The sequence below is a fragment of the Spea bombifrons genome, chromosome 7 (genome assembly GCF_027358695.1).
Source record: "Spea bombifrons isolate aSpeBom1 chromosome 7, aSpeBom1.2.pri, whole genome shotgun sequence".
Classification (NCBI taxonomy): Eukaryota; Metazoa; Chordata; class Amphibia; order Anura; family Pelobatidae; genus Spea; species Spea bombifrons.
This window is the reverse complement of record NC_071093.1, coordinates 12565369-12637457: the sequence shown is the minus strand read 5'-3', so window position 1 is coordinate 12637457 and position 72089 is coordinate 12565369. Positions and strand designations below refer to the sequence as shown.

Genomic DNA, 72089 nt, shown 5'->3' with positions numbered 1-72089 from the left:
AAAAATCATAATGGAAGGAACAAAGCATGGGGGGGACAAGGGTGGGGAATGGCAAAATAGAAGGAACACGGAGGGGAGCATACATTAAAATATAGCAGTTGATACGGATAGGAGTTGTTGGGGCATGACAGTGGGGGAGGGGTGATTCTGGGCACCGATATTACTAATGGAACCTCTGCCTTTGACTCTTTAGTACATTTCCCAAAACATGCTAATATCATTCTGGCAAATTAAGAATCTTACAGTTGTGATCATTTAGCGATTCACAAATATCACTCCTAAAGGGACAACAAATTGTTCCTAATTAAGACTCCTGTAAGATAATATTATCTTAAATGACACATCTATACCACAATCAAAAATTAGTTTAAGTCACTTCTTACCTGCAACTTGTAGCATGGGCTATGCTAGGATGATTTTTTTTGTGTACAATTACTTTAGTACATATTTATCTTTGTTTGGAATCTAGTTATATTTTCCGCTGAATTTGCCATTGCATATTAAAATTTCAATAGTATCATCAGCAAATATGTGGGTTGCGCTACAATCGCCTACCGTTTAACAATAAGCAAAGTTAAAAGAATATTTGGCTTTACCCTTAAACCCTTCAGTACCTTAATTATACCAACAATCAACACTAAAAAAACATTATAATGTATTTATTTTTTTGAGCACTATGATATAAAAAGGGCTTATGGTAACCATAAGGTACATCACTTTCTTAATGTCTCCAAAATCTATGATTTATTAAGTATTATTCAATCCATGATATAACAGTAATTTAAGTTAATGAAAGTGCTATGAAGAAGTGGCATGAAAATTTCAATCAATCCTGATGCCAATGGTATTTATGCAATATAGTAGTTTACACTAGTTGACCTATTCTCAAGAAACAGTGTTTTATCAGGTGACTGATGAGGCACATTGATTCTGATTTGGTTACACAACCCACTTCTCGGCTACAGGAGTCTACTATAGGGCTGAATTCCATTGATAATCCTAGTATGCCTAATAGTTACTCCAGTACATTAATCTAAAACTTAATTAATGCCAAAGCTACCCAAGGACGGGTCCAGGGTATTTTTCAGTAAGCATTTGTAACAGAACCTGGTCCCTTTACCGTGTCATTGTCATGTTATTATATTTTGTATCACAATTATAATGCAATATTGTAGAATGTTGGCAGTTGTGTTCCTTGTTACAATAGCCATCCCTAGCATTCCTGTGAGTCTCCCTGGTGACCCCACGCACTTTAACCAACTCAAATCATAGGTACCTTTCTGAATAGTCCCTGTGTCTCTCCTTCACACAAATTAATGCAATCATTGACCAAGAAGAACCCTGAGGGTCAGAGCTGGACTGGAAATCACATGTAAAGCCACTGTGGCTGCACATTAAAGACAGGACCTTCTGTGTGAGCAGCAAGCATGTTATATGAAATGGGGCCATCGGGCCCTGGCCCACTGGGAATTTGCCTGATTTACACGATGGCTAGTTTGGGTCTGCTTTATGTGCATTGATGTCCTAACTTGATTTAGCAATGTTAAACATAATTAATGCCTTAGAAATACATTACAGGTGTTATAATTGTTAATTATATCTCAATTAAAATTATAACTATGAGAGATTTTATGGGCTATTAACAGTACTTACAGCCTCACGAAGCATTAGCATGCAAATTGTCTTTTGGCTAAGGTGTCATATGGCCAAGACCGTTGATTTTATATAAATATAACTGAATTCATCTCAGGCAATAATATCACTTAGTAAAGAATGTCCTAAATATGAAAATATTTTCATATACAATAGCAATAGTTACATGAAACGTAAAAAACAACTCTTTTACATGAATATGGCAATGGAAAACCTCTCTATGAAATATTACACACAATATGTCTTGGAAACCCTGTAAGTGTGTTTGCCCTTCCAGTGCCTACTTGTTGTTAAAGTGTACCACACTATGTATCCGCCAACATTTAAAGGGAATAAGTAGAGTGATTCTAGGAAAGGTAAGAGCAATATATTCATTAGCTCTAGGTTTTAGTGAAAAGATAAACATAGGAAAACAACATTTTGGATCACAAACATGCTTTCAAGAAAAATACATTGCAGTGCTATTACTTTAGGAGGAATCAGTCTCACGCTTATATTGGTCTCCAGCCTTCCTCCCTTAAGAGGCCACCTAGACTAATGCAGGTTACTGAATTTTGTGCTTAATCTGTTTATGCATAAACACAGAATATGTGTTTGGTGGTTTGGCAGGGAGACATATCAATCTCAAATTCAATTGCTACCACATAAACCCAGGAGATAATATCAAGCAGTTGGAGAATAAAGTTAAGGCCAGGCTCATGTCCCAGGTCATAATGTTCTGTCCGGAAATCTGAGATCATCTCATCTCCCCTACTGTTGATTTTGACTGACATGTCATCTTTCTGGTGCTAGACCCAAGCATTGATCTTTCCTATATTTGTAAGATGATACAGACAATATTTCCATTCAGTGTTATAATAGACCACCAGGAGGTAAACAATTTATGCTTCATCTGAGACTGTGGTTTTCTATTAATTTTTTTTATGGAGTGTAGCTGACAAGTTGTAAACTGCCTGTCAGTGCTCTTAGGCTGTGTGCCTCTGTCTGTGTGCACGCGTGTGTTTGTTTTTGCATGTCTATCGGCGTGTTTACTTTTTTGTATGCTTTGTCTTTTTGAAGGGTTCTTCAATAAAGATTTTGTTGTCAGGAGAGTTTGCAGGAAAGTTACCTTTTCAACTCACCAACATCATTACACATTAGCATAGTCTTACCCTGGTGACCATCTGCTTGATAGACAATACTTAATCAAATCAAGAAGAACCTCACCCATTGAATTATACATTACTTAGTGCTAGTCCAGTGCTGTTTCGCCAGGGTTGGCCATTCATAATATATTAAGGTACAAATCACGTCTTCTGCAAACACTCATATATATACTCCTTCTTTTGTGTAATTTATTATTATTTATTGATTTATATAGTGCCATCATATTCCGCAGCGCTGTACAAAGGGTAAGCAGGACATAACAACTAATGCATAAAATAACAATTTTGAGATATAGAATCAAAAGGTAAGGAGGGTCCTGTTTAAATGACCACAAGGAGTTAGGGTATATTACACAAGAAGTGAAGGTGCCACTCTTTGCATTGTCAAATAAATAATAATATTGTTGTTGAGTAGGAAAGGTGGAAGAGAAAAGTGGAAGAGAGTTAAGGTGTCAGTTGATAGGTGTTCCTAAAAAGCAGGGTTTTTTTAAGGACTGAATGCAGGGGAGAGTTGCATTGGCTGGGTAACGACATTCCAGAAGAAGTGAGATGTAGAAATCAGTAGTAGTGCACGGTGAGCAAAATCAATTTGGACAACATTTTTGTTTTGTTTTTGCTACATTCGCTGACTCTCCATTCATTATAGAAATGAAAAAAAAGGTTCCCCCAGAGTCAGGATGGTGAAAGAGGTGCAGCAGCAGTAGAGCACTGGGCCTAGGCAGGCAAACACTGGCACATCATAGGCGCATGCAGCCCTGTGGAGTGTCATGGAAGCCTTCGTGCCATGGGCTCCTGCAGGCTATGGGCCCTGGTCTTGGAGGGGATTCTGCTTTTGGGGAGGTGGGTACAGGGGTGTGACAGGATGTTGGGGGTATACAATTCCTTCAAGAAGATTGGAAGCAAGAGGAAGTAGAAGAAGGGGACGCACTTGGATAGATTGGCAGCTTTTTAAAGGTAGGAGCTATAGTAGCATTGAAGGATAGGATGGACCCAGTAGAATGGGATAAATTGAAGATGTGAGTTAGAGTATGGACAAGAGTAGATAAGAGACTGCATAAGATGGGAGAGGATATAATTGAGTGGACATATAGTTGGGCAAGAGGAAAGGATAAAAGCAGAATCATCTTCTTCAGTGATCCTCGTCAGCAGAGAGGATGGTTTAAAGCAGATGAGGGAGGAGAGGAGTTCAGCGTATGGGAAGGAGCACAGAGAGACAGTGGATGAGAGCAGAAGGGAGAGGGTAGGGATACAGCCAAGTCCATAAATTATTGGACAGTGACAACATTTTCATAATTTTAGTAAAACAATCAAGGTGTGATTGAAATGCAGCCTTTTAGATTTGAGTGTATTTAAATCGAAATTGGGTAAATGGTTTAGGAATTACAGCACTTAATGTAACAAGTCATTTCCAAGGTACCAAATGTAATTGGACATTCACGTCTTCTCTTAGGGGCTTTACACTTCTATGATGCCCAGAATCAAGCATGTACTGGCTGCCTGTGCAACGTCACGTGTTCAAAGCTGCACGATGGCTGCTTTGAACTTTGCAGCCGGGCGTCCACTTTGAATGTGGTCTTCCTGTCCTGCTCACTCACGCGGGCCGCACCTCGAAGTCCGGCGGGCCACAATTGCCCCGTGGGCCGTACGTTGGACGCCCCTGTTCTAGAGATTAGTCGGTAGGCAGATTTGTCCATGGACTCTGACGGATAATCCTTACAAAAAAGTTATGTCCATGGTTCCGAGATCAGGTGTATTTTTAGGGCTCAACTCGGTTAGTGAAGCCGAAAAGACATTCATCCCTGTCATGTTATAAAATGTAGATAATTAGTATGGGTTGAGGGGGAGTTAGTGTTTTTGGATTTAAAAATCTTGAAAACTCGGGATGGTCATATAAGTACGAAGTTATATTGAAAAGACAATGCAACCAATAAATTATTACTCACCACCAATGTTCCCTCTAAATTTTTTTAGGTGTGCGAAGAAAATTTCTCTTGTAAAAAATCGGACATAAAAAATCAACAACATTATATTTGCTAGCCACAATCAAACTCCTATCATGCCAAGGCAGCCAGTACATGCTGGAACCTGGGCATTATAGGAATATGATTACAGCTTCCCTATGCCATGCTATGCCCCCCACCTACACATCCATGCTATCACACACTCATTCACAAACATTCAACATAAACTACAGCATAACACCCATCACTGAATGTTTTCCTACCTTTCCTCTGTCACTGTCACTTTTCCTCCTCCTCTTCGTTCTTCCTCTTGGCTCTTCTTCTTCTTCTTCTGTGTCCTGTCCTTCCGGTGCAGTGAGTGCGGAAGGCGGTGGGCGTGGCTTCAGTGTTGTGCGTCGGGATATGACATCAAATACCGATGCACAGCATCAGTTGCCGCGCACATCGCAAGGGAGCAGGATCGAAGGTCTGCATTAACAGACCTCCCGCTCCCTTGTTTGTCTTTAAGCCGGTTAGAGGGAGATCCTTGATCTCCCCAACCGAGCCTGCTCCTCTAGCGGTGGACATTACTGTCTGTTTCTGGAAGGGTGCCGGCGTGGGGGCACCCCCCTGATGAGCGGCACCCGGGGCGAACCCCCCCGGCCCCCACTAGGTACGCTACTGGTTGTGCACACATTTTTCCGACGTGTGCGCTCTCTCTAAAAGCTATGTGTGCGCGCACAAGCGCACAGCTTAGAGGTAACACTGCTCACCACCAGCTTTCACACAAAACCGTCAAAACATGGAATTCCAATCAGCCAATTTTGGAGAAATATTTTGGATAAAATTTTTCAAGAAAAGGATATCAAAACACATGATTTAAAAGAGCATACCATACAACATTAACATCTGTTAGACATAAACTTCTATCAGAAACTCTAACTGAGGATCCTACATCTAACCTAAAGTGCATTGGCCCTTTTGATACTGCATGGGTGGAAATTATGAAAATCTTCAAAAAAAAATACTGATTACTCTCAGATCCATTTTGGCTAAGGTCCTTCAGTCAAAACCCTCTAGTGTTTTCATAATATTAGAGATATCTTAGTCCATTCATATTTATAACACTAAATATAACACTTAGACTAAATCTCCTTTCTTCTAGTCTAAACGTGTGACCATGTGTCCTATGCATAGTCCTGTTTATGAACAGATTTCCACACAATGGTATGTATTGGCCCCGAATATATTTATATAATGCTATCATATCCCCTCTGAGGCGCTGTTTTTCTAAACAGATTTAAATTACCTTTCTTCATAACTAAAGTGCTCCATTCCTTTTATTAATTTTGTAGCTCACCTCTGCACCCTTTCTAGTGCTATGATATCCTTCTTTAGAATAGGTGCCCAAAATTGCACAGCATATTCAAGGTGTGGGCTTACCATTGATTTATACAGAGGCAAAATTATATTGTTATTGGCCTTAGCAACTGCTGGCATTGCACATTGTTGCCTAGTTTGTTGTCTATAACAATTCCCAAATCTCATTTTGTTGTTATTCCTAATTCACTACCGTTTAGGGTGTAGGTTGCTTGTGCATTCCCTACCCCGAAGTGCATAACTTTACATTTATCTACATTGAATTTCATCTGCCATTTGTGTGCCCAGTCCCCCAGTCTATCTAGATCCCTCTGCAGCACAGTAATATCCTGCTCGCACTGTATTACTTTACCTAGTTTAGTGTCATCTGCAAACACAGAAACATGACTTTCAACGCCTATTACCAGGTCATTTATACATATGTTGAATAAAACTGGTCCCAGAACAGAACCCTGACGGACCCCACTTACCAGTTTTGTCCAGCTTGAAAAGGTATCATTTATAACAACTCTCTGTACTCTATCACTAAGCTTTTTTGTCATCAAGGAAAATGCTGTTTTCTCATGACCCCAAGAACACCATCCTCAGTGAAGCATGGAGGTGGCAGTATGGGACTGGGAAACTGGTCAGGATTGAAGGAAAGATGGATTGTGCTAAATACAGGGAAATTATTGAGAGAAACCTGTTTCAGTCTACCAGAGATTTGAGACTGGGACGGAGGTTTGCCTTCCAGCAGGACAATGACCCTAAGCACACAGCTAAAGCAACACGAGTGGTTTAAGAGGAAACATTTTAATGTCTTTGAATGGCCAAGTCAAAGCACAGACCTCAATCCAATTGAGAAATATGTGGTATGACTTAAATATTGCTGTACACCATCAGAACCCATCCAACTTGAATGAGCTGGAGCAGTTTTGCCATGAAGAATGGGCAAAACTCAGAGACTTGCAGCTGTAATTGCTCCAAAAGATGGCTCTACAAAGTATTGACTTTGAAGGGGGAAATAGTTATGCAAACCCAAGTTTTGTTTTCTTGTTTTTATCTTATTTCTTATTTTTTTCACAATAGAAAATATTTTTCTATCTTCAAAGTCATAAGAAACCCCCAGCAAATTTATTATAAGTCCAGGTTGTGATGCAACAAAATACTTTTGCAAGGCACTGTACATATTAATCTATACATTATAGTGTATATATATATATCTTACAATGCAATGTCATAAAAATCCCTGTTTGTGCAATGGTTTGGTGCCCCAATACTTTTCTCCATATAATGTGTAATGATGCATAAAATTAAGTATGAACCTGCTCCTGAAAATAATAAACTGCCTCTTTATTTTTCTTGTTTGGTAATCAAAAAATTTTGGTAATCCAAAAGTTAGCCAAAGGTTATATTTCAGAAAGTCGATTCATAAAATGTAAAACCAAACCTTGGTAACTTGAGTCAATGGGTACAGAGAAGAGACCTTTAAATAATCTTAGCTGCTTTGGTGCATATTTTTGAGAAAACTCAGTGTCGGCAAGAATGCAGAGAAAGATGGTATTTTTTAAATAAAGAGTGTGCATTTTAATGTTTTCATTTTACACAACTCACAACCCAAAGTACATCATGATTTGTTGTCAGATAAACCCTAAAGTACAGTATTTAAAATGATTAATTTGCTACCATTTACCATTGTAATAATGTGGTCTGCATATAAATGGGGGGGGGTTATAGTATTTCCCCTTTAACTTCATGGTCATTGTATTTATATAATAGCAATGTTAGTATTTATTTTGGTTTTGTGGGAAGGAGATAAGAATTCCATTTAATAATATATTATTGAGACATACAGTATAGTCAGTCTTTTTATTAATTATTTCAGTCAGTAGGACATTCACATATGCTAGACTGATTAACTATCAAGAAAATATGGCAAACAAGCAGAGATTTCTGAGCCATTCTCTCAGTGTACTGTAATAGAGAAAATAACTGAGCCAACAATCTCATTAGTGATTTATTGTTGAATATGCAACAGCCTCTTCCACCAATGGTCGAGACCCTTAATAAGGCATATTTTTGTTGTCCTTCTGAAGATCATTCTGGCAGGAACATAAACATCTGTTATAAGGGCTTCTTCATATTGATGAATCAATTGCTAATCAGCTTTCTTTCATGTCTGTATGCTGGCTCCATTAATTGTTTCCACAGAGTCAGTTGTTTACCCCTCACAGAATATACTCAGGAAGAGGCCACGGGCCCCGTATTGTAGCATTCATGTTTCGATATTGAAATGTTTTCAATTCTGATAGTGTCCCAATTTAATTAATTTCCTACTCTTGTACAAAATAGCGCTTAATCTTCATCTTGCTATGTGCATTATATGATGTGAATTAAAGAGGGTCTTTGTTATTGATAGTAAAAAAACTGACCTCATAAATATCAGTTTGCATCTAGCAGTAGTGCTATTTTAATTACACAAGGGTATCCTTTCCTTATTGTGCTGCTGTTCAAATTCTACAAACATTTAAAAGATAGTCTAAATGTACCAAGTAATACTAGATCGTACAGGGACATTAACATGTCCCTGTACATTAGCACCATGTTCCACAAATGGCTATATAACATGTACCATGTGACCTCCATGATGAGCGTCCATTAGCAACTGTCTGCCTGCGTGGGGCACACAGCCTTTAAGCCATATCACTAATTTCATTGATATTACAATAGGTGGCACTGCCAGTTGTACGTTGCCTGTGCAGCATAGAAAACAAGAAAAAAGCTAACAAATAAAACACTCATCTCTCTTAGTTCATAATATATTTTTTGTATACAATCTTTTACATGTCCAATTCAAACAGATATCTTGGAATGTATTTAGACACATGTGAGGATTTGGTAAAGTTACCAAAGGTAAAATCTATATTTTATGCAAATTTTGTGTTTACAAAAAAAATATTGTAAACAGCCATAGTAAGATAACATATAATGGAATGCTACTAATTTTTGCATTGACAACAAGGATAAAGTATAAGCTTTTGGGCTAGAAATTATTCCTGAGCTCAGCACTTTTGACAATAAATGTCATAACTTATTGCGAGTTCTAATTCCAGTATGCCTTAAAAACTAAACTGCCTAACATTAAAATGAGGACAAACCCATGTCTCCCTTGACAGCGTCCCCAAGTGTGCTCTCCACACATCCTCTAATATACTTTTAACATTGTACTACCATTGGACCTACCATCTACATAGCTCTGCAAATTTGCAGCACGTCTCAAAATAATCAAATATTTTTTAGTTTGAAATAACTAAAATTTTGGTCTACTTGCATTTGAGATAAATATACAATTCTCATTACATGTAAAATATTTAAAATGCATTCATACAGTTCTCTTAAAATTCCAAACCAAAAGTCTAGATGTTAAGCTAACCTAAAATACCTTTGGTAAAATACTAAAAGCCTGAACCTAAAATACCTTTGGCAGGTTTTCAAAGTAACCATATGCCAGACGTAGACATGGAAGGATAATGACATGAACTACAAAGATTATGGAAAGAAATAAAATCACAGTTCATAATTTAAACAATGATACTAAATAACAGGCTAATAAAGCCACAGGCTTAATCACATCCATATGTGGGAGTATCCAAATTTTCCACCTCAACAACAAAGATAGCAGCAAATCTGTAATTAAATCTATGTCTTGCTTCTGCAAAAGTACTTGGCAGTGATACTAGTAGAATACTTTAATTGGAATTATAAATTCAATTTACAAACGCAATTTCTTTATTTTACACATACTGTGGAGGTAAGTTTAACCCTTCTTTTTTGTTGTCCTCTTGCTGATCTGCATTTATGTACTAGATTCATTTGATTTTGTGTAGCAATTTTTCATGTATCAAGAATGAATTTTAAACTCAATGATGGTACTTTCACAACTGCATGTAATATTGTTCCTACTTTCCAAACCCTTTCCATAAATGATTATTTCATAGTGTAAGATTTGTTCTCATTCACAGTTTTTCTGGGAATACTTAATTGCCATGTGATACAAAACCAGGTAATCATAGGTTTTTGCTGTCTGTTGATTAAACCTTGATAGAAAAGTGATAGTGATGGCTCTGCTATGGTTTATTTGCTTAATAATCTTCTTGGCAGAATTGTTTCAATCAGGACCATCTTTAATGCAATAAAGGGAGCAGGAGGTCTGATCCTATAGACCTCTGTTTCACTGCTCCCTCACAAAGCGGGCCGGCTATTGATGCTGAGCACCAGGATATGATAGGACATCAGATCCCAGCGCCCAGCACTGAAGCTGTGTGCTCTGCAATGGAGGGCTGAAACAGAGCTCTGTAGGAACAGAACTATAGGAATTAAAGGTATGAGATAGTAAGAAAATGAAGACCACAGGACTTCAGAAAGGTAAAAGATGAGGAAAAAGGGGGGAGTAAAGAGAAAGAAGACATAAGGACAAAGAGGATAGATGATGATAAGTTGGAATAAAAGAGAAGGGAGAGCGATAAAGAAATAATGGAGAGCTAAAAAGAAAGAAGAGAGATAAAGAGAATGTGGGTGCCGAGGGAAGTCCTTAAGTGTGCAATCTGGGTGATGGGGCAAGTCCTCTGTGTGCAAAATGGGTTCTAGGAAAATCCTGTTGATTCAATCTAGATGCTGGGGAAAACCCACACCTATACGATTGGCATTGAAGCCGGTCAGTTCAGTTTACCCCCCATGAAGCCATATATGTTTAAAAACGAGACATCCCACTGTATTTAAAATGCTAATATTTTAATTCTTTCCATGCATTAATTCTACCACCAGCCTTTTTCAAAGTTTGTTGTAGTATTTCCCCCCCCAAACATATTGTACTTCTGGTTACAGCTCTTGTCACCGTCAAATAACACCCAATATGCGTTCACCAACATCTCCTGAGTATAGTGATTGTTTGGAGGATAAAAGCCCACATTTGGGAGGTGCACATTTTTCACTTGGACATATGGCCATCCTGCACCCATGTCCTATTTGGGACATCTTTGATCTGGGACAATTTATTTTACCACCAGCCTTTGTCAAAATATGATTGGTTAGTTTATTAATAAAGAGGCAATTACTTTTTCACATACGACCAGGTAGGGTTGGATAGTTTTTTAACTTCTATAGATGAAATTATCATGACAAAACTGCATTTTGCATTTACTCGGATTATCTTTGTCTAATATTAACATTGGTTTGATAATCTGAAACATTTAAGTGTGACAAACATACAAAAATTGAAAAAAGGGAAGTGGCAAATACTTTTTCATAGCACTGTATATATAAAAAATTATGCTTACCTGCATGGTGCAGTCCAGTATAGCTTCCTGTGCGCTCTGCAGTTACTCAAAATGACTGGTTTAATCCCAGAACGCTATGCACACAATTGTGCTTTTCGCATTCTTTCAAATAGTGTTGGGAATTATGGATGTACATGCATGGGAACCCAGCATGTGTGTAATTTGTACTGCTATGTAAGCATAAGAGAGGGGGGATTTTAGATTATACATAACTTTTTACCCATTCATTGTGTATTCAATTGGCTAGCACAATATATAGGTGGATAATTACCCCTTCCCCCAAAGTGACATTTTTCAATGGCAGGCACACCTTAAATGTAAATAAATGTATAAAATATTTGAGTATCTGTTGTTTAGCATTTTGTAACTGATGGATGCTATAATTATTATTATCTTTTATTTATATAGCACCAACAATTTACGCAGCGCTTAATACAATACATATATTCAAGGGGTCTGACAAGACGAGAATTGACAGACTAAGACAAACCGAAACATTAAGTGGAGGGAGCCCTGCTCGCAAGCTTACAATCTTGAGGGAATGGGGTGAGAAACATAAGGCATAGAGAAAGGGTGAGAGGTAGTGTGGGGGTATAAGGCACAGAGAAAGGGTGAGAGGTAGTGTGGGGGTATAAGGCACAGAGAAAGGGTGAGAGGTAGTGTGGTGGTTGTCTCAATGACAAGGACGTTCTAGCAGCTAAGGTGGAATGTTTCTCTGAAGAAGTGGGTTTTGGGATTTTTGTTGAATGTAGGGAGGGAGGGTGAAAGCTGAAGGTTCAGTAGAAGTAGATTCCAGAGATATGGGGCAGCTCGAGTGAAATCTTGTAGATGGGAAAAGGAAGAGGTGATAAGTGAGGAGGAGAGCCTTTGTTAGGGCACAGTTAAAGACTGGAGGGAGTTTATGGTTGGAGATGATAGGAATACAATTGGTTAGGTTGAGCATGTTGGTTAAGTTTGGTGGTTGAGAGTGATAGGACTAGGGAAGAATATGTGGGGGACAGAAGTAGCAGAGCAAACACAGGCAGGTTTCACATATAAAAGTTAGTGTAGAGGTACTGGGATAGCTGTGATGGCAGAGAGATGGTGAGGGATGGGATTTGGAATGGTTTAATGGGGAGGAGTGGGTACTAAAGGGATCCAAAGAGTTGGTGCCATCTGTGACAGAACCCTCCATCACTGGGGTCCCTGGAGAGGCCTGAGAGCCAGCCTCCTCCCTATCGACTATGGGCCATTGTCTGTCTTAAGCCAATTTTATGTCTATCGTCATTCCACGTCTACGTCCCCAGTTAATGTAATGAATTATGTCTCGTGTCATTCTGTCCTTCCCCCGGATATTGTGTTGCAGGATTTGATCTAATCTTCCTTCCTGCCATGGTAATTAGATCATGTGATATTTGTCTTGCCCCTTTTCTACTTGTGTATATATAGTTCTGTATTTGGCTTTAATAAATGAGTCCTGCTTTCACCTCAACATGAGTGTTGCCTGATGTTTGGGGTGGGCTGTAGCCAAGCTGTGTAGCTAAGCTTCGGATAGCCACAGTGCCAATGCGGCTTCGGTGCAGCGACGTCCCTCCTTCTAGCTACAACGCTGGTTCTGCCTGATGCTGAAGGGGTTACTTGTTGGTGTCCCGGCAGGAGGAAGCAACGTTTGGCGGGAGTACCCAGTCGGGGTACAGGTCGGTCCCGTCACACCATCTACTGGCATGTTTAAATAGATCTGGTAATTAACTGTCTATATATTAGGACAACACTGGGGGCGGGTGGTAGAGGGGCAGGAAAGAAGTCTGTTGTTGTGGGGAAGATGGAGGAGTGTATTGCAGGATTTGAGGGCTGTAATAGAGAGTGTTAAATACTGTTACAGAGGACAGGGGCAGTAAGAGGGCAGATATAGGAGATAAGGGGTTAGTGGAGCAGATAGATAAAAAGTAAAATATAACACACTTAAGTACTGACAGGCATCACATAAATTTTACCAACTAAAAACAATCAGTGAAAAAAATGCTGCAATTCCCAGTATGGGCATTCCTATCAAACACAGATAGACAGAATAATTATGGAGATCTCTTGGTCCAGTCTGTATACCTTTCAGCAAAGTATGGAGGTTTGCTTAGGCTTCAGTTGTTGTGGGGAAGATGGAGGAGTGTATTGCAGGATTTGAGGGCTTTCAGCAAAGTATGGAGGTTGGCTTAGGCTTCTGTTGTTGTGGGGAAGATGGTGGAGTGTATTGCAGGATTTGAGGGCTTTCAGCAAATAAACCACACTGTAGAATGTTATTTGTCATCAGAAACAATGTATGGAAAAATAGATAGCCCAAAGAAGATCTTACAGGTCCCTTATTCAGATTTGTATACAACATGAAAAAAATTGATAAGGTTTGATATTGGAACCATGGGCAAGGGCGTTGACAACTGAACCATGTTTTGGTGCTCCGTCCTGGAAAAAATGAATGGGCATTGACATGTTGAGGCTGGACAGTCCAATATTGGGGCATCATTGAGGAGAATGTAATTCCCTGCACATCTTTTAGTCTCAAAGTATTTAGATCAATTGGTCATTTCTAACTTCATCAAATTAAATAGGGAAGGAGTGGGGAGCAGGAACCGGGTCAAAATTCTTCATACAGGGCTGGTCAGACTTGGACCAGTCCACTCTTGGAGATGGGAGAGCAGTGGGGTCACAAAACACAATGTTATGTAACCAGTGGTAAAAGCCTGCCTCCTTGCACAGTGTTAGAGCACCCTTAAGGAAGAGGTCCAGACAAGGTAATGGTGTGACAGAGGAGTAAGGTATGATAAAAGGCAGACTCTGTTTCAGAGTGTGTACCAGGTCCCTACTCCCGATGACGAGGCAGCTCTGGCACTTTAAGGCCAGTGGCCGATGGCTGTATATGTGCAGCTGCACACTAAGTTTTTTGTACATATCGTTGTCAGCCGCACACTGCTGCACTAAATCCGCTGCTGGGGCAGGTGAGTGTGGCATGCTGTTGTCTATATACGTGTTAAATGCGTTACAGCCATACCTGGGAACTTCTGGGCTCCAGCTACCCGGAGCCTCCCTTGCGGGACGCGGCCAGGACTGCACACTGACTTCAGCGGGCGGGAAACACTCCCATTTAAAGAATTTCAAGACCCCGCTCCCCGGAGGATTCAGGTCTCGCCCCGGAGAATCTGCACTCACCCGGCAATCTCCGGGTCGAACCCGGAGAGTTCCCAGGAATGGTTATGGAGAGTTCCCAGGAATGGTTATAGCGAGTGTGGCTGTGTGTGCACTAATATGTAAGGTAAGGGGGGGGGGCAAGAACCCTGAGGGTCCACTAAGCTGTACAGAAGGGCCCAGCCCTCCCCTTGTGGAGGTCTTAAATACATCTGTGAATGTATTCTTTTCTGCCCTCATGTCTTGAAAACGAATGTGTCTCTAATTCCTTCTTGTCCATGTTGGCAGAATAAAATGCGCCACCTTCTGCTAAACACCCCATCTTCTTTTGGAACAATACTGCTCTAAAGACCCCATCCGCAAAGCGGAGACCAGCGCGTACTTCTTCCTCCTCTCTCTCCCTTATAACCCTTGCGACTCTCCCGCCTCTTTCAAAACGCCACGTCAGTCACAGCCCAGAGCGCACGAATGACGCCAGAGCACGGAGGATTCTGATTAGTCACTCGTTTAAACCCGGTGAGCTTCTCGTGACGCAACCCTGGTCACGGTGGGCGGGGCCGATCGGTCGGTGAGAGGCTGTAGTAATAGTAGCGAGCGAAGGAGTTAGAGAGGCGCTGCTTGTGTGAGCCGTGCCCGCTGCAGGTAATCCCCGCTCCATGCAGAGGCGGAGGGAGCAGGCCCGGGCGGGGGTATAGGGGCGTGAACAGCTCACAGGACATTATTACTAAACCGTACACACGGAGATCCCCGGACAGCGGCCTGTCATATAGGCTCATGCCCTTAGTCACTAAGGCGAGCTGTCATTCAGCGAGGTTCAGGTGAATACTTTTGAGGGGGGCAGTTTAAAGCTTGTGTCACTCACCTGTCTGTAGTTGAAGGCTGACTACATCATTTAGGGTAAGGAGGCTCTGTAAAGCATGATTGTGTGACTGGTACCATGCAACTTACGTTGAATTGTAGATCATCATAATGACTGGCTGCTGGTGCTGGGAGTTGTTTTCTCATCAGTATGGAAAGGCTGCGGGCAACACATCTTATCTGTCAACCCACTAACAAAATCAGCTAGTCAGCAATGTTGGGCATTAAGTACTTTATCCCCTATTGCTACAGGAGGTGACAGATTGTGCTCTTAGGGCCTGTGTCATGTGCAGATATGCTTTATAGATGCCACTTATTAATATATACTCCCAGCAGTACGATACCGTGCATTGTCTTTCACAGTTGTTAAACTTGTGAGTTTTTACAATAAACTCCAATAGTATACTGAAAGATACCCCCCCCCCTTAAATGAATAATCATGTTGGTTCGCAAAGTGCTTAGATTCCCTGGCATGTAATAAAGACAAATATATGCCAAGGTGCCTTTGCAAAGTTTGAGCATATCTTCTTAGAGCATCCCCGTTGCCCTCTAAATATTGGTTGCGTTGTGTACCATTCCTAAAAATCCTTTTGTTTGGCACAGTTTAGTGAATGGTGTCTCTTTTCCATCCTTATCTGTCACATAGCCAGCGAAGTAAGGTCAGGACGCTAAAAATAGTTCCGCTGCACTGGGAAAGTATATAGTTTTGGCAAATATATTCCAAGTTATCATGAGTTTATAATAGCGCAACCCATCTGTTTATGACTTTTGATGAGTGTGATTGTAGCGTGCATTCCTACGAAGTGCGCAGATTAGAAACCTTTTATCTTGGCTTTACGTGATTGTCTCAGTTTGTAACGCTCATGTTAGTCTTTACTGAATTCTGCAGCAATACCAACGAGGATTTATTTGGTAGTTCAGCATATGAGCTAGAACAGCATCCAAATATTAATTTACAAATTATTTTTCTGTATTTTTGTCTTGTGTTCAAAAAATTACAATTGTGTTGATACACATTACAAGATGTGCATCAACGTCCTTATGCCATTATTGAGTAGGTTAGTTTACGGTTTATAGTACTCAACGATTATTTTGCGTTTATTAAGTTTTACTCCTTTACTGTTTTCAGTGAAATTGGGCTTAGCATTACAATAGTAGCAATAGCATTGTTAGATGGCGATGTGTCTTTTAGAACTGAGTCCTTGAGTGAACTGTTCCTATTGGTCGAAATCTGGGGACTTCCCCAGCCAATGAGTTGCTGCGGATATTCAGAAAGAGCTCTGTTTCTTCAGTTTGTTGTTAAATGTTATGCATGATGAGTGGTCACAAGTGGTGACAGGCTGTCAAAACTGTAGTGAAGGGATAGTTTATTAAAAGGTAAATATTAATAGAATGGGTTGGTCATCCCATACTCACATCTTATTAGGGCAGGTAAAGTGTCTGGTCTGCAGACTGTGTTTATACGTATATGAACTTCCAGCAATGTACGGTTGGGCCTTACCGGGCTTCGATTCTTGTTGGGACGTCTAACAGATTTCCAGGCTGATATGTAATATGTTGTTTTATTATATAGTCTTTTGAGCAATTCTACAATTCCAGAGGCTAGAGCGTAAGCAGTATGGTTCTGTGCAGAAACGTTGTATATGTTAAGAATGGAGATGTGATTGGCTGGTTTATTTCAACTCTAAATGGGCATTTTCAGAGGCTGGAAATGACATTGCTCTATCATACAAGGGGTGTTTATTTGCTGCAGAATACACTGATAAAAAAAAAAATACCATATGAAATATCTTACAAGAAAGGATGACATCGCCTTTTATAATGCATAGTTAATGGAATGGGGTGTAATATTTGCATTCTTTGAACTTTCAGAAGCCCGGTAAGTTGCGTAAGAGAGGCCATTCATACTAAGGTGATACCATGTTGCTATAGATCTGGTACTTGTTAAAAACTGGCACAATAAATGGGGGCGAATGTTTCTTATCTTCTTTAAAATTCTATGTGCTTCCCCAAATGGCCAATTTTGGGGCCATTTGTTAACAGAAGTGGCATGTATGGCATTTGTTAATATGTAAAATATCAGATGAAGTGTTTTGTTAATGTTGGTTAGTGCTTCTACTTTTTTATTTAAAGCATAGTGAAGTATAAATGCCCTCATAAGATTGCAAGGCATAATATAAGGAAAAAATCATTGCGTTTTAGATCCCTGCCAGGGGATATACTGTCTGTTGCCTCTGGCCTTGTACTTTATTGGAACTTATCTACAAGTACAAGTTTTTTTTATTTTAGCTGTGCTTTGCCAATGGCAGGTTCTGGATGTCCTATAGCGAATAATGTTGTGCTGTTCATAGGTACAGAACAAAAAAATTGAAAGTATTATGTTAAAAGTGGTTCTGGTACATGAACTCTTTTTGTGGCAAGGGTTATATTTTAACTTTGTGGCAACCACATTCTTAGATTGTTGTATTCCAAATAAATGTATACTCGTTGTTTAGTTCTTTATGTACTGGAACTTTACTGAAGTGCAATTTTCTTGTCTGTGACACTCAGCTATAAAGATTTAAATGTGTGTTGAGGAAGGGAACGCTTCCATTCCAACTTGCTTAGATGCACGCCATAAAGTGCATTCAATTTTAAGGATCTACTTTTAAAGTATCTTTCCATTATGCCCTTTAGGACCGGGACTATTTTACACTACAGGACCACAGCAAGTTTAATGTTTTTGATGGGTTTTTGTTTCAACTGTCCATGATTATCTTTTTGAATACCCACACAACTTATATTGTGTTTTTTTTTTTTAGCACAAGCAGGACTTTCTTTTATACGCGTAAGATATTATTTTGAGTTAAAAATGTAAGAAATGAGAGAAGAATGGAAAACACTTTTTATTAGTTTTAGATGAGTCTGTGTGTAAATATATATAATTTTACACACAGACTCAGCCACAACATTATGACCACTGACAAGTGAAGTGAATAACACCGATATTCTGGTTATCATGGCACCTGTCAGTGGGTAGAGGCTGTATTAGGCAGCAAGTGAACATTTCGTCATCAAAGCTGATGTGTTAGAAGCAGAAAAAATGGGCAAGCGAAAGGATCTGAGTGACTTTGACAAAGGCCAGATTGTGATAGCAAGATGACTATGTCAGAGCATCTCCAAATCCTCAGCTCTTGTGAGGTGTTCCCAGTCTGCAGTGTTCGGTACCTATCAAATGTGGTCGAAGGATGGAAAAGCAGTGAACCGGCAACAGCGTCATGGGCAGCCAAGGCTCATTGATGCACGTGGGGGGCGAAGGCTGGTCCATGTGGTCATATCCAACGACGAGCTACTGCAGTTCAGATTGCTGAGAAAGTTAACATTGGTTCTGATATAAAGTTGTCAGAACACACAGTACATTGCATCAGGGTGCCCATGCTGACCTCTGTCCACTGCCAAAAGATTGGGCACGTGAGCAGAAGAACTAGACCACGGAGCAATGGAAGAGGGTGGCCTGGTCTGATGAATCACATTTCTTTTACATCACATGGATGGCTGGGGCGTCGCTTATTTGGATGGCACCATCCATGGAGGCCCACCTCGCAACTTACAGGACTGAAGGATCTGCTGCTAACGTCTTGGTGCCAGATACCACGGCACACCTTCAGAGGTCTAGTGGAGTCAATGGTTTTTAATTTTTTTATATGCTTTGTGACCAAGGCTGTTTTAACACTTTTGTGGTAATCATGTTTAGCTGTAATTTTCTCCTCTGTCGAGACATTTCAGCGGCACCATTGAAGCATAGACATACAGTAAATGGTGGAATTTGCCGCCTGGGGCAGAAGTCACTCAGGGCCTCAGCTGCCAATCTCTGTGTTGCTGAATGCCTCGACATCAAGGCATTACAGCAACACTGTTTCAGTAAAGAAAGCGATCATAGATCACTTTCTAAGCTTCTTTAATGCCATAATGTAACCGGCACGTCATTGGTCATTAACTGACTGTTTTTGTGTGACGTACCTGGCATGTCACTAGTGGTTAAGGGGTTAAACGGGTTTGCAGATTTTTTCCATGGATTCAAAAGATGCCACTTTGACTGTCTATAATCACATTTGGTCGTTTCTACTATAAGATCAAGTGCAATTCTATTTTGAGACTGGCAACTGGGTTACACTGTTACTATTTTTATGTGTTCAAAAATAGTATATGGTGCCTTGCAAAAGTATTCATTCCCCTTGGCAATATTCCTATTTTGTTGCATTATAACCTGGAATTAAAATGGATTTGTTGGGGGTCTGTCTCATTTGATTTACGCAACATGCCCACCACTTTGAAGATGCTAAATATTTTTTATTGTCAAACAAACAAAAAAAGAAGACAAACTTGAGCATGCATAACTCTTCACCTCCCCAAAGTCAATACTTTGAAGCATTTACAGCAGCAATTCTCTTGGGGTACGTCTCTATAAGCTCATCAAGCCACTGGGATTTTTGCCCGTTCTTCAAGGCAAAACTGCTGCAGCTCCATTAAGTTGGATGGGTTCCACTGGTTTACAGCAATCTTTAAATCATACCACAGATTCTCAATTGGATTGAGGTCTGGGCTTTGACTAGGCAGTTTCATGACACTTGTGTCGCTTTAGCAGAATGCTTAGGGTCATTGTCTTTCTGCATTGTCCCAATCTCGTTCCATTGGAAGACTGAAATGGATTTTACTCAAGAATGTCCCTGTATTTAGCTTCAGCCATCATTACTTCAAACTGAAGTTTCCCGGGCCCTGCCGATAAAAACCATCCCACTAGAATGATACTACCACAATGATTAACTGTGGGGATGCTGTTCTTGGTGTTATGAGAGGTGTTGGTTTTGCACCAGACGTAGGACTTGGCCAAAAAGCTACATTTGAGTCTCATTTGACCAGAGTACCCTTTTCCATATGTTTGGGGAGTCTCCCCTTAGGCTCATTATTTTTTTTCTTTAATAAATGGCTTTTTTTTTTTTTCTGGCCACTCTTCTGTAAAGCCCATATCTTTTGAGCTCTGTGGGTTGTTCACAGTTTTGGATATTATTTTATAGCTCAATCCAGATCTGTACTCGTACACAACTTTGTCCCTGACCTGTTCGGAGAGCTCCTTGGTCATCATGGTGCCGTTTGCTTGGTGGTGTCCCTTGCTCAGTGCGGCCTTTCAGAACAGGTGTGTGTGTGTGTGTGTGTGTGTGTATATGCGATACGATTATACATATATAGATATTTCCTCATGTATAATACGCACCTTTTTTAGAAAAATTTGGGTCTAAAAACTGAGTGCGTCTTATACAGTGGTGGTAGATTTTGTAAAAAAAATATTTTACCGGAAAGGGGACTTGCTGCTTACCTATGTGTTGCGCAGCAGCATCTCTTGATCCGTCGAGGCAACACAGGAACCCAGTGGAGTCACGTGAATGTACATCACATCACATGACTCCCCTCCATTCCTGTTTGAGCAATGGAAAGGGAAACAGCGGCCCCCACGGAAGTCTGCGTGCGGCACCAGAAGATCTGCAGTTCATGTAAGGGTGGGGGAGTAAATGAATGAATATATATATATGTGTGTGTGTGATAGCATGGATGTGTGTGTTGGGGGCATAGGGAGGCTGAAAGCGATGTGCATATACTGGCTGCCTGAGCATGATAGGAGTGTGATTGCTAACAATTGCTAGCAGCTAACGCCAATCACTCTCCTATCATGCCCAGGCAGGCAGTTCAATAACTTTATGTAATATATTTTTTTTCAAATTTGCGGCCCCAAAATTAAGATGCGTCTTATACATGGGAAAATACTGTGTGTGTGTGTGTGTGTGTGTGTGTGTATGTGTGTGTGTATATAAATAAGATCTGGTACAACCAATTACCTTAAGAAGTCACATACTTTGTTAAATAAAGTCCCTTTGTGCGCAGTCTAAGTGTCACATGAATCAGATGTGTAATATATACATATATATATATATATACATATATATATATATATATATATATATATATATATATGTATATGTGTGTGTGTATATGTATATGTATATATATATATATATATATGTATATGTATATATGTATATATATATATTTATATTACACATCTGATTCATGTGACACTTAGACTGCGCACAAAGGGACTTTATTTAACGAAGTATGTGACTTCTTAAGGTAATTGGTTGTACCAGATCTTATTTATAGGCTTTGTAGCAAAGGGGCTGTTTTAACTCTTCTTGTGTTTGAAACAAAGCAGTTTTTCTCACATTTATTTGTAAAATACTTGATGCACCTATAAAGTTAATGACCTGCTAAATATATTCTACGATCTGTGCAGTGTTTAGACATACCCAAAGTGTATGTTTTTTTTTAATTTTTGCATGTTCTAAAGCAATTAATACAAGTATCTATTTTTTTTCCTTTCAAATCTGGCAATCTTTTCCCCGTGTCCTATTTGAGATATCTTTAAAGCCGGTCAGTTCAATTTACGCCCTTCAAACCATATATTTTTAAAATACTAGACACCTCATATTTTCAAATGATGGCACTTTCCATGTTCTAATTTTACTATTGGCCTTTGTCAAACTTTGCTTTAGTAATTTATTTTGTGTCTCTTTTTTCACACAAGTTGTACAAGTTGTACATTTATAACTCTTTGTATGTGTAAATGTTGTGATGACTTACAAAACTAAAAGTGATAGTTACATCCATGAAACCAACTGGCTATTTAGAGATTGCAATTTAGAGAGTGCAATTTAACTGTTTCGATGCCTGAAAGGAATGAAGCTGCTTTGAATCATGTCAGAAGTAATGCTTAATCTTCCATTGTATTTTTAGAGGTACTTCAGTGGTACTACAATTAAGTGCAGAAATATCATATAATCTATAGGTCATTTCTCTACTTTTACACATACAAATATGTGAATGCAAATAAAGCTGATATGGAGCTCAGACTGTAGTATAACAATATAAAAGAGACATATAACTTTCTCTTTTAACTCTGGAGCTGCACCTTTGATGTAATGTGACTTCATCACACTCCAGCACACCAGACTGATCTGTGTAGAGTTTTATATGCTTCATTGGGAATTTAAAGAGGTTTATGCTGCCTTAATTACTTAAGTGGATGTGCTGCTGAACATGTGCAATACATTTTCATACTAATGCTTCAGGAGAGGCAGCTAAAGGAGAAGGAAAATGAGACACAATTCTAGTAACAATGCATCCTCCAGTTCACATTAGGTAAAATGCACTCAGATCCATGCAACTCCAACAGACATTAAAAATTTAAATACTGTTTAGAAAAGAAAGAGACTAGACTTTTTTTTTTTCCTCTTCAAGAAATGTGTTCATTTTAGTCTGTATATCCTAGCATTTATGTATATCCGAGCTTTCATTGTTGATCGTTCTTGTGCTGCAAGTGACGTGAAACATTAAATGACTATACGATTGTGTGCTCATGGTTAAGAATGAAGAATGCTTAGACAGGGTATATATTAAATGTAATTATTGGGTTTGGGCTGAGAAACTTTTATGTGCAATGCCATCTTTTTAGACTTATTCATTGCTTATTTTTTATTTTTACTTGAAGCATGCAAATAATGCTGTAATTTGTCTATTTACAGCAAAAAGCATACACCAATTTACATACAACTTGTTTCTACAGAATGGGAGCACTCCTTTCCAGGTGGAGGGTAAGTGTGCATGTGCATATGTGTATATATAATGTGCGTGTATATAAATGTTTAGTTTTATTTGCCTTTTAATATTCAAAGACCCATTTAAAAAACAAGCTCATTGTTGATCTTTGGGAATGGAGACAGGCTATTTTTCTTGACCAGAAAAACAATTCTGAAGATAATCTAGAAAACTATTTTTGGGAACAAAATGAGTTGTTGACAGAGGAGTCTATTCACTAAAGGGAGAGTTGACATCAGAGTTGTGATTTAAACTACTTTGCTTTACTCTGCATTATGAATGCCCAACCCCAGTTAGCTGCAGGTAAAGCTTGGCTAAGACTACTTCACTGTTAAACTATGGATTTTTTTGTCACATGTTGCATTATGCGCTTTGCACTGTTTTCTAGCTGGACAAGCTTTGCCAGTGTTTGCCCTTCCTAATGAAGTGGTGGCGTGGAAACCACAACTCTTATTTAGTGAATAAACCATAGGAAGATTACTCTGAGGTGGTCCATTATGGAAATGTAAGAGAGTGCATATTATCTGCAGAGCAAGAAACTTCAGAGCAAGTTCCGCTGCTGCGTTTTTTCCCTTACCTTTTTTTTTCAGCCAGCTGGAAGATAACATTTATCCATGCTGTCCAGCTGAATTCAAGCTGAGTCTCCACTAATTGTAATGACCAACTTGGGGACACTTGCAGTTTTCCCAGAACAAATCTACCTTTTTATGAGTGAAAATAAACTAAGCATTAATTGTATAACTCTTTACTTCCCTTAAATTCATAGCAAACAGATCTAGAAATCAGTGGTGTTTATCTACTATACCCTGGAATGTAGCTTCAGGGCACACTAAGATTAATTTTCCAAGAAGAATTTGTCCTGCGAATAACAAACTGTTAAATGTTTTCTTTTTTACCTATAGGCAAAGCCCACTACTGTTGAAATATTGGAGAAAATGGAAAAGGTATTCTTTATTTTATGTATTCAATACCAGTGTATGTTGGTGAGAACGCACTCCCTAAAAAGACCATGCTTCATTATTTCTTCAACATTTATACTGGCCCAGTCCCCTAGAGTCGGATCGTAAATATTTACTCAATAGCTTATGCATCAGCTTAACATGGACATTATTGACTAATAACTAAACTGGGCTGGAGAAGGACAGGTAGTTCATGCATCTTTCAAGTCACCGCTTCAGCTTGTTGGTTTATTTTAATAAACAATGTATTCTCATATACAAAACAATAAACATATCTATATAAACGATATATTTGTGTCTTTGTATATATATTCTGCTGTTAGTACCCCTAATTCATTTTATTTTTGCTATGGTTTCTATGTTAGAGAATAGCATATAATGGATTTTTTTGGAAAATTAGATGCTTGTGAAATGTTCCTCTTCTTACAAGTGTGGCCATATACCTTTTTAGTAAAGTAATTTCTGAGTAATATTTTGATTGCAGGCTTTATAATTCTGTTAAATTGAACGTTGTACCCCCAGTTATTGAATTGCCCAAATTTATACAAAAACATATAATATTTGGTAAAATAGACAAATGGAGGCTGTGCATTTTTTCCGTAGATTGCAATTACGTTAAGATTTATTGTTTTTTACTGTTACGTTTCCTATGTTTTTCCTAATTCTCTGTAGGATATTCAGTGTTTAGAGGAATTTCGCGATAAAAATCAGAAACTGCGGAAGATTTGGGTTGGAAGATTGCTCATCTACTCCTCGATCCTCTACCTGTTTACATGTTTCGTTGTTTATTTGTGGTACATTCCTGATGGACTCACAGCAAAACTTTTGATAATCTTCCCATTTTTGTTGTTTCCAGTACTGTAAGTCCCCCCATATCTTCTAGTACATTTGCAAGATGTTTTGTAAATCAGAAACATTTGTTAAATGATCTTTTGACATTGCCAACGCCACCTGTTTTGTTGCGATTTTTAAAACTGCACTGTATGAATGATTTAACCTAGAAGCTCTTACTCAAAAAAAAAACAAAAAAAACCAGTAATTGTTTCTGATTAAATAATGGTAGGCAGAGCTTACTGATTCTGATCCACTCAGGGTGCTAGTTTGTATGAGGAAGGATAGGAGTTTGAGGCATGAAGAGAGCTTGCTTGAGGATTGCGTTGATCAAAGGTTTTAAATCAAATGCTGGTGAAAAATAAATGGAATCTACTTTATTTGCATTAGTTTTTCTAAATGCCATATGTAATTTTAAGGTATGACACATCTGTGAATGGGATAAGCATTACCAGCGTTAAAGAGACAATAAAACATAATCTAATCTAATAACCTTCAAATATAATGCCATTGCTGCGAATAGAAGCTATGCCTTAGTGGATGTGTCATCCAAATTATGTGATTACATGGCCACAAAGTAAAACTTCCAAAAACTATCATCACACGCTCTTATGCTGGTTGTTAATGCAACTAATTAAGGCTCCTAAAATCTAATTCAACGAAAGATGCATTTCTTTTCTTGCAGATAACCTATTTGTTGGTTTAATTATACAGACCAAAATACTGGAATGTGCAAGGTTACCGTATATAAGATGAATATATAAGCTTCGTCTTTATTTGGAGTGTGTTGTAAATAACATATATATATATATATATATATATATATATATATATATATATATATAATATAAACACATCCATATCTGAACTCTTATAGATGGTCTACAACCTCCCTGTATGCTACAATTTCCATAACAGACTAATAATGCTTTGACTGCTTGGTATAGAAAGAAGTAACTGTGGACGCCAAGAAAATGCAAGAGCTCACAAGTATATAACATGATAGCAACTTGGCTAATAAAGTTATGCAAGATATTATCAGTAGTGCAGGGAGGGCCTATGGGCAGGAATGGTAGTATCTTAATTGTTTACTAATAAATGTCACACTATGGAGGTTATGTCACTGCTTTGTATAGGGCATGGGATAATTTGAGAGAGCAAAGGACAAAATCAATTAAAAAATTTTTTAATGATGGGCATATATGTTCGTATACTACGTCAGGGATCATGTGTAAATATTATGAATGCCATGTGAATTATAACACACACAGTTGTTGTGAGATGCATATATATTTCATTGGTGGACTAAACATGAGCAAGTCCATGTCAGAATACATATGACTCTCAAATGAAGAATACTACATAAGAGGCATTTGAGTTGGCTTGTATTTTTCAATTGGCTGATAACGTTTCTTGTCCCACCCCTCAACAGAATATGGTTTGTAAGGACGCTACTTATTGTGTGGTTTGGACGAAGGATGGAGAGAAACAGTAAGTGTTTCTGCACTGTACAAGCACAGTGTATTATGTGTGTATATTGAGATACGAATTCTGTAATGTTAATATAATATCACAGTTGCATATCCTCATGAATTCGTTTGACCCGCTTCCCTTGGGTTTTACTAAATGTAAGCTTCTGTTAAAATCTATTTGCACACATTTACAATCAATGTGTTTTGTTGATCTTCATAGCACAGTTTTCTGGTACATCTCATAAATCTGCCCAAAAAAGCTTTCTGTGACATTGTATGGAATATGTACCCGATAGTTGCACCCTATTCTTCTCAGGGAGAAAAAAAACATCCAAGAATGGCCCTCTGTCTAGAGAATGTTTAAACTCAGAGCATGTGCAGAAATGTGCTTCCTGGTTTGAGAAAACATGAATTGATTTGAATGCAATAAAATGCATTGGAGTCTGTGCAAAAAAAGGACTGCAATATGCAATGAAAGAAATTACTTTGGACTGTTCCTTTAAATGGCATATAAGCATCTTTTTATCTTGGAATAATGTACCTCCTGACAAAGTGATACCAAATGCTGCATTGTTAACTTGTTTTATATAGACCATTTTCCACTTTCATTTAAATATTTGATGGACCAGTTACAGCCTATTATGTGTAGGTATACTGCTGCCATGAGGAATAATCCGCTACGTGTTGCCAGCCCCTTTTAGTGCTGGAATTGTAGCCACCTCGTACAATGGACTTAAACAATAAGAATTTTTTTGTTGCATTTTATTTTATATTTATGAGCTTAATGCTTAGCTGCAAGTGATATACAACGCTTCTCACTTTATATTCTATTTGCTGCTTGATTGTTTTGGCAGTTATCTACAAACTCATTTTCACTGTAGCTGTGAGCCCAATAAAAAAAATTTCTTTATAGTTTTCTTTTAGTGGAAACATTACATAAAATTGGGCTCCTGAAGAAGTCAACTAGAGAAAGATGTTAGCCTTAGAATGGTTACTGTCCTTTTGTGTAGTCAATATTAAGTATGCACGTTTCTATGTATAATATGTTGCTTTGTTTTGCAGATGATGCATTAGAAGATTTAAAGGCACAAAAGAAGAAAATAGTGAGTCAAAGTTTGTTAAATATCCATAAAACTTGACAAGTAACTTTGTTGTATAGAAAAACAGGTGCAATCCTTGAATTTACGGGTTGTATTTATTGTACAATACAGTGGGCAGCAGTTCTGTCTCACAGTCGACCTCTAACAGTATCCTGATCTGTTGATGTTCATGTGAGCTACAGCAGAATATGTATTCTGCACCTTGCTTTGTGCAGGAAAGGGCCACAAATACATTTCTTCCTATATCCCTGGAAAGGATGGGAGGGATAAATAGAGAGAGAGAGGCCAAATATCTGTAAGATATACAATGTTATTAAAAATGTTTAAAGGAAAGCATTTATCATTGAGACATAGTACTATAATGAAAACAAATCTTGTTAAGAAATACACATTTAGGAATTTAGCTGAAAATGTGTAGCCTGTTTAATTCTGCTGCAAACAATGTATGATTCTGTGTGTGCATGTAGCACCCATTATGTCTCCGGTTTCCTTGGTATAGAGGAAATAAAGTTCAGTTAGTCTGCAGTACCTTTACTAATCTGTGTCTGACTTCAAAATGCCTTCCTTCAAATGCTTTTTTTCCTACTTCACAACAAAATGTTACTTAGATTTTAAGACACTTTGCATAACCTCTCCCACCTTTCCCAAAAAGACATGAAGAAAGGGACCAACTTTTTCAGTGCTAAATTCATGCAGTACTTGGGTGTTTCTTACTATAATCAAATGTTTTGCACTTTTGGGACATATTGTGGTGTGTGTGTGTGTGTGTGTGTGTGTGTTACATGCATACAAAACATATTACAATATGTGTTGCTTTTAATTAATGAGAATTACATATAGTACTTAACATTCCACTGCTGTTACTAGACAATGTCACATTGTTTTCCTAACTAAGCGTAGCTTTGTAGGATACTTTGTGTTTGTTCTTGACCCACAAACGTGATGATTCTGCACATCAGTTTTTAGTTTGATATACATTATTCACAGATCACAATCTTAAAAACTTAAATCAATTTGATTTGGTCAGAAAGCTTTTCAAAGCTATGCTGAGGGTTGCATTGTAGGTTCCTTCAGCTTGATCAATATTTTTGGTAGCCTTTTATCATTAAAGTCCATTACCCACTTAGTTGAATGATGTTTACCAACAGTGGCGGAACTACCGGGGTCGCGACTGCGACCGGTCCCTGGTGTTCTGCCAGTCAGGGGGGCCCAAGGGGTGCCGAGCAGTTGCTGAAAACGACCGCTCGGCAACTCTTGGGCCCCCCTGACTGACAGAAATCCAGGATGCCTCTGCCTCCGCCGCCTGCCTCAGCACTGCCCAGAGTGCAGTTTTGGGAGCGTGAGGCGTTTGTCTCTGGGTCATATGCCGGTGCTCAGCAGTGAAGCGCCGGCACCCGAGACAAACGCCTCACGCTCCCAACACAGGAGTTGACGGTAAGTGACCTACAAAGGGGGGGGTAGGGAGGGAGTGGGTAGATCGTGAGAAGGGGGGTAGGGAAGGAGTGGGTAGATCGTGAGAGGGGGGGTAGGGAAGGAGTGGGTAGATCGTGAGAAGGGGGTAGGGAGGGAGTGGGTAGATCGTGAGAAGGGGGGGTAGGGAGGGAGTGGGTAGATCGTGAGAAGGGGGGGTAGGGAGGGAGTGGGTAGATAGTGAGAAGGGGGGGTAGGGAGGGAGTGGGTAGATCGTGAGAAGGGGGGGTAGGGAGGGAGTGGGTAGATCGTGAGAAGGGGGGGTAGGGAGGGAGTGGGTAGATTGTGAGACGGGGGGGTAGGGAGGGAGTGGGTAGATCGTGAGAGGGGGGGTAGGGAGGGAGTGGGTAGATCGTGAGAAGGGGGGTAGGGAGGGAGTGGGTAGATCGTGAGAGGGGGGGTAGGGAGGGAGTGGGTAGATTGTGAGAGGGGTGGTAGGGAGGGAGTGGGTAGATTGTGAGAGGGGGGCTAGGGAGGGAGTGGGTAGATCGTGAGAGGGGGGTAGGGAGGGAGTGGGTAGATCGTGAGGGGGGGTAGGGAGGGAGAGGGTAGATCGTGAGAAGGGGGGGTAGGGAGGGAGAGGGTAGATCGTGAGAAGGGGGGGTAGGGAGGGAGAGGGTAGATAGTGAGAAGGGGGGTAGGGAGGGAGAGGGTAGATCGTGAGAAGGGGGGTAGGGAGGGAGAGGGTAGATCGTGAGAAAGGGATAGATGGGTTGGGGGGTGGGGGGGCCCTTAACAGATTCTCGCACCGGGCCCTGAGATTTCTAGTTACGCCCCTGTTTACAAACATTCTCAAAGATGACTTGCGAGATCAGATACATTTCTTAAAACATTAAATGCTATCCTTTTGTCTTTACCCAAAAGGGCAGTTTTATTCAAAATTAGTGTTTGGGGAGGCAAGTTCATAATTCTTGTGAAAGTTAGTTTTGTAATTTACCTAATTGATTCATGAAGGGCAGTTCATGAATCAAGGTCTGTCGCACCTCGAAGTCCTGGGGGCCGCACGTTGGACACCCCTGCTATACAACAACCACTGGCTTGTGTCTCCTTGTACCAATTCAAAATAGTTTAGAAACTTCCCTTCCGACCTGGACCCCACTGCTCCAGGTCAGAAGGGCCCTTTTTTTTTTTTTTTTACTATTTTGAACCAGCACGGGGAGGCAAGAACATATCAGGGTCACGTGACATCACTGTGAGAGTTCTGGTAAGCGGGGGCAGGAATGGATGTATGTATGATTGTGAGCATGGATGGGTGTGTGTGTGTGTGTGTGTGTGTATGTGAGCATGGATGTGTAAGTGTGTGTGCGTGTCTGCATATATGTACCAGAGTGTGTGTTAGAAGACGGGGCAAGGGGCAAAGAAGGCGCAGACAAGTTGTTTGGTGGCAATGATGGCTACCAGCTGTTGGGGGGCTGGCGATTTTCGCACCAGAGCCCTGCGGTTTCTAGTTACTGCCCTGACTCCAACTGTATCTAACACTTCGCTATACTTTAACCCCTAACCACTAGATATAATCAATATACTTGGGCACAATAAATGTTCCCGGTGAAACAGGGACGCAATTTTTTTCCAAACAATTGCCCCTAAACCCAGGGAAGAGGCACCAAAAACATTTTAAAAATTGTCTCAAACGCAGGAAAGGAATATGGCTAAAACCATGCCATGTGTGCAAGAAAAAAGGAAAGTCTCCGATAGATGCAAAAATACCCTGTATTCACATTACTGTTAGGGAATATATATATATTCTTATGGGGTTAAATTGAAATATGGGACCTCTACTGTGCCTCAAATGAGACATGACCCCAGGAGAGTGATCTGTCAAAATTCAAAGTCTGAAGACTGAAATGCACATATTCCAATTTTGACCCTGCAACATCTGAAAAGCATGACATGCCCATGAATGCGGCATATTGCTGTACAAATCAAGAACTATTTCACACATCCACTCAGGGAACAAAAGAGGGTAAAACTGCATAGTTTTATGGGCTTATATTGAAATATGGGACTTTTACTGTGCCTTAAATGAGAGGTGGACCTGGAAAGTGATCTGCCAAAATTCCATGTTTTCAAACTGAAATGTTCATGTTCCAATATTGGCCCCGCAACATGCAAAAGCCCACTGAAATATTGCAATGTGTTTGTAAATTCGGTACAGGTAGGTGATAAAATGGCTGAATTAAAATGCCCCTATCAAATCCCACATTAAAACTTTAGGAACTTTTGTTTAGCACTTTTGTTTTTTTCTAGCCAAAACCTTTCCGACAACTCCCACGATATTACTTAAAAAAACAACGCAATTCTTAATACCTAAATACACCCCCCATTTGCACTGGCTATGTATAGTTTTTATAGATTTCATTTTTTTTCACTTTTTGTTAGATTTCTTTCGTAATAAATGATAGCTGATATATTTATGCATGGTTTCAAACAAAAGGCCTACCTGTATTGAAAAAATATATACCATAATATTGTGTGGTTAAACTAAGTGAGGGGAAGGAATTATGATTAAAAACAAGTGCAAAAAACCCTTCAATCCTTTAAGTGTGCAAATAGAAAAAGAAGCTTTAGAGAGTTAAGCAATTCAGGATAAACTATTTAAATAGAATTTTGCTTCTTTGTCTCAAAAAAACAAAAGCAGATATGCTTATGGTGCCTTTGCTGGATCATTAACTTCCTAGCTGATTTCCAATATGGCATGTGGTTGCTAGTTTCCCGAAGTACAGGTACTTGTGGCATGCTGTTCCTGGCACCCCAAAACGATACTGAAAATGAGTGGCAAATTTAATGTAGTGGCTTTGGCTACACCTTGTTGGCAAAGGGTAAGGGACTTGATTATCATTTACATTTTTTATTTTATTTTTGATTAAAAATTATACTTTTACAACTTAAATGATGCATTGAAAGCCGAACTTCATGGTGCATTCTATTAATTTTTACCTAACATTATATACAGCTTTTCATTCAAATTTACAATGGCGGTAGACTTGAATGATTACATGAATATTTTTTTTTTTAATTTTTTTTAATTATGCTGACCTGTACATACAAAGTAACCGGTTTAATTTTAAAATAACAGTTGATGAAACAATTTATAAGGGTATTTAACCTGTGTTTAACCTTTTAAAAATGCCTTCAGCATTAGTTCATTTTGGTCTTGGTTGATATGGCTGCCTTTAAAGGGATTTGGAATCAAGGACCCTTGTAAACTTTAATAGTAGGTAACACTACTGTTCAAGTTCGTTTGGAACTTGGGAAATATATATATATTTTTTTTAAAAATTGAGCCCACAGAAAGATTAAGCTTTAACCTTTTTAAAGATAAGTAAGCAAGTTTCAGAAATGTTTTCTCTTATTGAGTTTTCCCCACATTTGGAGCGCGCTAATTGCCTCTGCTAATAAATAATCTAAAATCGATGCTGACAGCAGTTAATTGGCACAGAGACTTTATTCAGCAAAGCGCTTGGCTAACGACCTTCTTTAAATTAATAGCATTAAATGCTACGAGGAAATAAATCTGAGGAATTGCCTGTCATTTGCTGTCATGTCTAATAACTTCCAATAATGATGGCTGATAGATTTTTGCAGATTCCATTATTGAAGTTGCTGCATGTAATTATTCTCCTCATTATATGTAAACAATTAGCAACATTTGGTGTTTCCTTGCAATAAAGCCTTTAAATACCAGTGATACATTTCTATCTTTCCTTTTTTAAGAGCTCGAGTAACAGATCTTGAAGAAATACTGCTGAGCTGCCTGAAATGACAGTTCAGCTGCCGTTGCCTCTGTTTAAACTGTTGCAAATGTGTTGTTTTTATCTTCAATCTCTCACATATAGATAAAACTGAACCGGCGCACCCTTAATTTTAAATCTGTCCACAATAATTTAGTGAAAGTCCCCATCCCTTTATAATGAAGGATGAAAAACACTCCATCTGTTCAGAGTAATTCACTTAGTTACTACTGTAAAATGGGATTCGCTTAGGGGGGTGGATCAGTCTATAAAAGTTGTTGAATACAGAACCACTCTTCATACTGTGTGGTTTTGTATTTTTCTTTTTATTCAGCAGGTGATAACCCTGTCATCTTGATGTATTTTCATTTACTGTCTGAACTTGGAGCGCTGCAATTGTTTTTTGTTTTTTTCTTATAGTCCTCAAATGTTTTAAGTAGAAATTATGTATAGTTTTTTTGTTTTTTCTTTTTAAATATTTTTGTAGGCCAATTTGAGACCATAACATGTTAAAGGAGCACCCCTGCCCTATATTAATGTTAAATGTGTATTGAAGTTAATTATGGAAAGGCTCCAGTGCATTTTATTGCATGCAGATCGGTGCATGAATTGTTTAGTTAATGAAGATCAAAAATGAAACGTCTGCCCCCAGCTTCCTCCACTGAAAGCAAGGAGCTTACCTCCATATACTTCATGCACATGCTCCATAGGACTGCCATTCTACTCGATGGTTACTGAACTTCCAGTTTAACCATGTATAAGCTCTCCAACGCTAATGGGAGTGCTATTGAGCTTGTGTAAGCAGTTTACATACAAATGCTTCATAATTTTAGTAAGCCAGAGGAAAAGGAAATCAGAAGTCTTGTTTTTTATCTACTTTAACTAAACTACACATAAAATGGATTTCAACATTTAACATAAAAAATAATAATTTGGGGGCTCCTTTTAAAGAGAGACATTATGCACTGATTTTTTTTTTTATTGCTGTGTGTTTGCGAAAATATGAAATTAGCAACGGGTGGGAAGGCACAGACAAGTTGTTGGGGGGGCAATGATGGCACATACCAGCTGTTGGGGGGGCATGGTGATTTTTGCACAAGAGCCCTGTGGTTTCTAGTTTGCTTGCCTGTGTTTTGTAAACTAAATAGCTGTTATGTGGTGTGTCAGCAGTGGCATATTCTTACTTACTGCACTGCTTGAGCAGGTGTTAGCATTCATAGAAACAGGGCTAAATTCTAAGTTGAAACTCTCATGTCACCAAACTGTAATCATCACCACTGGTGTGTTATTACACTAGCACTAGACACGTATTCATTTTTAAAATACTATAACACTAGACAAGAAGTGAAAGCTCTCCACTTCATAGAGACCACATAAATCACAGTGAGATGAATCTGAAGGCTACGTCAATGGTGATGGAGCTGCTGCAGTTGGACATTGTGTATGACTTGTATTGTGCATCCCGTAAGCAGGATCAATCTGCGAATGTTACGTGTTAGATTATCGGCAAATGTTGTACTTCAGTTTTAAAACATCCTACTGATTCCCCCCCCTCTGTTTGTGTGTCCGTTTCCCCCAGCCCTTCCTCAAAAAGACAATTTGTGCCATCTAGGTTGGAGTGAAATTAGCCATGTTAAGTGATTTTTTATTTTTTTTTATTTTTTTTTCCCCCCCCTGTATCCAATTCATGTCCTGGCGTGAGACTTTCGGCAGGCTAGGTGTTATTTGCCATTACATTTTTATGTTTCTATCTCTCTGAAACCATACCAATGATTGACCTTTTGCATTTACATTTTGCTGTCCTCATAAACCTGCTTATAGAATTAGTGTTTTCTTATTCTAGCTTGAAGAAGTAATGGAAAAAGAAACATATAAAGCAGCCAAATTAATCCTTGAAAGGTTCGATCCAGATTCCAAGAAGATAAAAGTAAGTTTTGATTTCTTTATTGTATTAAATTCCATATATCTGGCAGTTAGTCTTATCAATTGCTCTATTTATTCTTCTTAACAGGATCTTGAACACCCTGTTGCTGGCGCACCCATTACTCCAAGGCCAGGTCAAGGTATTCTACAAAATCAACATTTATATATGTTTTATATACTTTTGGCCAGCTTCAATGCGGAGTGGTACATAGATTTATTAAGTATACCTATTAGAATTTAGGAAAGAGGGATTTATTCCTTATTAACACCTTAATGACCAATGATGTGCCTGGCACGTCATGGACTCAAACAAGCTTAGATATTGATGTTAAGGCATTCAGCAACACCAAAAAAAGTTGCAGGAGCCCTGTGTGATTGCTTTCAGAAATGACTACATTTACCATATTCACGATCGCCTCCTAAGCTGAATCAGTGTTGCTGAATACCTCAACATCAGGCCCCCTGTGTGATCTCTTCTGAGAGCATTCACAAACTCTATAGTAAGAAGCATGCTGCCTCTCACAAAATGGCGATGTCCAAACCCTTCTGCGAACCCTGCAGATTGACTATAGGTACTGCAGTCAAGCACGCAGGTCGGTGGAGCCCAGCTTACTAATCACTATGTAATCAGTACAATAAAATGTAGTAACATTTTGGAAAGAAAAAGACCCCAGAGATGTCACAATGACACCTTAAAGGGAACCATCCAGTTCTAACAAAATAAAAAGAAAACCTTTTTTTTAATTTACATTTTTTTTAGGAAGTCTGAAAATTGATGCTTTTTTTCCCCAAGGCCTTGCATAGAAAGTGTTAAAATACCACCATTTGAAATACCTAGGGGTGTCTAGTTTTAAAAAATATATGGTTTAAAGTAAATTGAATTGGCCAGCTTTTAAAGATGTCAAAGATGTCTCAAATAGAACACTGGGGCAGGGTGATCAGATGTTGAAAAATGTGCATCTCCCAAATGTGGCCTTTTAGCTCCCAAACAACCCAACAAACCTATGCATGGGTGAATCACTGTACTTAAGAGATGTTGCTGAATACATTTTAGGGAGAAGTTTTTTTTGCAGTGCACATAAATTTACAGCTGAAGTACAATGTGTGTGGAACAACCACGCACAAATTAAAACACCACTACTTTGAAATACTCTGACGGGTTAAGTTTTCAAAAATATATGATTTGATGGTCTAAATTGCATTAGCCGGCTTTAAATATTTTCCAGAAAGGACATAGGGCAGGATTATCGTATTTGGGGGAAAAAAAAGTTCTGATGCGCTGCTTGTTCTAACTGCAAACAAAACATAACATTGGGTATTTCTAAACTCAGGACAAATATAATCTATTTAGCAGTTTTTTTCATTAGCTTTTGTAGGCGAATATTTTTCAAATTTTCTCCATATTTTGTTTTATATAGTAAATTAGTTTACATGTTCAAAACAATGGTATCTAAAAAAAAAAAAAAAAAAAAAACCTTGTCCTGGAAAAAATATAGAACTTGTGTGGGTGCACTAAATGAGGAAAAAAAGAAAATTACAGCTAAACAAAATCACCACAGAAATGTTAAAACAGCCTCTGTCACGAAAAGTAAGAAAAAAAACAGCTCTCCTTAAGTCGTTAGTGGATAAAAACGTGTCGTTTGTGTGTAACAGAGTAATAGAAGGGACCAATAAAGAAAGAGGATGAGTGGGGGAAATTTGGTTCTTTAATGAGGCACAGGCAGTGTGTGTTTAGAGGATTAAAACAAAGTGGTGTACCTTGCCCAGTTACGGGACTTTTCTTCTTTGTGTTGTTGGCTAGTTCAATTAAACCAGAGTTGGGCTACAAATATTGATCAATATTTATACAGCTAATTTATCACCATAAACCAATGTAATAATGCTAATCAGAATATTTTTTTTTTATTGAGGAGTTATGCTTATGTATGTAATACTTTTTCTTTTGGTTGGTGGGCTTACTGCTAAGTATTAATTGGATTGATGTCTGCAAAGGCAGTTCCTCCTCTTAGTGTAGACCTCTTGTGTTACATAAGTTTGGTCTTCTGATGACTGGAACATTTAACTTTCCAACTTAAGTATCTTTATTCTACTCATTTTAATTTAAAAACACTTTAACTTTGGAATATTTCCTTTATTGGAGGAACTGTTGTTGTAAATGTCTAGGATATATGAAAGGCAGGAGGGAGACGTCTCACTTGCAATTAAAATAATTGAACTTTTTCTAGAACATCTTTCTAGTTTACATCTTGTGACATGATGTACAACTGAGTTTAACATTTGATGTATGTACATACTTGACAGTTAATTATGTTCTATATAAAAGGGCATATTTTTGACATGTATACATCCTCGTCTGTACCACGTAATGACTTTTCTGATTTTAATGAATGTGTCTGAAAATTAGTCCTATCGACCATGTAGGCACACCTTTGTGTTAGATATACGACAGTATGTGTAAAATGAAATCCAATTATGATTTTTTTCAGCATGGACATAACCTGTGTTTTGTTCCAGCTTAACTAAGCTGTATATGTTTGAGGAGAGTTTTTAATGCGGGCAGTGTGAAATTGTATTACAAAAAAAAAAAAAATGCTAGATTGTTCTTCCTGTATTGAATTTCTTCTTTGACAGACACTTCCCGTTTTGCATGTACCTTCCTCCTCTTCATTTCTTTTTATTCTTATGACCTAGTTTATGATGTTACATGAGCTCTATTACTCGCTTCCCAGTAGGGTGTAATGTATCATTAAATTTCTTATGTACTGTATCGCTTCCCTTAGATCTGCGCCAGAGGACGGCAGCTCAAAGAAATATAAGTGTGTCTACTCCAGTAAACCAGAGCCAGGGATCTCCACAAGTTGCAATGCTGTTGGCGGCAACTCCAGGTCTTCAAAGGGATACTTCAGCTCCTGGTGCCCCCCCTGAGCGAGCTATTCAGCCAGCAGTGCTGCCAAACCTTGTTGTGAGACGGCCGGGATCGCCTGCCCCTTCAGTATCTGGAATGGGTAAACAGAGCACTTACTGTTATTTACAGTTTATATAGTTTTCTCTAGTTACCCATAAACCTGGTAATATTCAGGCACTATGGAAATGGAATTTCATTTGGAAATAGGAGTGCAGTTATCTGATTAAGCAGGAGTTCCATATTCAATTAGCCATAACTCTTTACAGCTGGCACCTTGTGATACTGCAGCCTATTGCTGGAGCTCGTTTAACTGTTATGGCTTCTTTGTTTAAATGGCAATAAAACTTTGCAGTATTCTGTAGTCAACAATATATAACATACCTTTTTACAGCCCTAGGTTTAGGAAGGCTTCAGATTTATATAGATCCGTTATAAAGGCAAACACGTCTAGAATATATATTCTTACTTTAGGCAAATCTGCTATTTATAATGATTTTTTTCCTACTATTTGGACATTTTTGTTAGAAACATTTAGATACATGTTGTAAAAAAATTGACTTTTATAAACATAGCATCATATGTTTACTGGGGGGGCAAGTATGTAAGTATGTATATGAACATTCACAATAGTACAATTAATAATAAAGACTTATGTAGGAAAACACATTTTATATATTTTTTGTCACAATGCCTCCCATTTTAATGGATCTCATGATGGGATTTGTATATGCATCCTCAGATGGGATCTTCCTTACTAGAGTGAGAAGAAAATATATTAATTATTGTAAATCAGCAAAACCCTTTATTTTTGTTTTTTTATTATATGGAAAACATTCTAAAATATTCCCAGTTTCCATTTGAATGGTTTTAAAGTATTGGAGTTTGTTCTCTGTCATCATGTAAAGTTGTTAAAGTACAAAGGAAATCAGCATGGAGGAAAATCATAATTGTTATATCCCTCCATGATACTGATTTAGCCTCTATTGCACAGCAGCATCATGTTAGCACAACTCTTCTCCCGCAATGGACATCTGTCATGGTGACGTTCCATCCAGAGAGATCTGTCATGTAGCCAGTCTTTAAGATCTGAAGCCCGAGTTTCTTTAAAAAAAAACTCCAAAACTGATTGAAGTCGAAAAAGGCAAAAGACACGCTTCTATTAATGTAATTGTATGATAACCTATTTAATCTTCTTGGAAGATAGAAAACATCTCCAGAAATTCATTTAACTAGTTTCAGATTAAATAGTTGTGAGTTGCTGGTCCAAGGTGTCTTAACTGTTTGTGAAAACAAGTGTGACACATTGCTGAAAAATATTTCTGTGACTATATATTTGATTAGCATCCATGTTACATCTGTTTGCAGTGTTGGTGCCTTCCTGCTGTGCGGATCTGACTGAGAAAGAGTTAAAAGGAAGAGCAGAGTATAAGGGGTGATACGTTGGAGGTCATTGTATGATGGTGTCTTGCTGTGAGCAAAACAGCTGGGAGGCTTCTTTAATTTTGCAGCGAGCAGCAGATGCTGGCTTACAATAATCAGCTAGAACTCTGCAAGCTTTCTAAAGCAAAGAAGCTGGGACTTTCTGATTACTTAAAAATAAATAGAAAAATTCAGGTATTTAAAGTGAAATCTGCATTTGAGTTATGCTACTAGTGTTAATAAGCATTGCTCAAAAACAGCAAACACGATAAAAAAAAAAAGTAAATGACGTAAATAACCAAATGTCATTTTCCACTTTGTTTTTCACCCAATTCATGCAAGAAACTAGATTTCGCTCAGCTTTTAGAAGCACTATCCATATTTCACATCTTTTCGTTAGTCGGATCAAATCAATTTTATCATGTCTTGCTACTGTGTTCACATATGTTGGGAAATTAATAGCCAGCAGGTAGTTGAGAGAATGCCAAGTCTGCAAGAATGACCAGTCGTCTTACAATGATTGCTTGTGATGTTTATATTAATTACTGTTGTCCGTAACAGCATGATTAGAGGGATGCATGGCTGGAGAGATTCTTGAATATGAGCAATTAGCACAATTTAAGAAAAAGTATATGCCGGCTCCACATGTGTTCATGTTTACGCCACAAGAGCAAAATAAACTGGGTAAAATTCCAGAGAGCCTCAACCAGTCTGGGTTTTTTGTACAGTGTCTTGTTGCTGTCCACAATTTCAGATGCTTGATAATGTCTTATCAGCATGCCTTTAAATGTTATTCTGTTATAAAAGCTTTGCTAAAACCCAGTACTAAACAGAAGAAATCAGGGTAGCTTACCATACTGCAGCACTCCTTCTCCACGAAATGCTGTCATATCCTTGCTTCTTATATTAAGGATTTACCAGCACATTACGGACACTGCCAGTGCCTGTATTGTCTCTGATTGACTGCCCGCTGGGACAGAAACATACGGTACTGTAGCAAGTTAGCTTTATAAGGCAGGCTACTCTGTGGTTCTTTGTGAATTGCCTTTATGTAATGACCTTTTGGCCTGTGCAATCCTGCTTTATTATAGTAATCCATTAGAAAATGAAGAGGGTTACCCCAAGTACTCAATTATTAGGACGTAAAGCCCCATTGGCACTATTGACAATGGTCAAAGTGTAAAGTGGTACGATCCCCGAAATGTTTGTGGTCTTGTCACTTCTGGTCTTGGTTAGATTGTAGTGTCACTGTATGCTTGCTATTTATCCATGTGCACCGGGCTCAATTTTTTTTCTGTATCTTTTTTCTAGCTATTCATCCTCCAGGACCTCCTTTGGCGAGGCCAATTCTTCCACGAGAGAGGGGAGCTGTAGACAGAGTTATTGAATACTTAGTTGGTGATGGGCCTCAAAACAGGTAAGTTGTGAAAACTGTTATAACCCTACCCTACAAACTGAAGGCAGACAAACTGAGTTTTGATTTTGGTACCCTTTGGAAAGTAAAGATCAAATTTTTGACTGAACTCCCAGTCACAGCTTAATTAGTGAAGTCTTCTTTTTGTGTGTTTTATCGCACAATTCCATTTCTTCTATGTTTGACAGCTGATCATCTTTCCCCATGTTTGACACTCTTCTTTACAGCTATAGACTGTCTATTTGATCTGCTATACCAAAACAAGTTGTATGGGCTTTTATATGGGGCAGCTGTCATATAAAAAAAAGTTATTGGGTATATAGGGTATCTCTGGTATATACTAGCCATTAAGGGCAGACGTTGCGTCCCTATGAACCTTTTGGTAGGTGTGAAACATAATTTCCAAATAATCCATGTCAAGCATAAGGTTTCAATTATCAACGTCTATCAATTATCAGTAAAGTGTACCAGAATTACATTGGAAAATCCCATACAAGTGATATTTTCTGATATGTTTAAACATTCTGAATTTAATTTTGGAAAAGTACCTGCTTTATACTTGCCAGCGCTCAGTATGTTGACCAATTCCATGTTAGCTCCATTTTTTAAAGCTGGTGTAGATCTTAATTTTTAAAATACATTTTTGGTTAATAAGCAAGGTCTCTAAGAACAATGCTCATGTGTATGAAAATGAGGTAATTTATTAATGATGTTTTCTTTGAATGATTTGATTTTTCTGACTAGGACAATGGATGAAGTCCAGTTTGTTTACTGCTGTGATTTTGAAATATCTTTTAAAGAATCTTTTGATATGTTAATGTCTTTCTTTATTTAATTTCACTGATTAAAATGACATTCTCTGCCCTCAAAAAGAAGTTAATGTGTACCTGTAATTGAACCTCTGCAGGGAACACCCCTAATGGATTTTCTTCGCTGTTTTATAAATGTGGCTTGCATTTTTTTATTTATTTTTTGCTCCAAATACTTAATTCTACTTCTGATCATTTGTGCAGATATGCCTTAATCTGCCAGCAGTGTTTTTCTCACAATGGAATGGCTCTTAAGGAAGAATTTGAATATATTGGTGAGTAGCATTCTTGTGTTAAAACACGTTTATAATAAATATATATATATATTACACTACAGTTCAAGAGTATGTGGTCCTCCAGCTGTGCTAATGTAATTACAAAAGGGTTTTCTAATGACCAATTAGCTTTTTAAATTTAAGCTTGGATTAGCCAACACAGGAGCGATGGTTGCTGATAAAGGGCATCTGTTGGCCGCTGAAAATATTCCATTAAAAATCCAACATTAACAATGTCTACACTGTATTTCTGATCCATTTCATTTTTTTCATGGACAAAATTTGCTTTTGACCCTGAACATTTTGGTTTTAGTCTTAGCTCAGACACATATAGATCTGATCTCAATAAATTCTTCTGACTGGACTAAAACAGAACTATCTTAAACAGTATCAATTTCTACACTAATTTGTACTCCTAATTATAATAGTAACAAGCAGTAGTTATATTGATCTTCACTTTAGTTAATATTCTCTTCACGTATAATATATATCTCTGTATATTTGTTTATTCATTGTATTTGTGATTTTATGTTTGATCTTCTGTGCTTCCTTTTCTCCCTCCAAACTTATTTACGGTAACATTGCTTAGTCTGATTTTCCCTTACCCTGTGTGTTAATTGTAAAGAGGAACTACATGAAAGAAAAAAGGGACAGTTTACTGTCACATGCAGCCTGACTAACAAATACTGTATGTTAAAGTTTAATATGCACTCTTTAACTGTAAAAGGAATAAAAACACTGGTAGAAGCCGCACTTCCTCAACTGCCCTGCACCATAACTTTTGTATCCCATTTTCACACCACATTTGGCTGCTTGAAATCCTCATCCACAAGAAAATATGCATATTAGGATCAATGGGAGATATTTCTGCACATGTGGACAGGGATTTCATTAGACACGTGGAACTTGTTTGGCCACGCACATCTCCTGCAAGCCTTGATGCTGGGGAAGGGGATCGGGAAGCAGGCAAATATATAGGCAGTGGATCATGCGGGATCACTGCATATAGAGATATACGGGGAGGAATTGGTAATTTAAAGGGGGCACTCAGCCATAGAACACATGGTTTAAATGTCCCTTTCAAGACTTAAATACAGAATAAAAGTGCACCTTTTAACAAATGAGACATGCTTTAACATTTATTGTCTGGTGCCTTTTTACCAGTAAGTTTCTAATGTGTAGCCAAATTGAATCTTTGTATATGCTGCTTCTCTATAACAAATGTGCCATTTTGAAATTAATTTTCTTTTACCCTTGGTAAATATGAGCAAGGAAAGCAGTGGGAAATTCTTTGTTGTTCAATACTCTGCTCTCATGGATATCAAACATTACACAGGTTTATCCAAATAAGTTAAACAAAAAATAAAAAGAAGTTACATTTCTGTGTGGCACAATTATTGGCACTCCTTTTATTCAATACTTTGTGCTACCACCCTTTGCCAAAATAACATCTGATGAGGTTCGAAAGAACATTGAAAGGGATCTGAGACCATTCCTTCTTACATAATCTTCCCAGATCCTTCAAATTTCAAGTTCTACGTTGGTGGACTCTCCTTCAGTTCACCCCACAGGTTTGATAGGATTCAAGTCAGGGGGCTGGGATGGCCATGGTAGGACCATTTTTTTGTTTTAATGTATGTTTTGGGTTTTAGTCCTGCTGGAAGATCCAACCACTGCTCGTTTTCTGGCAGATGCAGTCAGGTGTTCATCTAATATCTGTTGATATTTCATTGAGTCCATAATGTCTAGGTCCTTGGACCTAGATTGTTATGTCTGTGATCCTTGGAGATTTTTTGGCCACTCGAACCATCCATTTCACAGAGACAATATAGACACACGTCCTCTTCCAAGTTGATTTATAACATTTCCAGTTTACTGGGACTAATTAATTGTTGCCCTGATGATGGAAATTGAAATTTTTTTTAATAGCTATTTCCCATTTTGTGAAGCTCAATACATCACAGCTATACTGCCTATTCTTACCCATTGTGATAATTGACTAAGGGAATTTGGCCTATGTGTTATTATTTACAACCCTGTGAAACTGGAAATGTAAAGCAACATAAACGATATAGAAACTAAGGGCAATGGGTGAGTAATTCCGTGTGTATAGTTTAATAAACTAGTTCTTTGTTTCATGCAGCTTTTAGGTGTGCTTACTGCTATTTCCTGAATCCTGCCAGAAAAACAAGACCACAGGCACCAAGACTTCAAGAATTTAACTTTGAGAGGCCACGAACTGACTCTCAAGGCTCAATTAGTGCTGGACAAGTGACTACAGACGAACAGTTGGAAAACCAAACCTCTGCAGGTAAAAAGATGGTCTGGCACTTTTAGCAGTGCATACTTCCAAGGCCTTCTCATGAGAGCACAAGTCTCTTTGTTTGGATACTATACAAAATATGCCTACAATTTGCCTACTAGTATTATTTTAAATATATACAGGAATATTTCACAAACATTGTAATGCAGGCTTCTATCTCTTAACCAGTATATTTGTTGTAATCACTTTTAAAAGCAACTACTCAATTGTAAACAGCCTTTGCCACTAGAGGATCATGTTGTGTCCTGCAAACAAGTTATCACGCCTGCTTGTGCAGACAGTAAAGACAAATCTGCATGATGTTTTATATGGGTCCTCCTTCAGGTAGGTCTGAAAGCCAATAAAAAAACTTTTATTTTTTGCATGCTTCTTTCATTGGTTGTATTTGACTGAAGGGGCAATTGGCAGGGGCAAGTTTTTATTGGTTTCCTGCTAGGAGCTGCTTTTCATGTGCTGCTGGGGATACACAAAGAAACTACATTTTCATGTAAGAACTTATGTTTCTTTGGCCTTGCCTTTGATGGATGTAAAAGCTAGACAATCGAAATAAGCAGTACTATTGATATTATTGAATGGTGTATCTTGTGTATTTTTAGAAACACCAGAAGAGTCTGAGGCCGAATCACAGGCTACCACAGTTACAGAGGATATGGCGGATGACTTGTGCACTGAGCAGGAAGATGACAAAATACCAGAGGAAACACCAGCAGACAAATCAGCGGAACAAGAGATTAAGATGCCAACTGCCAGTGTGGTGGATGAAAGTGAAGAGTCCCTTATGGAAACAGAATGAATGTAATAATGTGCCTCCCATTTTGTTTATGGCAGCTTTCTTCCTACTTTACATCGGTAGTGGAATAACACTATTTTATAATTCGTTAGCTTGACCTATCTCACAACAAGAATATTGTGCCATATCTATTATTGGATGTCCTCAGCTATACATAGCACCAGGGTAGAAATGGCCTGTCAATCTGTTTTTGTTGGTCAGCTTGCTAGCATAGGACGGAAGAAAAGTTAAAACCATGTTTTTTAATTTACAATTGAGTATTTTATGAAAATAAGCTTACTGGTTTATTTATTTTACAATTAGTGGTAAGGAATATAGGAGGTTTGTGTAGTTTGACATATATATATATAAATTTTTTTTGTACCAGGAATATTTCTTGCTCACTGCATATCTGTGAATGTCTGTTGAATTGGGACACTGTCAGTACCTACAGCGTGGGAGAGAGTCACAGCAAGCAATAGAAAGCACTTTTATATTACAAAATAGACACAATATGTATAACAGATGGTGTGCACTTACACATTAGGTAAATGTCCAGAGGTCTCTCTGTAACTAACTTACAGATTGACTACACGTAAATTTGTAATCTGTTTAGTATTGTCAATGTTTACATTAAAAAAAACACAGGAAGACCTTGTAATGTACTTGAATGCAGAATGCTATTTATAATTGAACAACGACGGTACAGGAGTTGGTTGGCGTGCCTTTTGTGTGTTTATATTTTGTTAAGTAAAAATAAAGTCTGATTTATTTAGCATGACTTATTTCAGATCAATATAATACGAAACCGCTTCTTCACAATACATATAATTAGTGCTGATTGTAGACGTGTTTCCTTTGTACACACATACAGTAGCACCATCTCTACACCTCGAATGTTGGCAAATGTTGTGATATGCATAAGTTCATTATGTTTAAAATATTCTAATTTGGCCCAATAAAGATTCTGGTATCTTTTTTATGGTACGTTTACAAATGCGTGACTATCTAAATCGACTACAGCAATCCTATTCATCCAAAAAGATGATCAAGCTGCCTGTAATACCACATTATGATGTGGCTTTCCCATCCCTGTCCAGAAGATGTGACACTATTTCCAACCTATCTGCAAAGCTGTCACTTGAATTAAGGTCTGCTTATTTACTCACCAGTACTGAGTGAAGATGTTCAGGAGAATGGAAACTTCCAGGATGCAAGAGGTATTGGATATTCCAGAGGTACTGGAGGTCCCCTCTAAAAAGAGCTAAATAGGTGTTTCATACTGCAAAGTCCCTTTGATTATATATATATATATATGTGTATATGTATATGTATTTTTAAATCTTGATGCAGAGTCCGTATTGATAAAGGTATAAGGGCAGTGTGTCCAATGCAGCCCCTCCACTGAAGAATGCATATTAATGACCTTTGCAGTCTTTACAAAGGGTCGTACATGCAAGGTAAGTATTTGCAGATAACACAAAGGTCTGCAGTTCTGTATATATTCCAGGTAGAAGACACCATATGACAAATAATTTAAGTCAATTAGAAAGATGCAAGTGTGGCAGCAACAGTTTAGCGTTGATAAATACAAACTAATGCATTTGGGATGTAAAAATCCCAAGGCAAAATACTGTATAGCATTCTGTCAGTACCAAGAGTGAATTGGGTGAAGAGAGAGATTTGGGGCTAATTATTACTAAGGACTTAAAGGAAAGCAGGCAATGCAATAAAGGACGCTTTGGGATCAAAGTTTGTCAAAAGCAAGTTCTATTTCCAGTTCCGTTCCTAGAGCTTCAGACAGGAACTTATTCTTGTCTGTTTGTGGTCTCAAAAGCATCTGGGAAAATGAGCCTGATGATGAGCCTGTCAACAAATGTATTTATAAGACAAGCTTCAAGATGGGAACGCTCAGATCTATCCTGGATTTGCATTTTCTTGGAGCCTTCATAATCTTATAGACATGTACCTCTTCTTTACCAGATTTCTCAGAGTGGCATTTCCAACCTCTCTGGAGGTTCCAGTTTCTGGCTCTGGCTATCATCAGCCCCAATGTTACTCATAAAAGTTCTGGTTGTAGTGATGGTTCATCTGAGGCATGAGGGAGTTACTCTCATTCCATACCTAGACAATTTGCCACTCGTACCCTATCATCCTGTTCTGCACGCTATCCGGTCAACATGGTTTTAAGAACTCTTTAGGAGCTGGGCTACATTATAGAAAAATCCATACTGATACCAGCGGCTTAAGTTCCTGTGATTGGTACTGTAGTAAGGAAAGAGAAGGTCTTCCTTTCATTTACTTAAGTTCTTCAGCTACTCGGGCAGAAGCTGCAGCTATGGTTTGGCATGTTAACCCTGGGCATTATGGAAGCCTCCAGGTTTGTGGTACATTGGGATCTGGCACACATATGCACCCTCTCCAGACTCTCCTGCTAAGAAGATAGAAGCTTCTCTGGATATCAGAGTATTGATTCTCAGTTATGTAAAGGTGTCCCTTTTTTGGTGGCTAAGAGACTTTAACCGGTCTTATAGGGACTGGCAGCAGACATTGTTCGTCCCAACAAATGTCACATTTGGGAAATTACTCCAACTATTGTGGCCAAGGAGTATTGAATGTTGTTTCTTAAATTATCGTGAGCTGCTTACTGTCTGGAAAACATTAAAGCATTGGCAGTGTTTTCTCAGGAGATGCTCAGTAAAGGTCCATTCAGACAGCACTTCTATGGATGTATACTTGTACAGAAAAAGTGAACAGAAGAAGCTGAGACTTGTGTCTCCTTGCAGCTAATAGCTTTTAGTGGGCGGAAGAATTCCTGAATAGGTTGTCAGCAATTCATATTCCAGGGATCCTAAATACCATTGCAGAGAATGAAGTCTGCAGCCAGAAATATTCTCTTTCTTGTGCCAAAAAACGGGGTTATCCAGAGATCAATCTCTTTGTGACTGCTACCAACAAAAAAAATACCCCGATATTTCACTTTGTATCCAAGAAGATCTGGTTACTCTGTTCCACGAACATTGACCTGGCCTACATTTTTCTACCTTTTCCTATAATTCTCCAGAGCAAATCTTTATGGCATGCAACATGGTATGGTCTTTATATGTTTTGTAAACATTAGCATGTATACCTTTCTTATATCTCACTGTCAACATTAATTCTCACCCGAGAATTAGCTTTCCTTGCTGATCCTATAGCAGCAACCAACTTGTCCTCTCAATTAAAGTATCTCTGCTCCAAGGTTTAAACCAGCACTGCCTTCTAAGCACTGGAAAGAGATTTATATATTTATATAGCATAGCTTATTTCACTGTGTGTGTTGCTATAGAATTAGAAAGGACAGATAATTATCAGGAAAAAAATATGTTTTACATAAAGAGTTTATTTTCTTTTTTCTCCAATAAATGGTACCAGTCTGCTCACTCACATGAAATTTAATGGTTTTGGAGTCAGAATTAGTGCAAATTGCGTTGCAATTCCACTGTCTCCCCAACCAGGTAGTGATCATATGCTTCCCAGCTTCTTTTTTTTAGGACAGGGACTAATTTGTCATGTCTAGTTGTGAGAATTACGATTGGGGATCACCTGGAATGTGACAGTTCCACTTTAAGCGTTATTCATTTTTATCTAAGCTAGTTGTACACTTATTTGTATGTTCCAATAATTTGGACCATGTTTTGAAATGTAGGACACCTAAGACATTTTGAAAAACTGAAAGTGCGTCTCTAGAGTGTTTTATAGACCAAGATCAAAGATATATCAGCTATTGCTCTGTAGATACAACAGCTTACAAACAATGTCATCACAAAGGAATGAGTGATTTATCCATTGTATTAGGTAATAGCCAATAACCAAGCATCAGCTAAAGTCTCTGGGAGCGCAAAATGAGTTTGGCTTTCTCAGTCAACTTTGTTTCTGTCCATAATATTCTAATAAATAACTAAATACAACATGACACAACAGGCAAGATCGCCATTAAAGATGAAATTGGCCAAAACCTATTTTGAAAGCATTATTTCTGTTTAAATAAAAGTTTATACCAAGTAAATCTCAGTTTGTACCGAATAGTAGTGCCTAGATGCAGTTCTTTAATGATGTGAAAAGTTCTGCCTTTCCTTTGCAAACTTACAGATATTTGCCGTAATCACAAACCATCAAAATAATGTTTTTTTGCATCAGTTAGGACGTGTTGAGTGGTAACCTACTATTATGTTCTCAGAAAAGGTGTGTGGCAGCCTGTAGCATATACATACTATATGTCCCTTGCCAGCCAAACCACCTCTTGGACTACATGTCTGCACAGCGCAAAAAATACAGCACTTTTATGTAGCATAGATCAGCCTTTTTTCCCTCAATGTATGAGAGTAGTGGGACACCAAAAGGATTCCATGGATATTGGCATTCAGGACCCAAACTGAAATTGTCACTGCAGATCTGAGTCTGTTTATAGACATTAAGTTGGGGTCCATGCTACTAAATCTCTTGCTTCATGCAAGAGTTGCCAGCTCCAAAAGTGTGATCTTCTGCACATCTCTTACGCTTACATGGAAATAATTATTATAGAAAAAGTCTCACTTGTTTCTAGGCATTTGGCACAGTCTTTGACTTAATGCTTACATTAAGGAGTCCATCGTTAGGAACTGAGAGAGGTTTTACAGAGAAAAATCGTATCACTTCACTGCTTTTAACACCATTGAGTTAGAAATGCAATGATGCTGGGTGGGGTGTAAGCTTGTCGGCACTAATCTTCGTATATGTTAGCCAAACAATATAAGAATCACAAGGCTTATCAATTAGAGAGATATATACACTGTGCTTCACTATACAGTATCTCACAAAAGTGAGTACACACCTCAAACAACCCTATTGAGCATCTGTGGGGTATCCTCAAACAGAAGGTGGGGAGCGCAAGGTCTCTAACATCCACCAGCTCCATGATGTGGTTATGGAGTGGAAGAGGACTCCAGTAGCAACCTGTGAAGCTCTGGTGAACTCCATGCCCAAGAGGGTTAAGGCAGTGCTGGAAAATAACAGTGGCCACACAAAATATTGACACTTCGGTCCCAATTTGGACATTTCCACTTAGGGCTGTACTCACTTTTGTTGCCAAGATTAAGACATTAATGGCTGTGTGTTGAGTTAGTTTAAGGGGACAGCAAATTTACACTGTTATACAGGCTGTAGCATTTACTTTACATTGTAGCATCAGTTCTTCAGATATAATGAAATATTTACAAAAATGTGAGGGGTGTACTCACTTTTGTGAGATACTGTATATACATCACCAGCTAAGGTGCAAAATACATCAGGGAACATGTATTTTATACCCTAGCTAGTGCAAGATTTTCAAGGGTGTAAAAATGGGAATCTGTCACAGTCATGAGCGTACATTCCTTGTTAATCTTTTCCAAGACCCCAGAATTGCTGAAATGTCCCAGCAATACATTCACTTACGCTTGTCTCTGATTCTCTGATAAAGACATAATCATGTTGTCACTGAAAGATCCTTGGCAGGTGAGCATTGGCATAAACGCTTTGACCATAAGTGGAACTGTTCAGAGAAAATACATCCAAGTAATAGGCTTTAAGAAAGAATAAAGATGACTCTTAGCCTTAACCTGGTTATTGAGCACGGTTATTGATATATGTGAGTCTACAATGTGATAATTGTCTAGGAGCCTCAGGTGGAGAAAGTCCGCCTGTTCTAAATTCTAAAAGAATGAGTCACAGAAAATAAAATCACACGGTAAAATGGGCTTTCAAAACATTTTTAGGTGACTTATTGAAGGGTCCTGTTAATAGTTTAATACGGTATTTGATTCAGATAAATGCAATATTCAGAAAAATGTAACTATGTTGTCAAGGAAGAAGTTGAGTTATAAAGTAGGTGGTTATTTATTTCTAACACAACTGCAAGTCAAAACATAGAAACAGAATTTGATGACAGATAAGAACAATTTGTCCCATCTAGTCTGCACCATTTTTCTTGATGCCAACAGGAAACCAGGTGACAATGACCAGTGGCGTTGTAAGGCTTAGTTTCACCTGGTGTGGTAACTCATATCGTCACCCCCCTGAATTCTTCCCGTAGCAGACCATCTCGAATCCTTAGTAATGTTTTTCGTACTAATGGTTACTCGTAAAATCATAATTCCCATATATCACTGAATGTAATGGCAACAGTAGGGACATAAACAACTAGCAAAATTAAAATTAGACCTTTAAATTACAATAAATATGCACAGCCTAAACCTATTTACACATTATTATTATCTTTTATTTATATAGCGCCAACAATTTAAGCAGCGCTTAATACAATACATATATTCAAGGGGAATGACAAGACGAGAATTGACAGAGTCAGACAAACCGATACATTAGGTGGAGAGTTATACACATGCATTGTTTAATGTGGTTGTGTTGATTTGCACCTACAGGAGTTGTCAAAGAGCATTTCACTTTAGTCTAAAAAAAGTCAAGCTTCTGTCCTTTTTGGTCTAGTGTTTTTAATCCTATTAAGAGTTTCTCTCGGTTAGAGTACTGCTACACCTTAAAATAGTGTTGTTAGAAATGCTTCCGAAAGGAAGATAGAGAAGCTCTAGAAAACTAGTGATGCATATTTTTATAGCAACAAAAATGTTAATCGCCAGATCAGCTCCTGATCTTGTTCCTGCTCTTCTATCTTTTTTCTCCGCCTTCATTCGCTTTTCATAGTGTCTTCTTTTTTGGTGCGTGTGTCCCTGACATACTTTTGCAAAAGGGCAGAACTTCCTGGAATATCCTCTCCCCTGATTGGAAAAACAGGCATGATGATGCTCCCAAATTCTCCGTCCTTTTGCAGAAGTGCTCTAGGAGACCTCATTGACGGAAACATGAACAAGAAAGGAGACATGAGGAGAAGCGTACGAAGACGGAATACTGAAAATCAAGAAGAAACATGAAAGCGAACATGAAAGCGGTAGGCAGAGAAGTTAGGGAGACTTTGACATTTTGTTATCAGTCTATTCACTTAAAGTCACAGGTACCAAGAACCTATCTACGACTTTAAATGACTTACTGTAAATTACTTACACAAAATCGTAAGTGGCACCCAGATTGCACAAAGACACATAGACATAGTCAGATTATACACATAAACTATACTCCTACAAATGCCTGCCCATAAACACACACACGCCTGCTCATACACACGTGCAGGGCCGGCCCTATAATGGGGCAGACTGGGGCAATTGCCCCAGGCGGCACTTTAGAAGGGGCGCCCCAAGCGCTTTTTTTTTTTTTTTTGAAGCGGAGGAGAGAGAGAGGGGCACCGAGTGGTTTTCGCTTACCCGCTCGGCGCCCCTCTCTCTCTCTCCTCTGCGGTGAGTCTCCCTGTTCGGTCCTGGTGCCGGCTTGTAATGCAGAGCGCCGGAAGTGACGTCAATTTCCGGCGCTCAGCATTACAAGCCGGCACCGTGGCAGAGCAGGGAGACTCGCCGCAGGACTGTTTAAAAGTAAGTACCGGGGGGGGGGTCGTAGATTATGGCGTCGGCGAAGTTTAAAATGCCCCCCCCGACGTTGGCGGGGGGGGCGGCGCTTTAAACTTCGCCCCAGGCGGCGTTAAGTCTTCGGCCGGCCCTGCACACGTGCATTCTGGCTTATGCTTGCTTGCCCTTAGACATTACTCCCTTAATCTCTCCCCTCATCACCTCTTCTCTCTCTCTCTCTCTCTCTCTCTCTCTCATTTCTATTTTATCTCTCTCCTTTTCTTATTACCTCTTTTTTTCTTTATCACATCTCTCCCATTTCTCTTTCTCTCTCCTTATTTTTCTTTAACCCTCCTCTTATTTCACTTTATCTCTCCATTTTTTAACCTCTCCCCTAACTCTATCTGCTCTGCCCTCTTTCTCCCTATTTCTCTATTTTCTCATTATCTCTCTCCCCTTATCCCCATCTATCTCATCTCTCCCTTTTCTTGTTATCTCTCTTCTGCCCTCCATTAATATTGGCACCCTTGGTAAATATGAGCAATGAAGGCTGTGGAAAATTGCCTTAACCATTTGATTAAAAACATATACAAAAATATTCTGTTCTCATGGATATCAAACAATTGCAAACACAACACATGTTTATAAAAACAAACAAACCACAAAATATGTAAATGTATGTTTGGCACAATTATTAGTCAATACTTTGAACAACCTCCCTTTGCCAAGATAATAGCTCTGAGTCTTCTCCTATAATGTTGGAGAACACATGGCAAGGGATCTGAGATCATTCCTCCATACAGGATCTCTTCAGATCCTTCAAATTCAAAGAATGACGCAGGGAGACATTCCTCTTCAGTTAACTCAACAGATTTTTTCAATGCAGCTCACTCAATGCGGTACAAGTCAGGCGACTGGGATGCCCATGATTTTATGGTCAGTAAACCATTTTTGTGTTGATTTTGATGTATGTTTTGGATCATTGTCCTGCTGGAAGATCCAGTCACGGCCCACTTTAAGCTTTCTGGCAGAGACAGTCAAAAAAATAAACTTGAGTTTGTTTTTGGATGATAGTAGATGCTTTTTTCTTGAAACAATTTCAAACAACTTGTGGTGATGTAGGTGATGTCAGATTGTAGTTTTGGAGACTTTCTGACCTCAACACACAACTAACCTGTGCAAAACTCTAGCTGTGATCCCTGGAGAATTCTTGGCCACTCGAACCATCCTCTTCAGTGCATTGAGAGAATATACACACAACTTCTTAATTATTAGCTTTATGGTGGAAATTGGCATTTTCAATGCTTTTGCTATTTTCTTATAGCCACTTCCCATTTTCTAGAGCTCAACAACCTTGTGCCGCCCATTACAGCTATACCTTGGTCTTACCGATTGTGATGAGCAGCTAAGTGAATTTGGCTTATGGGTTCTATAACATATTATACCCTTGTGAAACTGGAAGTCATGGTTGAACAATTTCCTGTTCCTAGTCACCCAGGTGTCCTAAAAATGTAAAATAGCAATGGGAATATATTTCAAATATGTTTTACTCATATAAATTCATAGGGGTGCCAAAAATTGTGCCAAACATATATTACATTTTTTTTGGATAAACTTTTGTTGTGTTTGCAATTGTTTGATATTCATAAGAGCAGACTATTTTGGTGTATTTTTTTAAGAAAAGATCAAAAGGTTAAAGAAAACTTTTTACAGCCTTCTTTGCTCGTATTTAGCAGGGGTGCCAATAGTAGTAGAGGACACTCTACCTCGCCTCATCTTTATCTCTATCTCTCTTCTTTCTCTATCTCTTCCTTTTTGTCCCTATCTCTCCCCCTTCTATGTATCTCTCTCCTTATTCATGATCCTTCCCCTTTCTGGCTGGCGTGTCACTTTAATTCTTGTCTTTCCAATTACTGAACAAACTCTTTAAATAAGATGCCATGATAAATGGTTAGATAGAATTGATGTATTATCCATTTAACATACACTTGTCCATGTGCACAGGCTGTTTGGTGACATCAAATTGTCTAAGCACATATAGGATTTCATGATTACAATGCTCACACTTGTGATCATTCAAGCACACCCTTTTGGTAATGAATTATATCAATAGTTCCTTGCCCTGACATCTAACCTTGTCATTCTGGCTATCTGACCCATTGCTAACTAAACATCTGCTTCATTCATTTTCAGAAATCCTTTTCTTGGAAAAAAAAAGAAAAATTTCCACTTGAACCGTGCATTGTTTAAAGACTTAGCAAAATTAGCTATTGCTATTTTACACATCTGGACAGAGTTATAAATGCTTCAATAAGACTTTGCATCCATATTTGTTATAGACAGATGATACAGGAGTTTCATGTCAGTGGAGTAGTTCACAGTGCTGGTAGGGAGATCAATTATATTTCCTTATCACATCCTAATCAAGGTACTAATCTACTTGGGACATTGAACCTCTGCTTTTTTATCTAAACAATCTAGACTGTGGTACAATTGACCTCAGGTTATTGACCATTAAAGTAACTTCCATAATGTCCTTGGCCAGGGGACCTGGACTAGCTCAGATCCATAAACGACTCCTAGTTATCTCACACCCCACCAGGATACTATTTGGATTTGAAAGGCAAGACAAAGACGTCTTTTATTGACTCTACCCCGGAGAAGCTTGAGTTGGTAGAAGGCCCATTAATGCCAAATGTGTGCTAAGCTCAGATAAAACAATGGACTAATGGAGGCACCTTGCAAAGTTTTCCTGTAACACCACAAGTCCTCTGCTAGCCACCATCTTAAGCAACTGCTTTGGCAGATCTACAAGCAAGCTTATTCTTTTTAATATGTATTATGCATGGTTGCTGAAAGGGACATACCAAGACATTTTGGACAATGCTATGCTTCCAACTTTGTGGCAAGAGTTTGGGGAAGGCACTTTTCTATTCAAGCATGACTGTGCCCCAGTGCACAAAGCAATGCCCATAAAGACATGGTTGGATGAGTTTGGTGAATGGCCGGCACAGAACCCTGACCTCAACCCCATCAAACACCTTTGGGATGAACTGGAACAGAGATTGTGAGCCAGGCATCCAGCATCAGTATCCAACCTCATAAATGCTCTACTAGATGAATGGGCAACAAATTCCACAGAAACACTCCGAAATCTTGTGGAAAGCCTTCCTTATAGCTGCAAAGGGGAGACCAACTACATGTCAATGTCTATGTATTTAGAATGTGATGTCATAAAAGTCCCTGTTGGTGTAATGGTCAAGTGTCCCAATACTTTTGTCCATATAGAGAATGGTATGAAGCACTGAATAATTTGTTGGTGCTATATAAATAAAAAATAATAATAGTAATAAAACTGATATATATTTTTTCTGACATACATATGAATGTATGTTTATATTTATTACAGAAGGCAATAAAACAAATGGACTGGAGTTGAAGGTAACTGTCAAAATGTACGAATGGTTAATAATATGCTGGATTTTGACATCAAAGACCTGTTACAATACACTTAGATTGAAACAGCTCAACTGTAACATAAATAGGGAAGAATCCTTAGAGAAAGAATAGTTTGGGTATTTTGTTTGTCTATGTCCATTTGCACTAAAGAGACTGAAAACCTAGTAACTGACTCATTCAATTTTGGAAACAACAAATAGAGTATTGCAGGCTGTAGCCTCAAGACCTTTAATCACCCTTAAAGCAGAAATTGATTAATTTAGCACCCCTGTGTAACTAACGTTTTGTGTACTGCACTTACCTTCCCAAAGGAAAACCCATAAATCTTTTCAAATATTATTGTTAACTATAAAAGCACGGCATGTTCACTGTGGTTTATATGCTTAAATCGTACATTCCAAAAGTATACTCAGATGTAGTCATGTGAAAATATCAAATAACATTTTTGTTGATCTAAAGAAGCAAGCCAGAATGTCCTATACTATCTGTCTCAAATAGTTTTCCTATTCCTTTGGCTACAGGCACAAGAACCTCAGTGTTAAATTTGTTTTGTATGCTGTGATACAATGGTCTCATGCAATGAGTGCAGTGCCATGACACGATGTCAAGAGTCTTGGTGTTCTGATAAAGGGAAACAAAGTATGAACAATTCCTTCTAAAACCCTAAACTATTTGTATTTGTGTCCTAGAGCCCCAATTATAATGCACAGATACCTTCACATTTCCACTGCACTTTTTCCCTTGATGGATGGGAACATTGATTTTGCTGCTTTTGGTTGATTAAATATCCACAAGAAAATCTACATTAAACATTGGGACAAGAGCCCATTCACGAACGGATGCAGTCTAGAAGGCTGTTAACACGAGAAATGTAGTGACTGTACCAAAAAATAAAGTCAATCCCCTATCATATAGCGGTCCAAATAGGTTATACACAATAATAGGGGACATACTGTTGTGTAGGTGTCAGATAAGTGAATGTCAAACAAAATTTGTCTCAAGATGACCAAGGCTCAATCAGGTATTTTCAGCTCCAGATGTTGTTGAGGTGAGGCTAGCTAGGTGCTGAAAGAAGAAGAGTCCTTCCCTAGGTGGGTCATCAGGGCGAGTGATAGGCCTAAAACACCTCTTCCTCTGTGGTCACTGCTATCATGGTGGATTAGTTAAAGGTGAAATCGCATTGTCCTTGAGGCCAGTGGCGCTCCAATCCTGGAGGTCTGGTGTAGGAATGTGGAGAGCCGCACCAAAAAAGCAGTACATCAGCCAAAGTCTTGACCACAAGGTTCTTGGAGTCTTTTCTAACTGTAATGGTGAGGGGTTATCCCACAGGATAGGGAATATTGGCTCCCGATCTTGTAGAGTTGCCCACACTATGTCAGGTAGTATTTGAATAGAGCCCCCCCCCCGGAAAATGATAGGTTGCTGTTTTTGTGCCTGCTGTAGGATGTCTTCCTTGAGCTGATATGAGTGAATACAGCACATTATCATATTATATCATGAGGCATAGGATTGCCATGGTCCTTGAGTCTCAGATTGTGATGTGCATAGTCAAGTATGATGGCAGTTCTGGAATCTCTATTCAGAACTGAGTTAAGTACATCGGAGGGGACTAGTGGGACATCCTAAAGGTCTTGAGTCTCTGGTAGGCCACAAATGTGTAGGTTGGTGAGCCGGCCTCAATAACTATATTGCGCTAGTTGCTCCATGAGAGAGCATTGCTTTTGGAATTTTCATCTAAGTTCCAGTCCTCTCTCCTGGGCAAAATAACTTTTGGGATGAGTACTTAGTTTACGTCTATCTTAATCAGTGATTGGCCAGGTCTCTTTGATGTTTAATTTTTATAATATTCTAATATATTTCCCTTTAACACTGCATCTGCCTCCTCCAGATGCCTAGCTGAGCAATTTAATGCAGTTTCCATATTTATCGCCTATGATCATCAGTGTTTTATACCTAGCCATTTTCTATATCTGCACTCTTCTGTTGGTGGACAATTTTAAATCCTGACCCCAGTGTTTCCATTCTGGACTGTTCTTTCATAACCTACTAAGCCAAAATGAAAATAAGTGTCTATATGATCCTTCAATAGAATTTCTTGAACACTTAAGTAATTTGCACCAACAAGATACTTTTAAAGAGAATTTGAAGTTTGTAACTTTTGTAACCTGAAATAGTATTGAGTTCAAGCATTTAAATCTTTGGAACAACATTTTCATTTAATTTTTGACATAGTAGTTGTTGTTTGACCTAAATGTTTACTGATCTTTTATTTATGTTCTAAAAATATAGGAAATAAAAAACATAAGTGTTCTTGATATTGTATTTTGTCATCTCTATCTAGGAAGATTGAAATCCTGAGATACAATTTTCTGTAGAAATGAAATAGAATGCCCTTTGGAACCCTAGGGAGTACAAACTGTATGTTTGGTCCAGATACAAAACTGTAAAGCAGGATAAATAGAACAGACAGTCGTGGTAAACATGTCAGAATTCTATTTACACAGGTTGGAATGATCCTTCAAGAACTTTTAGACCTATTTTCTTTACAGGTAAATTGAATAGAGCAAAACATGTACAATAGTACTATGAATTAAATGTCATTGTATTCACCAAGGGGAATAACTAAACAACTGTGTTTATTTTCCAAAAATGTTTAAACTTGTCATGTTTAGTAAGGATTTATTGAGAACCTGGTATACTACACATTCAGGCACATTGTACACCAAACGTCTGGGTAATGTTTTTGTACATATCTGCATACCATAATGGATCCATTCATTAGTTGCTTTGGGATAGTCCAAGTCAAAATTATATTCAGGAAACTATTTCTGTTTATTGTTGTCCTTCTTGAAGATGAAAGGGGAACTCCCACCACCCTGCCCAATTTATTTTTTAAATAAAACAATAAGTATATAAGTAAGGAGGTACAGTTCCACAGACACAAGATCCAGGATCCACTCCTGAAAGTAGGAGAGCATATTCTTTATATATTTAAGTAAGATTCATGCCTTTTTAACTTTTGTCTGCCGCCTGCCCTGAACCTCAGAACTCTTGAATATTCCTACGGATAAGACTGCACCAGTTTACTATGCATCATGAAATCCACCTCTGGCTTTTCTGATTTAACAACTGAGTCATACCATTGAGTCTGCAAAGTTAGCCCAGCTATAATTATATATGTCATAGTGTCTGGACCTTTTGACAGGACCTTTTGACATATGCAGAATCTTCAGGGTAACCAGTCCCAGATTTGTTATCAAGATATTTAGGCTGTTAGACAACCTGCTAAAAATTCTGCCCCTTCTTAGCTTTCCGCAGAGGGATGAGGTCTTGCTCTGGTCCCCTGAGCCTCCAATTCCATTACCCCACAAGTTTAAGGGTGACTGCTCCCAGCTCCGGGGCTTTCGTTATTTTCATTAAAACGGATATCATTAAAAAGGATATTTGCTACTGGCTTTGTGATTTTCCTCCTGCAAGACGAACCCATGTCACCGAAGCAGCAGCTTTTAGAAACTCATAGCACATTATTAGTTTTCTTTAAGGCTATGTCTAAGTTACGTGAAGGTCCTCTAAAAATCTCCACTGTTGGGACAGTGTTACATGCTCTTAAACAAGGCTGCAGACCTGTGGGTGATTCCGTAGCTGAATTCCGTAGATAGGCAACATGATGACACAAGTTAATTAGCTCTGAGTTACCAATACTGCTTAGGCCTTATGGACATTTTTAAAGACTAATGGACTCGAGTCCCAGATGCCATTTAAGGATTAGTTCAGCTTTCGAAACAAATTGATCAGTGTTTCAGGGAATGTACTGCTGAACATTTGAGTTTGTCTTTGGACCACTTTTATGGTTTATTTTTGTCTGCAGCCTGCCCTTGACCTTTAAACTCTTGACTATTTTTGTGCTGCTTTTTTTTGTACTGTGTTAGATTTGCTACCGATAACACCTGTTTACTCTGCATCCTGGCTTCTACCTTCAGTTGTCCTGACACAAAATGTGATCAGAATTATGGAGCAATAATAATTGTACTGTACTAACAGAAACTATAGTTTCATTTAGTACCAGTAAGCAAGGCAAAATACAAATATGAATGAATTATGGTGCCTGGTTTCTTTTCCTGTTCCATATGAACCTTGAATAGATGTCTTAGCACACTATTTGACTTTTTTTATAAATATGTATTTATTTTGATAATTACAATAATGTGGTGTGCTGTGAAAAATCCAGAAGAAAAGTCATATCAATATGATATGACCACTCTTTGCCTTCAAAATAGCATCAACTTTTCTAGGTAATTTTGTAGGCATGTAGTTAGGTGTATGATTAAACAATTATAACAAGGTGATGTTGCAAGACTGAGCACAGCATCAAGACAAAATGTAGTTATGCTGTATCAACAAGGGCTCTCCCAGGCAGAAACCTCAAGGCAGACAGGGGTTTGCAGATGTTCTGCCCAAGCCCTTTTAAAGAGGCAAAAAAACAGGCGATGTTGAGGACTTATTTGCCTTTGCAATAGAAAGATGTCCAGCAGTGCTATCAGCTAAGCACTGACAGAACAGTGGGACCCTAGAACATCCATCCACTGTCTGGAGAAGTCTGGTCAAAAGTGGTCTTTTAAGTATTGTGGCCAAAAAGCCATACCTCTGGCGTGGGTACAAGAGGTACAAGAATGAGTTTTTGCAGGGTATAGTACAGTGAAGCATGGTAGAGGATCAAATTTGGGGCTGCATTTCTGCAAATGGTGTTGTGGATTCGGTCGGAACTAATGGTCTCCTCAATACTAAGAAGTACAAGCAGATACTTATCTGTCGTACAATACCATCAGAAAAGGGATGGTATAAATGTTTTCTGCTCTTCTCTAGCATCTTCTTCATCTTCTTGTTGACATGACCGTCGACATGACCTCCCGGTTGAACGTGTACAAAAATGGCAGAGCTTCCGGTGACATCATCTTCCCCAACTGGACGATCTGCCATTTTTGTGGATGTTTATCAGGTCATTTCTGGAAATGTGGACCAAGAAAGAAGATAGAAGACTGAAGGGAGAAAAACAAGAAGATGAAGAGGATGCTAGAGAAGAAGCGAAGCTGCAAGATACGGAAGCGGCTGATGGAGAAGGTAGGGGGACGTTCAGAGAGCGTGAGAGAGAGACAACAAACAAATTGGTAGGAAATGGAATTTGTTGCCCGAAAACGAATGGGCCACAAATGAACCGAATCGTTTTAGGCCCATTTGCACATGTCTAATTGTCATGTGCCACAAAAGCAGGCACTGAGTTTCTGTGTTGCTCTGAACAACAGAGTAAACAGAGGAAAGAATTTACAGACATGTAAACCTGCCACCCTGGACCAAAATCTTCTTATTGTACTAGAAATGCTAATTAATATATTGGTAGTAGAACAGTACATTTACTAAAGGTTCTTCTTTAACCATTAAACCATCTGCCTTCAAAATCTACCATGACATATTTTTTAAGTCTTTAAGAGTCGTAAAATTATTTTAACCCTTTTTGACAGCATCATTTATATCCACTCACTTTAATTAATTTTGCTTAATATTATGTCAGTACCAAGAAACAAACCTATAAAAATATTTTTGCAATAATTGAGTGACAACCAATAAAAAAGCCCTTTCCTATAATAACAGAACATATGTAAAATATAGTTAACCAGATATTGTTGATTGTAAATGTCCGTAACCTTAGATTTTTTTATAAAAATGTACTTAATTAAAATGAATAATTTGAGGTTACCCCTAATTTGTTGAGATGCTCTGTCGTGATTAACAATATAGTTCTGCACAAACATGGCAGAACATCCTACCTTGAAGGAACACTATGGCTATTCATGCATAAACAAGGGTGTCCCTTTAATTCAGGTGGAAATAATCAGTACTTATTTTATCTCATGAAGAGAATGTTGTATATTTTTGCTTACTAACTCTTTTGACTTTCAGAAAAGGTGATCTCTTATGAATTCTTTAATATGTAAAGTATAGCATCTAGGTCTCAGCGAAAGTGACAAACAAGTGTCACAGTGGGTATTGCTGAACATAGGAAATGGTTGGTTTGAGCTAATATATACTTTTGGCTCTACTTCATCTTAAAATCATACATAGCATCTAGCACCAGCAGGTTGCTTTTATAGCTTCATCTATTACTTTACTGTCACTGTTAATTGTCTTCTTTTACCTCTGCAGTATTCTGCAAATTGGGCCTATCCAATGTGACAGGAGGAAGAACATTAAACATCTGACAAGATGATATCTAAGTTCAATTTCCTACTCTCTACCTGATTTATACCTGCAGAAGATAATTTTCCTTTCTGTCATAAACAGCCCTATAAATCAGAAGTGCTTATGGAACAACTACATTGAGAGCCCCCAGCTTTGTAGCTTGTGTATTTCCTATTAGGAAGCCATTACTGCAGAATTTTCCTCCTTCAAACAAAAATGATGAAATTTAATACCTCTGAGATTAGAAAGATTAAGAGCTGAAGTACTGTTGGGGCTTTTCAATTCAAGTAGCTATCTGAGCAATCTTTGCAAAACTCAATAAAAACAGGGTTTCTGCCTTTGACATCATTATCCATCTGTTTGGATGAAATTGCTGTATCATGGTATAAATCTGTGATACAAGTGACATATCCTTTGAAATAAAAAGGAACATTAACTGCTCTATCTTCTAGAGGCCCTGGGACAGGCTGGCTATAAGCTCACTCAAGTGTGATGGCAGTTATTTTGTGTTTTACTAGACTGCAGACAATTATCCTTTGCTCTCCTCCCCTCTTATGACAAACTACCAGAGCTTCTGCTGAAATGATCTCAAATAGATTTTCCAAAATGCTTAGTACTAGATAGCCTCCATACATTATTTTGTTTCAATGGTCTGAGAATGAAAATATCCCCTAATCCACAAATCAATTGCTGCAGCTATCAGATGTTATTTTTGCTCCATCAAGACTTTACTTGGATGGTGTCCTTGGCTGCATTTTACTTAGATCTTGTGTGGTGAGTTGCAAAGTATTAGTCGGATACCCAAAAAGAGGATGAGCATACATCTTATTGAGTGGAGATGGTTCTATCTGCGAGCGCAGGATGCTGTGTAAATCTAAAGACAAGAGTGGCCATACTCTAGAATGTGACAATGAATGGAATATAAACTATGTTGCCCAGATTTAACATGGAGAGTAGCCATGACCCCATAGATAGAAAATGAAATGACAGATGTGTTTTAATGTAGTAACCACTATACATTTCCAAATATATATATATATATATATATATATATATATATATATAGTGTAAACATTCTAATTCTGCCACAGTAGAAGTTCATTACAGACAATGTGGTACACCAATATATTGGTATCAACCAATATAGTTAAGTTCTTAAAAAATGTGTCAGGGATGAATGTGAAAATACATGTTAGGATCAGAAGCCATCCCTGCGGAAGAGACTGTGGGTGTGGTATGGTAAAAGTGTCTGTATAATTTAGCGTAGAAGTTGGTACATTCAGATGAGTATAAATTTTGAGGAAATTTGCCAATTTTGTTAATTTGTATGCATGTCTGAAAAGGATGAGGGACCCCAAAGAAAACAAATGAAGCAGAGAGCTCCAAATTGTCATTTGCATTTCTTTGCTTTTGTTGCTTTTTCACTTACTCTCTTATACTCTCTGATGCTCTCATTCACACACTCTCTCTTAATGTCTCCATACTATGTCTGTTGACAGCTTCCATGTCTCTGTCTTCTTTTCCAAAGCTCCAATTCTTCTGTTTCTATTTCTTGTTCTTCTGTCTTCTTTCTTCATCCACTTCCACTCCAAATCAGCTCCGTTATCCAGGTACTTCTGTGAAAGGGCAGAGCCTCTGCACACACTCTACCCCCCTGATTGGAAGAACGACAAGGCTGTCCCTTTGGTGCACGCCATGGCGCTGCCCTTTTTTGGAAGAATTCCAAGTGGCAAGAATATTGCAAGAGAAAGAGAGGTGCAGAAACACCATTATTGTTATACATTTAAACCTTGCAAATACTTTGTGTACACCACTAAACTATTTTCCAATTGACTTCAGTATAACGTGTACCTGTAGTCTAGAATCCACCACTGCTAATTGGGAATCGTTGGGAAGTTGAATCACAAACCATGCATTTCTATTTGCCATTAACAATAAAGCCTATATGAGTCATATAATCAAAACCTAGCAAAACACGGTTTCTCTACATGCAGACAATGCCTTGGAGTCCATACAAAATGAACTACAATACATCAATTACCATGAAAACAGGGCTGGATCAATCCTTTACCATTAAGAGATAATCATTAACTTGGTATGATGAAGTTCATCAGATCTTATGGGAACCATATGGCTTTGGAGTTAGAAGAAGTAAAATAAATTGTATGATCTTTTTTTGACCAAGTGCTTAGATATTGGACAGACCTATAAAAGCAATGCCCCATCATGACATTATGTCCAAAACAGTAGTGCTTATGTTTTGACTCAGAGCTATTTTAACAGCTTTCAAATATGGAATGAAAAAAATTCTCAGATTCTAAAAAAAAGCTGAATTTCTTGAATTGTTAAGTAAGAAATCACAACATGTTTACTAAAGCCATTATTTTACATCAGCGTTACATTCGGCTGTACTTAAAACATCTTAACATCCTGCTGGGAAAGGGTTAACTTAGAGGTTATAAGCGCTAAATTGCCATACATGTACCACTTATGCTGGAACACTGCAGGGCTCATTGCATCTGCCCTAAGTGTATTTCTTGTTAGGAATACATTTTCCTGGAGGGTTGTGGGGACAGAATAATCCAATTTAATGTATTGAGTAAAAAAAAAATCCTCAGTAAAAAAAAAGTGCTGATTGTATAAACAGCCCAGAGGATAGAATTTAGTTTAATGCAGTTCTTTGCAGTTTATGTAATTGGCTTGTGCTTTGTGACAATATGAGGTATAACTATCATGTATTTATTTATGTCATGTTTACTGTGTATAGATCCAAAAACTATATTTCCCTTAAAAAAAAAGCTGAATCCTTTACAAGCTGTGACATCAATATTGTTTTGATTAGTCCCTGTTTGGAATCAAAACATTAGACCAATAAAGATGTACATAGCGGTATTGTCAATAATGTTAAGTTGTTCCCTGTGGTTTATGTCCTTGATACCTTTTATTGAATGAACATAAATATTATGTATGGATGTGGTTGCACATGACTGCATAGGTCCTTTGCTCAGTCACACTTAAATGCTTTTTAGTGTAGATAAATGGCCCATTTATCATGTGTCCAAGAATGACCCATATGGTAAATTGGTACAATCTGTGCTTTGGTACACACGCTCTGTTTATATAGCTTTACTGGATGGGGTTAAAGCACTTGCTTTCTTTTTTTGGCTAGCATTAGTATATTAGATTATGAAACAAACAACAATGCCACAGATTGTGATAGTACGGCATCAGCTTAAACTTCCTTGTATAACTGTCAACAATTAGCTTTCTATATAAAGTATGCCACTATATGAATATTATAACATTAGAAACACTACAACATTAAGATACTATACCCCGATCAAAATGTGGTTACACCGACCCCTGGTCAGATCTCACCCAGAGTATTGTGTACAGTTTTGGAGACTCCATCTCAAGAAGGATATTGACATTCCAGAGTTTTGAGGAGGGATACCGAAATGGTGGATGGTTTATATTATAAAAATGATAAAAAAAAGACTAAATGATCTCAATAAGACTGCATATGAATTTTAATTTTAACAAATGATGTTAAATTTGTCAATTAGTATTAATGTCTGAAAACGAGGAGGGGCCCCAACTAAACAAAACAGAGAGTTCAGATTTTATGTTTAGATTTCATTGGGCAGTTTTCCTTCTCTCACATGCTCTCAAACACTCACATCCTCACCCTTTCACACACACTTTCTGTCAGTGTCTCCCTACCTTCTCGTTCACTTGTTCTATTTCTTCTTTCTTCTGGCTTCGTCAGTGGTTTGCTTGTCCTGGCTCTCAGCAGTGTTACCCCAGCCTGGTGTAGTAGCCTCGGCACACACCCTCTCCCCATATACATAAAGTGATTTAACAAACTAGCAAAATTCAGGAAAGAAGTTTATTTCAAAGGAGGAGAAATATTACAACACAAAGTTTTATGTAACGAGTTAAACATCTGTTGATTACTTCTGGATTAGTCATTAACACAAGACCCAAAATAAGTCCATTTATTTCTAGAGTATTAACTCTCCTACCTTGTTTATATACTGTTAAGGGTATAGACCCTCCACACATACAAAAATCAATAAAGCACCATACATTTTGCTTAAGAAAATCTGTCCAGAACATGATGTATCGTTCAAATGATTGATACTACATGTTGTAGACGCTTATAAAAGTACAGGTTTAAAGTTCTATGACCTAGCTTAGTTAGTAACATTTATCCAGCACACAGATGTCTGAGACAGTTTGAATCATCCTCTTTTAATGTAAGGTACGTTTCCCAACCCTGACATAACCAATACTTGTCACTAGGGTACTATACCATCCCCAGAATAATTGTAACTTAACGTTTAATATTATGTTGTCTTTCCAACACCAATTTGTAAACATACCAATGCCAAGCAAGCCTACGTTTGAATGTGCATAACCCCCTACCCCACAAATTGAGATTTATGTCTGCATATCTATGTATGGTTTCTGAACACTGATGTTTGGCCAGCAAACACGTGATTGGCTGCTGCTTCAGCGAATTCGGTTGTGAGGCACTACTGAGCATGTTCCAGAAGTTTACATATTAACCCAAAGATAAGCTTGGATTGTAAACCTAACTCTTAATATATTTCTACCTTCTCCACCAAGTGCTTCTGGATCAGATCTGCTTCTCTGCAGCTCTGCTTCTTGTAGCGCCTTTTCTTGTTCTTTGCGGAGACAGAAAGGGGTCCCTCCTTGTTTTCGGACATTCGTATGAATTAACAATATCAACAAATTTGTTAAGATTAAAATATGTATCTGAATGCACAAGTCTAGTTTCCTAAGGATAAAATTAAGCATCAAAAGGCTTTGTGGTGGATATATCACCTACTGCTACATAAACATCTTATCAGCATCACAGACATGCACAAGGAGGATTAATACTATGATACATTTATTTACACAATTTATATTTAGGAATAATGTATGTGATTGTGCAACACAAAAACACTGTTGAGTTTTCTTTCTTGCCATGAAACACATTCAAAGACAAGACATAATTGATTTTGACAGTATGCCAGTAAAAAAATGCACCTTCCTCTGCAATGTACGTTGTGGTCAGTAGAAAGCAAGCAGTTACAGGAATATATTGTGTGATTGTTTTATCTTAAAATGGACAAATAATGATATCTGAGATTTAGAGATCTCAATGGTAGAGCTATGGACTTGTTGTCAAAAAACCCCACTGAGCTAGAGGATTTCCAGAGTACCAGTTCAGTTTCTGACTTTCATTTGCAAACAGTTTGTCTGAAAAAAAAATGTTTAAAATATTTTTTGGTCTGTAAGTGGTTTGTCCATCATAAAATGTTGGTGATGCAACTAGTGATATTTTGTGCCCCAATTAATTTTTCTACTACAGTAGACCATCAGTGATGACACCATACTACACAGCAGGCTCACTGACACAGCGCCTCATTTATTTGGGTGTGAGTTTATCCTTTTTTTGAAAGGACACTAGCTGTAATCCCAATCAAATCTGGATTAGACCGTCTACTTAACAAATGGCAAGTTGTTGGGAAAACCTGTAGGAGATACTTACAAGTTCTGGTTTAGAGAACGTGCTATCATTTTTCATGTAAACTAAGAAAATATCCAGCAATTTTCCTCTTATCTCTATCTACCCCAACAGATAACAAAATAAGTGGTTATGAGCCCATGAGATGCTAAACTCTATGCCCCTTTTGTACATGAAGAAGACAACTGAGTATTAAGGGTAAGCCCGCACTGTAAACCTCATGCTTAGACAGCTGATACTGAATCAGTACTTGTTCTGTAACTGGAAACTGGTATTATTGGATGCATTCAGTATGCCTTCTCAGTGAGCTGGGGATTATTTTTGCCTGTGTGATTGTTTCCAAAACATTCTGAGCATGGACTGTACCCGATCTATGTCTTTTAAGAACCTTTACCTTGTGAACTTATGTACAATGCAATCACCCTGAGACCTTGTTTATGATTTGTTTATACCTTGTCTGTCATGTGCCTTCCTAGTCCCAAAGGTCCACATGGTATAAGATCCTGATCTCCAGGTTTTGGACTGCTGGACAGTTCATTATCACAACACTGAAGATGAGCTTCACTGAGTTAAAAAATGTGCAGCTGGCTAACCTAAGACAGTTCAAAGATATCCAAATGTGAGTATAACAACATCTATCTATCTATCTATCTATCTATCTATCTATCTATCTATCTATCTATCTATCTATTTGAGTACCTATCTATATATCCATCTGTATATATATATATATATATATATATATATATATATATATCAAGTCATGAAAGAGGTATGTAGTATGTGGATAGAGGAAGGGTGAATTTTAAAATATTGATACCTGCAGGCGGTTGGGTGCGACCCCCTTTACCTGTCTCCTCAAACCTGTTAAAAATTGTTTAGAAAGGGCTCTTCCGACCAGGATCACACTGATACAAGGAGCCAGAACCGTATCAGGGTCATGTTACCCCGCGGTGAAACCAAGGCTGCCCGGGACTTAAATTAAAACATCGAGGTTTTTTTTGTTTTGTTTTTTTTTTAACTTTATTTAACATCCTCCATGTTTTTTGTAATAAAGTTAAAACAAAAAAAAAAACGATGTTTTAATTTATGTCCTGGACAGGGGCGCGAGTGGTCGCTCGTGAAGCTTTCAGCAACCGCTCGCCGCCCCTGACTCTCTGGACTCCGTCACGGTGCCGGCATTTCATACTGAGCCCCAGAATATTCCGGCGCTCAGCTGTGAAGCGTGCACCGCTGGAAGACAGACGCCTCCCGCTCCCACCGCAGGACAAGGTAAGTAAAGATAGTAGGGAGAGGGAGTAGATAGTGAGAAGGGGCAGGGGGGAAGGCAGTGAGAAGGGGCAGAGGTGGTAGATAGTGAGAAGGGGCAGAACTGGGAAGGCAGTGAGAAGGGGCAGAGGTGGTAGATAGTGAGAAGGGGCAGAGGGGGGAAGGCAGTGAGAAGGGGCAGATGTGGTAGATAGTGATAAAGGGGGATAGATAGTGAGGGGAGTTTTGTTACAAGATTTTTTTCCCTTTTTGGGGGGGATGGGGGGGATGGGGGGGCGCCAGAGGAGTAGTGCGCACAGGGCGCCAGAACACCTAGGGCCGACTCTGTTTACCTTGCATGTCAGGTCTCAGTGAATAGTTCTTTATGGGTTGGATCAGGCTGATTGTTATCACTGCTGACATACAAGTAATTAATAGAGCTGCAGCCTTCAAAGCTGAAAACTAAATCAGATATTAATTAGCAGTTTGTTTTGCTGATACTTATGATTAATGGCAAGATACATAAATAGTCACTAGAGGTATCGCTTAAGGGACAATTTTTTGGGTATAACCCAGGGCAGATGGTTCCATGACAGATTGGGAGAGGCATAGTTCTCAGATCCACTATTGGCCACTAAGGAAGAGCCCCTCTCTGTACCACAAAAGGTAGAAGGAAGAAGAGAGGGCTATGGAATAAAAAAAAAAAAAAAGGGCATGGGGAAATCAGACTTAAAGAACAGGGATGTGCAGGGAAATTTTACAGGTGATAGGATACATTTAAGAGGATTAAAAGAGAGGATGGAAAAGTAAAATGGAAAGGTAAAAAAACAAGACAAACAATAAGAAACATTATTAAGGAGAAGATCTAAATGGAAGAAAGAGAGCAGAAAAGTAGATGGAATAGAGAGAGATGCAGACAGTATTAAGAAAGAGAAAGATAAGGAAAGATAGTGGAAAACTGGAAAAACATAAGTGGGATGGTGTTGGCAATAATACCTGGAAAGTTCCCTCTCTTAGAAGAGTGACTTTGTGAAGAACCAGGTATAGTCGTATGGGGTGGCAAGGCTAGCCACGCATAGATGAGAAGTTAGGGCAGAATTTTTGTGGACAGTGAGTTGATGAAGAATGGGTAGAGACTGGGAATGGCCAAGTGCTGTTTCCATGTCCAGAGAAAAAATAAATTGATCCAAAGACCCAGGGAAGTAGCGATTCACCTGTAGCAACAATTCACATCCATGGTTGGGAGGTAATTCTGGCAGAACATGGAGACTAAGCAAAAAGGAAAAGCCCTAGGAAAATGCATGGTGTACAGGAAATATGGTCACCATGGGAAGGTTTTTTTATTCCCTTGAGCTATTTTTTGGACAGACTGTCTTGCATAACTGCCAGAGGCTCAGAGAACACTCATGGAATTCCCTGCCAAACAGTAACAAAACTAGACACTAATATGGGCCCACTTACGGGGATAGAGTTGAGACTTAAATGCCAGATGCTTGTGCATGGCTGCCACAGCCATTTTAATCCTTGTTTTGGCGACTTATTTTGTTTGTGTGCGCTTTTCTAACTACAAGTATTATCTGCAGCAGTTACATTATGCATCTAAAATGCTTTCAGTAGTGTCCTTTATTCTCCTCTTTATATTGATTGCTATTTTAATAAAATTCCAGATGAAAAGATCATGCCAAATTACTTCCATTTTAGCAAGCAGGATGGCTTGGCAAACAGTACATTAGAGTTTGTGCCATAATAACCTCCTGCAGAGGGAAACAGAATGCAAACCAGAGTAACATAACTAAAAAAGTCAACAGGAGATGACTGCTGCAGGTCATCTGCTGACCAGATGCCACCTTCAATTAATATCTAGGCTATGAAAGATATTTCTCACTGTGAAAGGTTTAGCAGCTGACTAAAAAAGTGCAACATATTTAACAGCTTTCATAATTTTCATGCAGCTGAATAAATATACAGCTAATTATTATAATTAGTACAGAATTCAGTTTTATAATGTCCATTAGTTGCACAATCAACATCCTGCAGTTTACCTAAATAGCAAATTATTAGATGTAACACGGAGAAGGAAATCTGTTACCCTTGTCCATTTTACTTGAGGTCAAATTAATAAACTATGAGAAAAAAAACAATCTATTTAGTTAGTGGTGTAACACAAAATTATATGGTTGCAAGTGCTGGGGGACCCCCTTTTTGTATATGCTTTATATTTTATATCCACATAATGGTGACTCAGTGCCATTTTTTTGAAATGCTAGTGACATGAAAACGAAAGTCCTGTCAATGTAAACACTATAACTATCACCATCACACACACAACCTTTATAACAGCTTACGTATGAGGCACATGACCCCGCTCCTGCCTCACATGCTTTCATCTACCATTGTGTTACGTGGCCCCAGTGAGCACCCACCTCCAAGGGGACGTTTGAAGACTTCAGACTAGCTCTGAAACCTGCGACCTGGGACAAATAATCCTTGATAGAGAGCATCGTAAGGATCTGAGCTACTTTGAAAAGGGCCAAATTGTGACTGGATCAGAGCATCTCCAAAACTGCAACTCTTGTGGGGTGTTCCCAGTCTGCAGTGGTCAGTAACTATCAAAAGTGTTCCAAGGAAGGAAAAGGTATGAACCGGCAACAGGGTCATGGGCGGCCAAGGCTCATTGAGTCACATGGGGGATGAAGGCATACCCGTGTGGTCAAATCCAACAGACGAATTACTGTAGCTCAAGTTACTGAAAAAAGTTAATGCTGGTTCTGTTAGAAAGGTGTCAGAACACACAGCACATCACAGTTTGTTGTGTATGGGGCTGCGTAGCCACAGACCAGTCAGGGTACCCATGCTGACCCCTGTCCACTGCTGAAGGTTCCTACAATGGGCACATGAGCATAAGAACTGGACCATGGAGCAATGGATCAAGGGGGGCTGGTCTGATGAATCACGTTTTTTTTAATCACATGGAAGACCGGATGGGTACGCCTCGCTTACCTGGAGAACACATGGCTCCAGGATGCATCCATGGAACTACCACCGCGCAAGTTACAGGATTTAAAGGATCAGCTGCTAGCGTCTTGGCGCCAGATACCACAGCACACCTTTAGAGGTCTAGTGGAGTCCATGGCTTGATGGGTAGCAAAAGGGGGACCTTAACTGAACTGGAAAATAACAGACATAATTTAAAAAATCTAAAATGAAAAGTAGTTTAAAAAGTGTTAATTGCTTAATTATAGATTTAAATATATGCTAATTACCAACACAGGTACATTATTACATTTATTTGAATAGCACCAGCAGATTCTGTAGTGCTGTTACAGTAGAGGACAGCGGACATTTTTAACAAGGACAATTTAAAATGACAATAACAGATTCCTGGTACAGAAGGAGAAGAGGGCCCTGCTCTCGCGTGCTTGCAATTTATTGGGTGGCTGAAAGGGAAGGGAGAAAGTAAGAGAGCGTTGCATGGGTGAGGATGAGTTGACTGTAGTGAAAGCGAGAACTCAGTGTTGATCCTGCAGGTGGGCATGGAGATGGTCTGTGAATACAAGTTCTTTTACACTTGCTATAGTTTTCACATTAGCACATTTTCTTTAACATTCCATTT

At 38.5% G+C, this 72089-nt stretch overlaps 1 protein-coding gene across 2 annotated transcripts; it reads left to right on the top strand.

Moving 5' to 3' along the window:
- The first annotated feature begins 15135 nt into the window (after positions 1-15135).
- LNPK (lunapark, ER junction formation factor) lies at positions 15136-45311 on the top strand. 2 transcript variants are annotated; one of them, XM_053471356.1, is made up of 13 exons: positions 15136-15228; positions 23099-23126; positions 24033-24074; positions 24762-24949; positions 26353-26411; positions 27455-27495; positions 34537-34620; positions 34705-34756; positions 37397-37621; positions 40252-40357; positions 41368-41438; positions 43582-43749; positions 44358-45311. In XM_053471356.1, the coding sequence occupies exons 2-13, from the start codon at positions 23100-23102 to the stop codon at positions 44552-44554; spliced, it is 1260 nt and encodes a 419-aa protein (XP_053327331.1). In that variant the 5' UTR covers positions 15136-15228; position 23099; the 3' UTR covers positions 44555-45311. The 2 variants fall into 2 exon arrangements, with proteins under 2 accessions (XP_053327331.1, XP_053327332.1); XM_053471357.1 differs by lacking the exon at positions 15136-15228 and adding an exon at positions 15260-15483.
- Positions 45312-72089: the final 26778 nt, after the last annotated feature.

Bases quoted from the DNA above. Each gene is read 5' to 3' on its own strand.
- LNPK (XM_053471356.1), top strand. From the start codon at position 23,100: ATGGGAGCACTCCTTTCCAGGTGGAGG. The intron at 27,496-34,536 runs GTGAGTCAAAGT...TTCTTATTCTAG, and splicing joins AGGCACAAAAGAAGAAAATA to CTTGAAGAAGTAATGGAAAA. The intron at 34,757-37,396 runs GTATTCTACAAA...CGCTTCCCTTAG, and splicing joins TACTCCAAGGCCAGGTCAAG to ATCTGCGCCAGAGGACGGCA.